This window comes from Prosopis cineraria, unplaced genomic scaffold (genome assembly GCF_029017545.1).
Source record: "Prosopis cineraria cultivar Desert tree isolate PC_DT_omini unplaced genomic scaffold, ASM2901754v1 PC10, whole genome shotgun sequence".
In the NCBI taxonomy this organism is placed as follows: Eukaryota; Viridiplantae; Streptophyta; class Magnoliopsida; order Fabales; family Fabaceae; genus Prosopis; species Prosopis cineraria.
This window is the reverse complement of record NW_026555341.1, coordinates 36,464,952-36,527,439: the sequence shown is the minus strand read 5'-3', so window position 1 is coordinate 36,527,439 and position 62,488 is coordinate 36,464,952. Positions and strand designations below refer to the sequence as shown.

Here is a 62,488-nt window from a genome sequence, read left to right as displayed (position 1 = left end):
CACCAAATCCCTAAATCTTGCCCCCAATCCTGGCTCTTGGAACAGAATCTTCGGCCTCCTTTTCCTCGATAGCCCGATCGGAACTGGATTCAGTGTCGCCTCCAATCCTGATGAAATCCCCAGAGACCAGAAATCTGTAGCCAAACACCTCTTCGTTGCTATAACCAAGTTCATTCAACTTGACCCTGCTTTCAAGTATCGCCCAATTTATATAACCGGCGAAAGCTACGCTGGGAAGTACGTTCCTGCAATTGGGTATTACATATTACACAAGAATTCTCGATTGAATGCTTCACAGAAGGTGAATTTGGTAGGTGTGGCGATCGGGGATGGGTTAACACATCCTATAGTACAAGTTGCTACTCATGCTGTGAATGCTTACTACCTGGGATTGATCAACGAGAGGCAGAAGAATGAGTTGGAGAAAGCTCAATTGGAAGCCATCAGATTGACCATACTAGGGAATTGGAGTGCGGCTACAGATGCAAGAAGCAGTGCTTTGAGGTTGCTGCAGAACATGACAGGATTGGCTACTTTGTATGACTACACAAGGAAAGCTCCATACGAAGATGATCTGGTCACTGAGTTCTTGAAATCCAGTGAGGTGAAGAAGGAATTGGGGGTGAGTGAGACTCTTGTTTTTGAAGGATGTAGTAATAATGTAGGAGCTGTATTGAAAGAGGATGTGATGAAGAGTGTGAAGTACATGGTGGAATACTTGTTGACAAAAACCAGAGTGCTTATGTACCAAGGCCAGTATGATCTGAGAGATGGTGTGGTTCAAGTAGAAGCATGGGTGAAGAGAATGAAATGGGAAGGGATTGACAAGTATTTGAATGCAGATAGGAAGATATGGAAGGTGAATGGAGAGATTGCTGGATATGTGCAAAAATGGCAGAGTCTCACAAATGTTGTGGTTTTAGGAGCTGGCCATCTTTTGCCCACTGATCAATCTGTGAACTCTCAAGCAATGATTGAGAACTGGGTTTTGCAGAAGGATTTGTTTGAGAACGATCATGGTCAACAGGAGAATATGTTACTAGGTTTTTGATTGAAATTATGAGACACCTGAATAGGAGGAGCATTGTTCCTATCGTACATGACTCAAAAAACTTGAAATAGATTAAGCATCATGCTGTGTTCTGTTATACGTGCTTTGGCCATAGTTGTTCTTTTGTTGTAAAGCCGGTGAAATGGAATCATGAAGTTTTAACATTTCATTGTTGGAATGACAACGAATAGCCAATGAATAAATCCTACTTCCTCCCTCAAGAGTCTCAAGAATTCCCTCTTTGCACGACATCCAATTGTACTTTTTTCAAGGCAAAAGAAAAGCGTGCAAGGACCATACTCTCTCCTCTCCTTAATCCTATATATATAAAAGTCCTTTTGAATTTGTTTATAAGAAATAAGATAAACTAGTTATTGTGAGTAGAGTTTCAGACTACCCAAGGTTAGGGCACACTTCTAGACTTAATAAGCTGATCGCTCTTACAAATATATGAGATTAGAATAATAAATTATTCAGAGTATTTTAGGTATCGAACCTATAAAAAAATTATACTTTTATTAATTTAAATAATTAATAGTTTAAGAAAAATAAATAAAATAAATAATTTTAATAAAAATATAAAGAATAAAAATAAATCAAGAAAATAATGATGATGAAAATACAATCACTTAAAGTGTTGGGGTTTAAGATTCACCTTATAAGTTGCTAGTTTCTACTCTTTGAGTTGATTTTGATCAATTATAGTGACAACTATTCCTAAAGCATCCTAATATTCTCCCGAATTATTAATTTCTTTTTTAATTAACATTGAATTCGTTTCTAAGATACCTAAGTAACTAATTAAACTGTATAGTTATAGTTCAAGTCACCACAAATTTTTAGAACTATCTCTAGCCTAGTTATTTATATTTATTACTCTAGATTTAGGTTCTCTCTTCACCTGCTAGTCCATCAAGATTATCCATAGATTTGATTAAATGGTGACCAATCATTAAATTAATATGAAAGATAAGAGAAATAAATATAATTGGAAAAGGCAAAAATATTCATAAATATAAATGCAAAGAGTCAAAACAAAGAAAATAAAAAATTAGCTCCCCAATTGAACTACATCCCTACCTCAACTGAGTAATTTAAAAACACATAATAAAATCAAATAATACCATTTTAAAATTCTCAATCTTAAAAAATGATCACAGAGAAAATTAAGAAATAGAAAATAAATAATTATAATTTATAGAACTCTTCAACAATCTCGCTTTCAGCCTTCAAAATGCTTCTACGAGCTCTAAATATCTCAGAAAAAGTTTTTGAAGTATTCAGATAAGTGATTGGATGACTTTTCTCTTAATGAAGAAAATATTTATAGTTAAAGTAGAGGCTTCTTTTTTTTTTTCTTGTATCTTTTGCTATGCCTGTTTTCTTCTTTTGAAAATCGTGTCTTGTATGTCATCTTCCTAGAATATTTAGTCTCCATATATATATATATATATATATATACACCCTTATGACAATAGCTTCCCACGTTTCCTTCCTTTATATTATATATATATATATATATATATATATATACCCTTATGACAGCTTCCCACGTTTCCTTCCTTTATATTATATATATATATATGTATATATATACACACACCCTTATGACAGCTTCCCACGTTTCCTTCCTTTATATTTTATATATATATATATATATATGTATGTATATATATATATTTTTTCTATTTAGCTTATTCTTTTTCTTTACAAAATATAAAACTAAAAAGATATGAGTACATTTGTATTAAAATCCCTTTCTATCTTATAATTAAGTGATAAAAGGAAAATATATAAATATTAATTAAATAGATATAAAATATTAATAAATATAATCAAATCTAAACCAAAATCTATACCTATTTAATTATAAAATAATCACTTATCATAAGCGCTTACAGATGTACTCATAAATTATTTATCAACAAAGCCCTCGCATTGGCAGCAAGATTTGATCCAATAACTTTATAGATTATGGGTCATATTCTTATCAATTAAATCAATTTTTGTTGGTGATAAACTAGTTATCACACTTGAAAAAATGCAACACGGACGGCACACAAGCGGAGGTCCTGGCCTTCGCGATAGGAACTGGATCGAACGAGGAGTTGCCACCAAGATTTTGAAGTAAATCTCGAAAAACTGATTAATGGAGGATAAGGGTGGTCTACAAAATCAGAGAATAGGTTCGGGAGTCAGTTGAGTGTGGGGAAGGTGTTAGGCACCCTACAACATCCATTCGTTAGAACGGTTACTTGAAGTTTGTTGTGCTCTATTAATATGGTTTTATAATTATTTTAATTATCGCTTTTATATTCATGTGTTTGATATAAAAATGATAGAAATTAGGTGAGAAATGTTTATTTATTTACAAGGGAGGATAGACTTGACTCAGAATCTGACTTTGAGGTCTACATATCCTGTGATGGGGATCAAAGTCCACGTAGTTTGGGCATAAAAGTTTGTTGGTGAAAATATTTTTTAAAAAAAATTAATTAAAAATAATTCACCATTTTGCAAATAAAATATTTTCTGAAATTTTGATATATGTGTTTTAAATTGCAAAAGGTAATTTAATTTTAATTATTTTCTCTATTTTTAAATTTTTGGAATAAAGAAAGGAAAGGGTTTAAAATTATTCTTTATGTTTTATGATTGAGAATTTTAATCGCAGTACCTACAGAACCTTTACGATAATGCAATTGCTCTAAATATCTGTGGAGATTTTGAAATCTTACACGATAAAAGAGTTTGCCAATTTAATTTATTTATTAATATTCTTATGTACATTTTTAAGTGTTAATAATAATAATTTTTAACATGTAGATATGTGTTTTGAAGAATTTTAATCAATATACCTACAAAGCCTTATTGACTTATACAATAATATGATTATCCTAAATATCTGCGGAGATTCTAAAATCTCACACGATAAAGGAATTAAATTTAAACACGTCTTTAATTTAATTAATTTAATATATAAATTATATATATATATATATATTTTAAAAACTTAATCATTATATCTGCAAAGTCTTATTAACTCATACGATAATACGATTGTTTTAGAAGTCTACGTAAATTCAAAAATCTCACATGACTAAAAGATATAATTGGTGAATATGGTTATAATTTAAATGCATTAATTTGGTTAATTAATTTTCTAAATTGTGTATTATATAATTATTTACAAAAATTATTTATTTATTATAAAGATTAAAAATCACTATATCTGTGAAGACTTATTATTCTACACGATAGTGTGATTAATTTAAGTCCCTACAAAGATTCTTGAAATCTCACATGAGACTTAAATAAATTATTAATTTGGATTATAAAAGGAGAGTTAATTTTAATATATAAATTTTGCTCTCATATCTGCAAAATCTTATTGATTTACACGACACGAGATTATTCTGAATATCTACAGAGATTCAAAGTCTCACACGATAAAAGGATTAAAGAATATTCACTTTAAACATATTTTAATGCGTAATTATATAATACATATTTTTTAATATAAAAATCTTAATCGTTATACCTGCGAAGCCTTATCGACTAACACGGCAGTACAATTATCTTAAAGTTTACGGAGTTTCAAAAATCTCACATGACCAAAAGATTTAATTAGAAAATATAATTATAATTTAAATTCATTAATTTAATCAATTAAAAATTATAAAAATGTTTTTTTATTTTATTCACAAAATTTGTTTATTTATTTACCATATAAATTGTGAATCATAATTTCTGCGAGGATTTATTATCCTACATGATAATGTGATTAATTTAAGTCTCTACGAATATTCTTAAAATCTCACATGAGACTTAAATATTTATTATAAAGAGAGAATTAATTTTAATAATGAGCCTTTGAAGTCCATATAGATACAAGTCAGATTTTTATACCTGCAAAATCTTATTGATTTACACGGTATAAGATCATTTTAAATGTCTGTGAAATTCTTAAAATTTCACACGACAAATAAGTAACAAACAAGTATACACTCTATTATTTTTTGGATCTCAATTACAAAATTCAAAATTCATCCAAAAAGAAAAATGGAACTCCTTTCCAATGGTGACATAATGAGCATGCAAATAAATAAGAAGATAATAAAAACAACCAGTAGCTTTAGCATTTAAAAGAACTAACTTATAAACATATTGATTGATGATATTTGAAACAAAATATACTCAAGAGTTTATGGAGTAAATTACAACTAGCAAGTTTTGTAATTAAAGAGATATAAGATAGAAATCTTACCATCAATTCAGACTGCAACCTTCGGAGATCAGGATGAGAATCAATGCTCTTTGTTGATATGTTGAACACCCATTTCTATACTCCCTAGCTAGACGTAGGATCCACTTGCACCTTACTCCATCTTCTTCTTATTTGTAGGTAATTTTCCATCCATATTGTTGTTGACAAAACCAAAACCATGACCCCTCTGCACTAATTCTTCTAAAGCAATATGTCCACAACTAGGCCACCATCGAGCCTTGACCAGTCCAGTACCACAAATAGCTCCCAAGCACAGATCCACCATATACACTAAAGCTTGGATGAACGTCACCTTCCTAGCCAAGAACAACCCGAATGTAACTACAGGATTGATGTGACCACCAGTGATATTGGCGGTGCAGTAAACGAGGATGAAGATCATGCCACCGAAGGCCCAAGTGATGCCTAGGAAGCCCACACTGTAGCAGAAGCTGAGCTACTTTTTTTTGTGGTTGATAATAGTAGTGATGGTGACGTAGAGGAAGAGAAGGATGGTGATGAACTTGGCATTTCTTCTTTCTCGAGCTTCCTCGTGCATGCTTCGTCTGTGTGTTCTGCTTCTCCTTTACTGGTGCTTTCTATGTCTCCTTCTCTCTCTCGTCCTCTTTCTTGTCTCTCACTCCGTCTCTCTCTCTTGTGTCTCTTATTGTGCTCTATTTTTGCTTCGTTTTTTTTAGTCTCTCGTTCTGTACTCTATTTTCCTTCTCTTTTTTTCCTCCTCTCTCAGACTCTTCCTCGGTCTCGCCGATCTCTCACGTTTATGGCTCTCTTTTTCCGTCTCTCCTCCCTCTTCTCTCACGCTGAAACGTTCCTATTTCTCCTTCTCTCCATGCTCTATTTTTCCTTCATTTTTCTGTCTAGTTTTCTCTCTCCTGTTCTAATTTTTTCTCTTAGTCTCCTCGTCCGTTCCCTACTATCTATTTTTTTTGCTTGCATGCGGTCTGTGTTCTCTCTTTTCTTCTAATTTTTTCTCTATTCTCTCTCAGACTTGCTTCCAGCTTTGTTTTTCTCAGTTTTTCGGATCCCCCCTCTTCTGTGTTCTTAGTTTTCATTTTAAAGCAGAAAAGGTTTTTTTTTCCAGAGCTTACATGTAGCTCTTCAAGCGTGTTGTGTTTCTGCTCTGTTTTTCTCACTTTTTCTCTGCTGTTTTGTCTACCTTCTTTGCTGTTTCGTTTGCTGTCTTCGTGCACGTTTGGCTCAGTTTCTTTTTGTTCTACATTTGCTGTGCTTGTGTCTGCTCTCTGCTCTCTTTTTTGCTCATGCATCTCTGGCTCTGTTTCTTTTCTTTTCTTCTACTACTTGCATGCGTGTTTCTGCTATGCTTCCTTTGCTTTTTCTGCAACGTGCATGCGTCTTCACTCTCCTTTCTTTTTTTTTTCACTCGTGGGTCTGAGTTTTCATCTCTCCTCTGTCCCTCTTCTTTCTTTTTTAAAGAGAGAAATTTAAAAACATTTAATCCTCAAAAGTTGATTCCAATATTTTTTAAATGGTTGAGATAATTTGGGAGAGATTTTAAAAGACTTAAACAATATACTTTTTGATTTTATTAAAATTTAATCTTAAAAAGGATTAAATTTATTTTTATATTTTTATATTTTTGATTATTTATTATTAAATTTAAAAAAAATACCCGAACAAAATACGGTGTTCACACTAGTTATTTTAGCAAATGATAGTGTGAGAGTTGTTTTTTTAATGTAATAGGCAATATTTGGAATTATGATTACTTCCTAAAAAAATTGTATTAGAAAAGGATCAAGAAAGTATGGAATTAGTTCATTTTGTGATTCTTTTATTTATTGTATGCCTATTTGGAATTATTTATCAATAAAAGTTAATCCAATTGATAAATATTTGGTTCATAATTGAAAAGGTCATGAATTTAAATATCACCACCGATATGAGAAACTTGTTAGTAAGTAATTGCTTTTTTCTCATTCTATCCTTTTGCAATTTTATATTAGCAAAGTAAAATGTTACATATGAAAAAATGTGTTTTAAAATTGAAAAAATTTCTTACCTTTTTTTTTCAATATCAGTTATTTAAAAAAATTTTTTTTGTTCTTGTAAAATAATTAGAAGTTACTAATATATAGGATCGGAGGTAAGGTTTGGGTTAATATAATGTTGTTAAACTTATCAACCATGCTTGGAATTGCCAATAATAACAATGTCAAAATTTACCACCATGTACATAGAGCTTAGAGTTAAGTTGTGAGAGCTGCCTGAGGATAAAGGGTGAGTCAACTTTCAAATATTCAATTGATGCTCTGCCAATCAATCCTAGTTGCAAGAAGTCAAATATTCTAAAAATTTCACCTATGAAATATTAACTCGTATGCATTTAGGTTGGTCGTTCTCTGCAATCTTGTAGATCGCCAACAACGTGTTTACAGCCACAAATATTAGACTTGCGAGTTCAAACCCAATAATCATTTCAAGAATCATCGATAAGTGAATCTCTTCCGTTCAACTCTTTTTTAGATTAAAGATCACTTTTTTGTCCAAATTTCTTTTTAGGAGAGTTGAATATCATATAGTGACAAGTGAGGTAATATTTTTCTAAATCATCTTTTTGATGAGTAGTTTTATCCTTCCGTTAACATCTCATCAATTTTACCATGATTTGTCCACATGTATTGCATGTAAGGCCCATTGACTATCTCAGTTGGCTTATTATTGTAGGTTTAAAGTGCTAATTTATCCTTAATTTTTTTTTTAAATAGGGCTAGGTACATTGTGTAACACATCAAATTTTTTTTTTATATAATTTAACTCAACCATAGTTGGGTTACTTGCACCCAATATATTTTTATATCAATAATTTTAATATAAAATATTTTATAATTGGCTTCAACTCACATAATATAACATTTCAGATAAATTTTTACCTCCCACATGCCGCTAGGCTAACTCACATTTATCAATCCTTATACTCCCAACAAGTAAACTAAATCATATTCGTCCATCCTTATACTCCCAACAAATAAAATAAATAATTTAGTCAATTTTCAACACAAGCCAGTTATTTGGCCTCATAATCATGCCATTTTAACCAATCCAAAGTAAATCAAATATAAAAATTACAGTCATTCAAAGTATACCAAAAATAGAAATAGTTTGAAAGGCATGATTACATTTATATATTCATATAATTGACAATAAACGAAAAGCCCTAATATTGGCAATATAACACATTATAAATCATAAATCAAATACCAAAAAGAGACAGTGGATCTAAACCACTAAGCCTCTGGGACTCCTCCACGTGTCACTCGTGGCTCTTCTCCTGAAAATTGTTAACCACATAATAAGACTCAAAAGTCCCAATAACCAATACCAATTTATGATAGTGTGTACAAACAGTTAAGTGTGTGCTTACTAAGTGAGAATTTAAAAATAATATAATTCCAACAAATATAAGAAATATTACAATACACACAAATAATCATCCTTATATCCCTTCATTAACCTCGAGCCGTAGCCCTCACTCAGTGCTAAATTACCTGGCCAAAGGTAGATTAGTCCGAGCCCTTACAAACCACCTATTGAGCTCCAATAGGGGCGTACCACGTGGCACATAAATACAATAACAATAGCAAGTCTCCCAACACCTCTCACAATAATTAAACAAATTCATAATAATATTGCACAATTATACAATATTACAAAATTCATAATTTTCTCAATAATCACCCAATTAACATGAAGTAACACTAATCACAAATTAAAAGCATGGTTACCTCGTGACTTTTTTAATAAATTATTCCTTACAATTTCTCTCTCACCACAATCTTCACAAATAATACAATCTACAAATAACATATTATTTATAAATATTAGTTTCAATTTTTGAAACTAATAAAATAATTCTAATAATAAAATTAAAAATATAACATAATTTTTAATCTCAATCTTAATACAAATCTAGAGTCAACACTATTAAGTAAAATTTTTAACTCCTCTTTTAATTATCAATAAACATTAATAATCTAAAAATCAGCTTCTAAACTAATTTCTATTATCAAAATTTTTTTTTATTTCATAAATTCGTACCTAAAATACTCAAAAATTTAAAATTGAGTCTCTAGCTTAGAATCATAATCCTATAGCCATAATAATTCATTTCTCATCTCAAATAATCATCTAAACCTTAATAAATTAACATATATTTTCAGATCTAGTTTAGAATTTGATCCATAAGCCACAAATTCAAATATCATCAATAAATTTATACTCTAGAACATTTATTATACTACTGACAACCTCAAAAATCATATTTATTCAACATAAATTCATCCCTCTTCCAGATCTTAAATTTTCTACCATTACAAACTCAGAAACCAAAGAAGAAGGATGACTAAGAAAAAATTTTAGAACACTTACTTAGTTTTGAAAAGTTTAAAATCACACCCTAAATATCCTATTAAAAGCTCTTACCTTAAAACCTAGCACCAGCGAAACTAGACGCTCTCTCTGCCTCAGCTCGCGCACAGGGAAGAATGAAGAAACGAAGAAGTGAAGAAAGAAGGAAGGAGGTGGGTTTTTATAAAAATTTAGTGAGTCCCACATTTTTTTTATTATTTCTTCTTTCTTCTCTCTTCTTCTTCTTTTTATTTTTTTAATATTTTATACGAATGATTGTTGTGCGACGGCCAAAAGCAAATTTTGTTCTTCTTCTTCCCCCCTTTTTTTTAATACCTTTTCCCTTTTCTTATTATAATAATAATTTAATAATATTTTATTATTATTTTTTTATTATTATTTTTTTAATTAATTTTTTTAAAATTTTAATTTAAAATTATATCCTAAATTAGATTTAGTAATCATCTCCTACTAATTTGCTTACCCCTAAATTTTTTTTAATTTTCTATTAACCTAAATTAACTATTAAAATTTAAATTGGGATGTTACACATTGAAGTCTTGTTAAAATATTAAAATAAATATCATTTTGTTAAATTTGCAACTCCTTTTTCTAACCTTAAAATTGGAAACATATTGCTTTATATAAAAATACTAATTAAGAACTTACCGTACTTACTTTGCATGTTAAAATTTGGTTGGGACTTTATTTGAATAAAATGATTTCTCAAGTGTCATTCCTTCTTATGAGTCTAAATTATGCTAAATATATTATAATTATTATATTTTTAGCCTAGTTGAAAAGTAGAGCAAGTGGCACTTAAGTTCTAATATTCTCTTCCTTCATGTATTAAAAATGGAGAAATATCACCCATCCATTAAATGTATGTCAATTTAACTATTAGTTGATCAAGAAAATTAAAAATAATGACCTAGAAAATTTAAGGAATTTATTCAACATTAATTTTCTTATAAAGTCACTATAATTTATATGTTGTTGTTGTTATTTATAAATATTCACATACAATTTAAAAGTCATCTATAAATTTCTAAAAAATTGATTGTGTTGCTAATATTTAAAAAATAATTTATAAATTTTAGATGAATATTTATAAATTATAGTATTTAAATTATTAAATATTAAAATAATTAATATTTTAACAAGATTTTATTAAAATAAATATTTTTAAAATTTTATTTTAACAAAACTATCGAGTACTCAGTGCTATAGAAAAAAGTTCAGGGGCAAATTAAACCTCTAAACCTATAATAATGAATCAGGTCAAGCGGTCTAGGGCCCATGCATAATACATGTAGGTATATCATGGTAAAATTAATATAATATTAATGGAAGAATAAAATTATTTCTTAAAAAAATAATTTAGGAGAGCATATAGGATGTCCATAGCTCTTCAAAGTAAAGTTTAAGGAAAAAAAAATGGTGTTTGAGCCTTCACTTTTCTTTTTCTCCCCGTCACAAACAGGCGCATTAGCTTTTAGCCAATGATCTCTCTTCCCAATGGCAACCCACAGAGCACGATAACATGTGGACCAAACCAGGACCATTTCACGATGTGGAATGTTATTGAATTCCAAATTCCAATCATTAAAACTATTGCTGATTTTTTAGCTATGTATTCTCATTGTATTACTAATAGTTTTTGGCTTTTTAATCATCCTGCACCTCTACTTACACATGAGTTGGAAGATGATAGTGGAGAGTTGGACCTTATTTGTCTGTTATATTGTTAGTTTTGAGTAACTTTTGTTAAGATTACTAATAATTGAATAGAGAGAAGAAAATAAACAGTCATGAAAATGATGACCACTCAATATTACAATGACATGATCCTTAATTTGAAGGATTTCCAATCACAATTCATCCCTTAACAAAAAGATGATGAAAACAAATCCCCTCATGGAGTGAGGCAAAGTTACACACAATATATTTCCCTATATTCTAATTTAAAATTGTATCATTTATATATACATTTAGATCACTAACTATCAAGTGATTAACATCTAATCACCTCTAATATATATTCCAACACTTCCCTCAAGTTGACACCTCTTTAATTTTAGGTCATCAACTTGTCAAAACAAAAACAATAAGGAGAGTACAATAACTTGTTGAAATATTAATCATACAACTTTGATCAACCAGATCAACATTACTCATATATTTGGTCAACTAGACCAACCATATGCAAAATAACATGAAAATATCTTTAGACTTGCATTTACAGTGTACTCTTCTTCTTTATGCGCCTAGCTCAGATCTTGTTTGGGCCCCCGGGGGGGGTTCTTGGAATCTTCATGAGTTTTTGGTTCTTGAATATCCAACTTAGCTCTGGGATTAAAGATAGCGTCGTGTTCATGGGTCTTGGATCTTGTTTTGTGGTCCAGTTCTTGATTCTTGACAAATAGATTTGATTGGTGAAAAGAACAACGCAACAGCTGCTTCTTCAAGTCCAAACCAACTAGGCCTTGACACTATGTTAAGATTGAGAATTGAATTAAGAGAAGATGATGATGACTGAGCAACAAAAGGTTATGAAAACAAATCCCCATGAGGTAAGGTTACACGCTATACCTTCTCATATTCTAATTCAAAGTTGCGCCCTTTGTATATACGTTAAGGGCGCTACCTAATCACTTCTAATAGCTTTAATGCAATTTTATTTTCGATTAAAAAATAAATAAATAAACCCGTATGACTATGATATGGGATTATGATAGCCTCCCTATCTTCCTAGCGCCAAATATTTCTTATAGCGAAAATTTCAGTTAAAAACTACAAAAGAGACTTAATTATTGGGGAGTCTTGAAAAATTTTAAAACTTTAGTTCAATTCAGGGAAAAAAGTCAAAATAATTTAACAATGAAAAAACTAAAATGCAATTCACTTGTTATATAAAATTAGTAGTTGTTAATTTTCTTACTTCACTTGTTAATTTATTAATATCATTTGTAAATTATATCCATTTGTCAAACAATGAGATTAATAAATGAACAAATAAAGTTAACAATTTAACAACTGATATTGTTGTTTATGATTGAACAACTAATATTAATTTTTATCTAATTATTAACATATCAATTGACATAATTTGCAACTCATATTAGATAATAACTGAAAGGTATTTTGATTTTTTTACAGTTAAAATTTTTTAGAGCCTACTAATAATTAAGTTTCTTTCATATATTCCTTAACTAAAATTCTCCCTTTCTTGTATTAGGGAGTTTTTTTTTTGGGAAAAATATTTGGATTGTTTGTATCATTAATAGCGGGCTATCTTTTTTTCCAAGTTTTTCTGGGAGTGTGAATATGTGCGATTGTCCATTCAAAGGTCGATGGAAAAAATGAAAATAGAAAATTCTAATTCTTATAAAAAAAATAGAAAAAAATTAAAGAAAATACCAAATAAAATTTTTGAAAGATATCTTTTAGTTAAAGAATAATTTTAAAAATTTAGTTACTGATAAAACATCATCGTGCAATTCGCACAGAGTCCAACCCAACTAACGGAATAAAGTTTGTTGCCGTCATTGCGTGAGTGTGATAACCATAGATCGATAATTGGTCAAAAAAAAAAAAACATAGATCGATCCTCTAGTCTCTCATGATTGTACCTTTTACTTTTATTTTTTTGTAACATTTGTACCTTTTACTTTTATCACGAAAGGAAGAGGTGGGCTCCTACTGTAATTTAAAAATTTCTCAAACAAACATTAAATAGAAGACAAGAAGCAGCAACTTTTTTTGACCCTCCTTCGTTCGCATGGGACACGTCATTGACTATATATATATATATATATTTTACCATAAGAAATGGAGTCAAGAGCGAGATCAAGCTCTCTCACATTCCTCCTTCTCGTCATCTTCTTCATCTTCAATGATTCTGTCTCTTCTTTAAATCCAACCCCTTCCTTCCCAGAAAAAGCCTTGCCAACAAAATCTGGCTACCTCCCTGTTAGCTCCACTTCCAAGTCCGCCATTTTCTACGCTTTCTATGAAGCCCAGAACCTCACTTCATCTCTATCTCAAACCCCACTTCTCGTCTGGCTCCAAGGCGGCCCTGGCTGCTCCTCCATGATCGGCAACTTCTTCGAGCTCGGACCATGGCGAGTCACCAAATCATTGAACCTAATCCCCAATCCTGGTTCTTGGAACAGAATTTTTGGCCTTCTTTTCCTTGATAACCCAATTGGAACAGGATTCAGCATCGCCTCAAATCCTGAGGAAATTCCCAGAGACCAAACATCTGTAGCCAAACACCTCTTTGCTGCTATAACCAAGTTCATTCAACTGAACCCTGCTTTCAAGGATCGCCCAATCTATATAACCGGCGAAAGCTATGCTGGGAAGTATGTTCCTGCAATTGGGCATTACATTTTACAAAGGAATTCTCGTTTGAATGCATCCCAGCGGATGAATTTGGCAGGTATGGCGATTGGGGATGGGCTGACTGATCCAGTGACACAAGTTGCCACTCACGCTGTGCATGCTTACTTCCTAGGGTTGATCAACGAGAGGCAGAAGAGTGAATTGGAGAAGCCTCAATTTGAAGCCGTCAGATTGATCAAACTGGGGAACTGGAGTGCAGCAAGAGATGCAAGAAACACTGTTTTCAGATTGTTGCAGAACATGACAGGGTTGGCTGCTTCGTTCGACTTCACCAAAAAAGCTCCTTATGAGAGTGATTTGGTCACCGAGTTCTTGAAATCCAGCAAGGTGAAGAAGGCACTGGGGGTGAGTGAGTCTATGGTTTTTGAAGGCTGTAGTGATACTGCAAAAGCGGGCATTGCATGAGGATGTGATGAAGAGTGTGAAGGACATGGTGGAATACTTGGTGAAGAAAACCAGAGTGCTTCTGTACCAAGGACAGCATGATCTGAGAGATGGTGCGGTTCAAGTAGAAGCATGGGTGAAGACAATGAAATGGGAAGGAATTGAAAAGTATATGAATGCAGATAGGAAGATATGGAAAGTGAATGGCGAGCTTGCAGGGTATGTGCAGAAATGGCAGGGCCTCACAAACGTTGTAGTTTTGGGAGCTGGTCATTATTTGCCTGCTGATCAATCTGTGAACTCTCAAGCGATGATTGAAAACTGGGTTTTACAGAAGGATTTGTTTGATAACTAGGAAAAGGAGATCGTTTCACCAAGATTTTGAGATTTAGTTTCAAGTTATGAAGCACCTGAAAAAGGAGCTGTCTTTATATCCTAAGGACTCTAACATTTGAAATAAATTAGGCATAATGCTGTCCTGTAGCATCGTACTAGTGTTGGTCTGAGTGCTTTCCCATTGTTGTCCTTCCCTTGTAAAACAGTAAAACCAGTGAAATTGAATCATAAGCATGAATACATTCAAGAATCAACTTTGCTACAACTACATAGTTTCAATCCTGGTTAGCACCCTAGATATAAAGCTGGATGAAGGTTTTTCATTTTCAAGGCATGCCTATGCATGCATGTACACCTGTATTGCCGGGTTAAACTGTATTGTCATTTCTCAGTTCTGAGATCCCAGAAGGGTGATAGAATGCGGACAGTTTTTTTTTTTTTTAATAAAACATAAAATAGCAATTGTATTAAAAGACATTGAAATCTTTTCAAAAGATCCAAATTATTACTGTTTGTATAAGTACAAAATTACAATTCGATCTTTATAATATTAAAAAAAAATTACATTTGTAATTACAATTCCATCTCCCTGAAACCATCATCAGTGATATTCATCATAACAAACTGATAAACCTACTTTCTCAGACAAGTCCAAAAAAAGGAAACCACAAGACAATAGGTTAAAAACTGAAGGAAAAGAAAAGGAGCAGAAGACAGCGATGTGTGGTCATCTGAGATAAAAGAGAGGAGGAAATCGTAATGTAATGGCGTTTGGAGGCGGTATTGTGAAAAGAGGAAGTGGGAAGCATGAGAGTGAGAGAGACTCAACCCTAATTGCGATCCACAAAGCACAAAACCGTACTATGATGCCATCTGTGATCGATATCAAGGGCTGAAATTGCAGGGCACCCCGTAGAAAACCTACAGGTATTTCAGAGCCACAATCCATTGCTGCTCTCCCCTATATGCCTCAGCCCTCACCATCTCTGTTAATTTCACATCGCTGTAAAACCCTAACACACGCCGCGGCTATCAGAATTCAGAACTCAGAAAGGATCTATCGCGTGTGGGAAACTCCGCTTTTATAGAGAGACGTTGAGGTTGAGCCGTGGAAGATTGAGTTTGCTATTGGGCCATGTTGGTAATGGGCTTGACCCTCGTTGGGCTTTAAATTCTAGCTAATTTTTTGAGCCAAATTAATGCAATAAAAGTTTTTAAATTAAGCATCAAACATACGAAAAATATTTAGGTAGATCAAATATATTATGTCATTTATAATCTATTCAATTAAAAAGTTTTAAGTAATTTAAATAAAATTTTGTGTGATATTTTTTAATTAATTTTATGTATTTCAAGCTTGATTGTTTAATAAAACAGAGAACTAAATAAGTTGAAATAGATATCTGTTATGTCTAACTTCTAATGATCTCAAGTATATTTTGAATTACACATTATTTTTTGGTTAATAATCATCTTACACCCAATATTATTGACTCATGAATTCAAGGATTAGATGATAAATTTTTCGCTTGGTGCAATGTATCTTTGATTTTTTATTGGCACAATGTTCTTCTAAAAGTTGTAATGTTACTTATAGATATAGTAGCATTTGACCAATGATAAACACGAAGAAAAAAAAAATCAAAAATATTAAAGATATACTAATCACACCCAGTAAAAAAACTTGAGCTATGAATGAGAGGGCGAACATTATTATTATTATTATTATTATTATTATTTAACCTTCGCAGAAACTCTACGATGTTGGAGGTAGGAAGTTTTTGGTGTCTTCCCTTGCCAGTCGTGAGCTACAGGTTATGTCCCAGTAGGGCTGAGTTCTGCAGCTGCCACAGCAATTGCTATCAATATGGTGAGGTATCCTTCAAACCTTGATTAAAGTCGCTTCCTTTTGAGTCTTGCTTCCATCTATTGACAACTCAAATCTAAATTTGATCCGACTCAGTAATTACATCAATTGGTTAATAATTATATAAAATTTAACATCAGTTGTTTAATCATAGACAATAAGTAATATCAATTGTTAAATTATTAACTTTACTTGTTAATTTATTAACATCAGTTGTAAATTATATTACTAACAGGTATTGTGATTTACTAACATTAATTGTAAATTATTAACAGGTCTTGTAATTTGTAACTGATGTTAATAAATTAACAAGTAAAATTAGCTAATTGGTTGATGCTCGTAGAGAAAAAGCTGATCAAATGTTGAAGTTTAAGACTGAATAAAAGTCTGAAGTTTTAGAAAATAGAAGGTAAATTATTAAGATTTAGTGGGATTAAAATATCTACATATGTGTGTGTTTTTTTAAAACATTTCAATTTCCATTTAATGTATTATTTTGAATATAATAAAGACATACTTTTTTAAGCAAGATATATAAGTAGAATTTTATCTTGAAAAAATTATTATTAATATTTAAATTATATTTTTAATAAAATATTATTTTTTACAAGAAAATATTATTTTTGTTAAGAAAATGAACTTAAAATAAACAAATTTTAAATATTAAATAATATTCTTATATACATTCCAATCAATTTTTAAATTTTATTTGTATTTTAAATGAAAATTATTAAGTATATAATTTATTTATAAATATGTATTATATTAGTTTATGTTAAATATCTTTCACTTTTTTCATTTCCATACTTTTCTCAAAAATTAATAAATTAAATGATTATATTTTTATCTTTTCTCAAAATGGTTAAATGTTTTCCCCTCTTTTATTAAAAATATATTTTATCTGCAATTTTTTAATATCTTAAAAAGGTATTTTAATAACAAATTAATTTCAACCACATAAATTTTGTTAATAATCATTTTGAATAATTTTAAAAATTTAATAAATACTAATAACTTTTACAATACAAGACAATTATAAGGATTTCATATGTAATCAATTTAACCAATTTGTAATCTATTTCAACTTATTTAGTTCTCTGTTTTATTAAACAACCAAGCTTGAAATAGTTTAGCATCTTGACTCATTAGCCCTCGCCTTATAGTACAATAGAAATCAACATGATTAAGCGAGAAGGGGGGGGGGGTCAAGCCTTAATATAGTTTGTGATTCCATTAACTGGATATTATACAAAATGCTTTAGAGTGAATCTCTTCCTGAGTCCGTTATTCAGATGGTCTTTATAATCATTTGATCCAATCAGAAGAAGATATATAGATTTGGCTACGTGACGTTTCAGTTCTTGTGGAATCTATAGAAAATTTGACACATTGACAGTCGCTATCCATGTAAAATAATCAATTTGTTTTCCAAGTGACAAACATTCTCCCTTCACCACAAAATGATGAAAAAGAAAAATCAACATATTAAATTTTAGTGAAATGGAAATTAATTTATGAAAATTATAGAAGAAAAATTTAAAGAAATAATTTCTTAATTACAGCTCTAGCTAGTTGTGTTTAGGATTCCACGTGAGCCTGATCTATAATTGATTTCTGTAGTTATTTGGCTTCTTTCAATGTCTAAGAGGCTCAATTTTTTTTTATAAATTTTTAAAAATATCCTTCATAAGAAAGAGTGGGAAGAAAATTTATTTAAGGAGTGAAATATGAGAAGTAATATTAATATAATCATCATAAAAGAAACTTTTTATTTCAAAACGTCATATATTTTGAAATGCTAAGTCAACATTAAAAATATTTTATAAAATAAAACGGAGGGAATATAATGAAAATCAAATAAATTACAAATGTATTTTATGAATGTTTTAGCAACTAATAATCATAAATGAAACATTTTTCCCCCAAGACGTGATATATTTTGGAATGCCAAATTAACTCCAAAAATGTCTTGAGACGGAGGGAACACAATGAAAATCAAATAAATTACAATTTGTTATGAATGTTTTAGCAAACATGCCACTAAAATCAGCCACATTTTTACTATTAGTGAAACGACCTCGTTTATTGTAAAGATCAGTACCATAAGGCCATTTGTTGGCCTTAGCTGGAGTGTTGATATAGTTGTTATTGCCAGCATCAACCCCTGAATCACCAAACACATATATTGCTGCCACCAATGCATCTGCATTGGCCATCACGAGAACATGGTCAGCGATAATTAATGACGAAATTAGCAACAACATTGTGAAGTTTTTACTCATCACTTCACTTCTTGATTGTTGAAGAGACACTTCACTACAATTACAAGATTCTTGTCAAAAAGGAACAAGAAGAAGATTCAAAAGCTGGGTTTTCTGAATTCCAATCTCATAAATTTGTAGTGTGTGTGTGTATATATATATATTATATATGAGGAATCATAGATCTAGTTGCCCATGCTTGGCCCATTTTTAGTTTATGATTAAGTAAAACAAATGTACCCTAGCTGTTGCTGAAGAATTTCAAGCAAGCATATTATGAATTTGAGCTGGTTTAGTTTAGAGAAAAATATTAACAATCTTAGAAAGACACATGAAGGGGGAAAATTTGCATGGGAACGGTTAATAACAAACAGAATAACTGTCTTTAAAAAACATTGTTTGGTAATGTATTACTTATTAGTAATGTATAAACATATGAATTAATTATTTATTAGCATTGCATAACCATACATTTAGTAATGCCCATTGGTAATTCTATATGAATTAATTTTCCACACTTGAACGTACGTGTGGACTGGATGACTTAATTATTTGAAATTTAGTCGTCAAATCCCCAGGTTCTCAAATATGATTTTGAGCAGCTGGTCCACGTGGCACAATCTGGTACTTCAATGAGATCCAATGGTCGAGAGCAATAAGCGCCTATAAGCGAGAACCATTGCTCATTTCTTGCTCTGGAATTTCCAAAATATTATCGTCCATCATTTTATTTCATTATTTTGTAAAATCAAAACAATCAGAGTTTCCACTGGTGGCCAAAAACACGAGTAGTCTTCATAGAACTAAAATGTGTTTATTCTAAACTAATTTAAAAGGCAGCTAACGCATACAACAAAAATTTCAAACGCACTAGATTGAAAGACCAGAGAGTTAAATTACTCAATAATCAATTCAAATTTCTAAGTTCAAAAAAGTAAGTGGAGATAGTGTATTATTAAACAAGATTTTTTTAAAAAAGAAGGATACATACGAAAATGATAATCCCACGCACATCTATATCGTGTTGATCTGTTTCTGAATCTATAAATGTAGAAGTTGCAATTAACTTATCTAATGGCAAACATAGAAAGGTCAAAAATTTGTAAGCCAGACTGTTGGAAGAGCTCCATCTGGCTGTTCTTGACATTCTCTAATGTTTTGTTCTGAAAGTCCAAGAATCCAAGCCTTCATGATTGTTTACCTGATTGATCCATTTCCAATGGATGAAACCTTGCAAACGCCTGCTGATGTGGTGAATGGAACATCCTTATAGCATGCAATCAATTCCTCATTGGTGTGCAGATCTACCTGCAACGTTTCCCACACCTTCTTCTTAGGGTTCAGGAGTTCGTCGGGAACACCCTCGTGTCCCGGAAAAGTGACTCGCTCTCCAACATTTGCAGAGCTAGGTGGCTCAACCAGTTCAACCTGAATGTAAAACCACATGAGGAACGTTGGTGCCCAGAGAAAAATCAAATGACAAACATTACAAAGCAATGAAGGAAAATAAGAGATCAAGTGAACCAGTATTCTAAAGCTCAGAAAATTAACAGATTTTTTGAAGTATCCGTTTTTCACTGTTTCTGGTCGAACTGACATGGCAGATGGGTGACCTAATCTGTGCTTCAACTAACCCCACAAGGTGAAAAATTTACCAGTTTTTAGTCCGAAACTATTTGTGCAGACTCAGGCAGTGGAAGCAGAATAGTGAATTCTGACTGTTACTGTGAGGGAGAAAATGATAAAATTAAAAATAGATGGGAGACTTATTTTTCTAAACTTTTCAATGATGGAGAGGATTCATCTAGTAACTTGGAGGATTTAGTAACTGGTGAAGGAGAACAAAATTTGTCATTCTATCGAAAAATACGTGATAAGGAGGTAAAGGAAGCTCTTAAGAAAATGGCAAATGGTAGAGCTAACGGACCTGATTGTATATCTATCGAAGCGTGGAAATGTTTAGGTGAAGAAGGGATGAGATGGTTAACTAAGTTATTTAATGTGATTTTACGGTCCAAGAAAATGCCTGATGAGTGGAGGAGAGTACATTAATTCCTATTTATAAAAATAAAGGAGATATTCAGAATTGTACTAACTATAGAGGGATTAAACTCATGAGCCACACAATGAAATTGTGGGAGAAAGTAATTGAGCACAGGTTGAGATTGGAGACAAGTATTTCTGAGAATCAATTTGGTTTATGCCAGGTAGATCAACTACAGAGGCAATTTATCTACTAAGGGGATTAATGGAAAAGTATTGTTGTAAAGATAAAGATCTACACATGGTTTTTATTATTGATTTGGAAAAAGCTTATGACCGTATACCAAGAGAAGTGCTTTGGAAAGCGTTGGAAAAAAAGGGAGTACGGATTGCTTATATTAAAGCCATACAAGATATGTATGAGGGGGTAAAAAACTAGTATAAGAACGCCTAGTGGTCAAACAAAGGATTTTCCTATAAAGATTGGACTACATCAGAGATCATCTCTGAGTCCTTATTTTGTTCAACTTGATTTTTAAATGTTTTGACGGAACATATTCAAGAGGAAATCCCGAAATGTATGCTCTTCGCGGATGATATAGTTCTTATAGCAGAGACAAGAGAAGAGGTTAATTGCAAACTTGAGTTATGGAGCAGGACATTGGAGTCGAAAGGTTTTCGTCTGAGTAGAAGTAAGACGGAATATTTATATTGTAAATTTGGTAAGGACTATTCGAAAATAATTTGGAAGTGAAATTGGGAGATCAAATCATACCTCAAGTGGAAAAGTTTAGATATTTGGGAGCCATTATTCAAAATGATGGCGAAATCAGTGGAGATATTTCACATAGAATTCAAGCTGGGTGGTTTAATTGGAGAAAAGCTAAAGGAGTTATTTGTGACCGTAAGGTGCCTAATAAACTTAAAGGAAAGTTTTATCGTACTGCTATCAGACCGGCAATGTTATATAGTAGTGAATGCTGAGCTCTAACGGGACAGCAAGAGCATAAAGTTGGAGTAGCAGAGATGAGAATGTTACGATGGATGTGCGGACATATATGTAAAGATAAAATTCGAAATGAGCACATACGTGAAAAAGTGAGGGTGGCACCTATTGAGGAAAAAATGGTAGAAAATCGGTTGAGATGGTTTGGACATGTACAAAGAAGACCAAGGGAGGCACCAGTGAGAAGAGTGGAACATATAACTTTGAGTCCGATTAAGAGAGGTAGAGGAAGGCCTAAGAGAACGCTCTTGGAAGTTGTTGAACGTGATCTCTTAATTAATAATATTTCTAAAAGCTTAATAAATGATAGAGCACAATGGCGTCTTGCAATCCATGTAGCCGACCCCACCTAGTGGGATAAAGGCTTGTTGTTGTTGTTGTTGTACTGTGAGGGAGAAAATAAAGGCACGCGCAGAATAATAAGAGAATCAAAGATCAATATTAAAGCACTCTAATGTCTTTTAGCCAATTGACAGCATGTGATCAAGGACAACGTACCATTTGTTAAACTGCATAGGTAATTTAAAGCACTAGAGACAGAGGCAGAACCTAATATACAAGTAAAGGCATCATGTTCTTTCTTACCTTGGTATCATTGGAAGCAGCAAGAACCATTGCCTGGGATTTAATGCCCCGCATGGTTGCTGGCTTTAGGTTGCAGAGGACACACACCTTCCGGTTCTGCAATGTCATTAATGGTGAATGAACTTGCAGACAAAATAGTGCCTTCAAAAGTGGCTAAACTTGCTATGAACTGAATATATTTCTATAATTGTCAAATACCTGCATTTCATCAAGTGGGATATACTTGACAAGCCCACTGACAACAGTTCTGGTCTGCTCTTCACCCACATCAATCTTCTACATATAGTGAGTCTGCATCAGGATGTTTTTTAGCATTTTTATGAGGCCAACACGAATGTCAAGCCTTGTTATGGAAATTTCAGGTTCAGCAGCAGCAGCCTTGTTTTTGCCTCCACTTGAAGATTTTGTTGATTGGTTTTTCTTTCCGCTACCCTCTGTTACAAACAGTACCCAACTCTATAAGGAATCTTCCAGTATTTTTGGCTTAAAAGCTAAACAAGAGACGTCCTAAAAGATAAAAGATAATTGCAATTGAACATTTGTAAGCTTAAACAAGGGTTCAAAATATCCCAAGCAACACTTGATAATCAAGCCCAAGCCTGTGATATGACTAACTTGCATGGATACAATGTTCAACAGCTTCTGCATTGTTGAATTCTTCAAGAATTTATAGACATCTTTGAATTATCAAGAGACTGAGTTTCTAACAACTAACTTGAAATGCATCTGCAGGGGACTGTTTCACATATTTTACCTCTATGTCAGTCACACAAAACAAAAGAAAAAAAAAAAAGACATAAAATGCCACCAGTACTTAACATTTCTTGCTCCCTTCAGTAAAATTTACAGTTTCATTATTCTCGTTTCCTTCTCATTTTTTTTTTCATTTGCAATTTTTCAGAGGATAATATCCCCCTCATCTATTTGATACTTCTTGTCTCTCTCCCACGACCATCAACAGTAGCTCTCCTACCAGGAAAAATGAAACATAACCTGAAACTTTAGTTTTCTTCAGTTGATCAGCAAGCTTTCCAGCCTCAGCCTCTGCTCGCTCAATCCTATCTGCCTGACTTCCAGCAAACTTCTTCCTGTAGAACTCTACTTCTTCATCTTTCTGGTAAACAAGATTCAATATATCAGTAAATTTCAACCAAAAGGGCTATTCTCCCCTCCTATATTCCAGTGAGCATGACATACCAGCTCCTTGAACAAAGGCTGAGGTGTCCCAATTTTATGACCAGCACTTATGATCTGCCAAGGTCTTTTTTACCCTATCGACATCCCCTTTTTCATCACAAAGTGAATCATGGACCACGGGAGGCAAATTTAGCTGCTTAAATACCTTCAAATCCCATCAAAGAGTAATAATGAGAACATATTCAAAAAAAAGCAATCAGCTTTAACATAAAAATTCCTCAAAGTGAAATAAGGCATACATTGAATTAATTTACCTCAACAGTGAAAGATGGCATAAAAGGTTCCAATAAGCATGCAAGAAGATATACAACCCCAACTGCAGTCTTCATAACTAGGGCGCAAAGAGATTGGTTTTCCTTGTAAAGACGCCAGAATTCAGTTTCCTACAAAATTTAATTGTAAATAAGTGACAGGATGGTCTGGTAATCAAACACATCAACAAAGAATGGAGCAGGTACAACATCAAAAGTAGAACAGAGAAATAGAACATCCAAATGAATAGATATCCAATGGAAACCAAGAACAAAAAAGGCTTATGGAGGGGGGATATAACACTCCAGACATACCTGTAAGTACCCATTACCCTCACCAGATATGCTCATCGCAAGTTTCAACCCTTGCTTTAGTTTAACCTCATAGATTGTGAAAAGAGATGCCATCAAAATGCAATAACAACTGGATTAAAAAGGAATGGTACACAACTACACATTATAATGATCATCCAAAAAGAACAGAACCAACCTTCTCCATAGCTTCTATATATTGCTCCACATATGCAGCAACTTTATCGGCCAATTTTTTGTTGGTTCATGGGAGTCAGCCCTCACATCAGCAGGAATGCCGGGGACAACAGAACCATATCCTTGACCTACGTTAGACAGAACTGACTATTACCAGAAAGACCAAAAAGACATGGCAAAACATTCATTTCTCCAACCGGGGGGAAAAACTGAAGGGAGACACAGAAAGCACAAAAACAATGCAATTGAATGGACTAATAATTTTATTAATAAAAACAAAGTTCTTAAAGTTATAAATACAATTTAAAACATAATACAAAAAGTAAGAAACCTTTACCGAAACGCAACCTTTTACTTCCTAAATACTGTGATCAAGGACCTATGTTAGGTGGTTGTTCCAAAACATATAGTCCTCATTCAATTTATTTTGAATGACACAGAGGAGCTAATCAGTTGACATTTCAAGGAACAATGATCCAATAATTAAACCAACCTGGAGGTTTAGCAACAAAACTCAAAACTCGGTTGATGAAGTTGCCCAGATTGCTCAGCAACTCACTATTTATTTTGCTTGCAAGTCAGACCATGTAAATAATGTATCTGATACCTAATTTGCATGATCACATTCAATGTAGTTAGACTAGTATAGACAAGAATATTAAGAGAAGAAAGAACAGAATTTTTGTTTTCAAGGCAAACACTTCATCACTGAATATAGTATGCTTTAAGAATAGAGTTACCTCAGGCCTATTGGTTAGCAAGTAATACCTCCAAACTTCACTGGAATGTCAGTAATCTTTAGCATCATTACCAAACACACCTATGCCTTTGCTTTTAGAAAACTTCCCTAGAAACATAAATACAAAAATTCAGTTTGTCAAGTTCAGCCAATTATCGTTATATATCATCCGCAGCTACTAAATTAAAGGCAATAATAAGGCAGATTTCAAACCTGCTTCATAATTCAAGTATTCAGTAACACTAACAGTCTTCACTAAAGTCCAATTTTCACCAGTTCCAAGTAGAGTAGAGGGGAACATCACCTGAAGAAAGAGATTTTATTAGAAGTGTAACAACTACTTCCCCAAATTATGCTCAAACAAAGGACATCAATTATAAATCCACCTAAGAAGCACAGGGAGTTTCAAATATAATTCGTTGTGTCTAACAAAGGCTGCGCAACCATATTAGATGCTACATTTCACTTTAAATTACGAAAGGGCACTTCTATTGTGTCATGATGCCATATCCATGTCAAGGTTAATGCCTCCCAGAACTCCACCATGAGAATAGCTGCTATGCCGAGATGCTTACAAGTTGTGGAGATCCACTTCCACGACACAATACAGACATAAACCCAAGCAAACATGAAGAGCACTTAACAGCAGAAGACCCTTCGATTAAAAAATAATGATAAAAATAAACTCCTAAGATTCTAACCCACCCAAAAAAAAATTAAAAAATAAAAATAAACAACCTACTTACAGTGTGAAATGGCACATTGTCTTTACCCATAAACTGATACAGCTCCACATTCTCTGGGTTCTTCCACCATTTCTCCCAATCAGACGTGTAACATGAGGTGATTGAGATATATCCAATTGGCGCATCAAACCAGACATAGAAAACCTGAAAAAAATAAATAAATAATAAGCCATAGGTCAAGTGCTACAGAAGCAAGCTTTTGAACTATGCAAATGACCCAAAAGATGAGCAAACAGACCTTGTCACTGTATCTCTCATGAGGAACAGGAACTCCCCACTTCAGGTCTCTGGTTATACATCGTGGCTTCAATCCTTCTCTAAGCCACGAATGTGTTGTCTGGATAGCATTCTGGCTCCACAACCCACCAACTGACATCTCATTTATATATTTTTCCAATCTATCCTTCAACAGAGGAAGTTCAAGAAACAAGTGGTTTGTATCACGAATGCGTGGAGCATTTTGACAAACCTGGCAAAAAAAAACCAAGAAAAATTATGTACAAATCTAACCCAAAAGTTGTTTTGCTGATTTTGGTGGGAATGACAAAGGGCCAAAGAGGCAGGTGAATTGGATGTATCAAAAATTTGTGGAGAAATGCTAAATAACCAAAGTAAGAAATTAGTTTTGTAAAATAATCTTGTAAAATTAAACTAAAATTCTAGCAAGATTATCAAATAAAGATGTAGCAAAGGTCAACGAATTGGCAGCAATATGTAAATGGCAGTGAAAACATATAGCAGCAAGAAAGATAGATCAAACACAAGAAACCTATCTAGATTTGGCTCCAATCTAAGCTTACATCCAATCTCCAACCACACTCTTGAGATTCTTCCACTATCACTGAAAGCCACCCTCTTTCCTTGAGGTTTTAATCTCTATCCACTCAAAGAAACCCCAGCCCTAAGATTTTTTGTTTAATTAAAAGATTATTCATTCAAAGCTCAAAGAGTACAAGATCAAGTTACATCTAATAGATCATTTCTCTCCCCTATCCCTAAGATTTCAATCTCTCCTTACAGAAGGAATAAGGATACAATAGAAAAATCTCTGTCAATTGCCCCAAGTTCTTTGTCATCAACAAAATTCCAAATTATAAGCAAAGCAGTCAACAGATTTCCCTGGCTTCATCAACAATGAAAATTGTGCTACCAGTGAAGAACAAAGTTTACTGTGTGTTTCTAAAACTATTGTTGCAAGAAGCATAAGAGAGGACAAAGGAAGACAGCATTTTAAGGTTACAAAACTCATAGCTTATTGGTGATGATTAATGTGGCATTATATCAACGTACTATATTCTAAAACAAATGCTTTCATTACTACCTTTCCAAAATAGTTTGAATTCTCCACGTGCAATATGGAAGACTGTTCTAGTTGAACACTAAATTGAAAAAAATGAAGCTAAAATGAAAAATCAGAAGGGGGCAGCGTTCTACCTTGCACCTGGGACTCTTCAACTCAGTTGGATTCAAAAGCTTCCCACACTTCTCACATTGATCACCCCGTGCAGAATCATACTCACATCCTGGTGTTGGGCAAGTACCTTCCACAAGCCGGTCAGCTAAGAACCTTTGGCATGTGTCACAATAAAGCTGCAATATGAAAGACACATAAAGCAAAGCAACTAGTATTATCTCATCATTTAAATCTGGACATGAGGAAATAACACTCGGGCTTTCAACCAAACAAGAAGAGAAAAAGAAAAAACTTACAAATAAGAAATCAAATAATGAGATGAACTTGATACATAAATATGTGAAAAATTTCAATACCTGCTGCATTGTGTTCTCGGAGAGCCAGCTGTTATCTAATAGTCTCTTAAAGATTGCTTGGCAAACTTCAGTTTGTTGGGGGGATGATGTCCTTCCAAATTCATCAAAATTTATATTGAACCAATCGTAGACCTCCTTATGAATAGCATGATATCTACAAATAGGAAAGGAGAAGAAAATCATTGAAATTTCGCTTAAGGTGTTACTGACTTCCCTACAACCATATAATGCCTTTAAAGAAATACAAATGACATGGATCAAAAAACTTAGGTTTTTCTTTTTCAGACTTCCAACAAAATCATCGGAAATTAACAAATTCGGGTGATATTAGCAAAATCTGATCTCAATAGAATCAAATAAGCACTGGCAATGCTCCTTTGAGTCATTGACTGTTTTAATTGAAGGCCAGTAAACCTTCATGTCTAATACGAAAACAAAGGGCCAAAGAGGCGGGTGAATTGGATGTATCAAACAATTTTGTGGGAGAAATGCTAAATAACCAAGTAAGAAAGTAATTTTGTAAAATAATCTTGTAAGTAAAATTAAACTAAATTCTAGCAAGATTATCAAATAAAGATGTAGCAAAGGTCAAGGAATTGGCAGCAATATGTAAATGGCAGTGAAAACATATAGCAGCAAGAAAGACAGATCAAACACAAGAAACCTATCTAGATTTGGCTCCAATCTAAGCTTACATCCAATCTCCAAACCACATTCTTGAGGTTCTTCCACTATCACTGAAAGCCACCCTCTTTCCTTGAGGTTTTAATCTCTATCCACTCAAAGAAACCCCAGCCCTAAGATTTTTTTTTTAATTAAAAGATTATTCATTCAAAGCTCAAAGAGTACAAGATCAAGTTACATCTAATAGGTCATTTCTCTCCCGTATTCCCTAAGATTTCAATCTCTCCTTACAGAAGGAATAAGGATACAATAGAAAAATCTCTGTCAATTGCCCCAAGTTCTTGCCATCAACAAAATTCCAAATTATAAGCAAAGCAGTCAACAGATTTCCCTCGCTTCATCAACAATGAAAATTGTGCTACCAGTGAAGAAAAATTTTACTGTGTGTTTCTAAACTATTGCTGCAAGAAGCATAAGGGAGGACAAAGGAAGACAGCATTTTAAGGTTACAAAACTCATAGCTTATTGGTGATGATTAATGTGGCATTATATCAACGTACTATATTCTAAAAAAATGCTTTCATTACTACCTTTCCAAAATAGTTTGAATTCTCCACGTGCAATAAGGAAGACTGTTCTAGTTGAACACTAAATTGAAAAAAAAAATGAAGCTAAAATGAAAAATCAGAAGGGGGCAGCGTTCTACCTTGCACCTGGGACTCTTCAACTCAGTTGGATTCAAAAGCTTCCCACACTTCTCACATTGATCACCCCGTGCAGAATCATACTCACATCCTGGTGTTGGGCAAGTACCTTCCACAAGCCGGTCAGCTAAGAACCTTTGGCATGTGTCACAATAAAGCTGCAATATGAAAGACACATAAGTAAAAAAACTAGTATTATCTCATCATTTTAAATCTTGACATGAGGAAATAACACTCGGACTTTCAACCAAACAAGAAGAGAAAAAGAAGAAAACTTACAAATAAGAAATCAAATAATGAGATGAACTTGATACATAAATACGAGAAAAATTTCAACACCTGCTGCATTGTGTTCTCGGAGAGCCAGTTGTTATCTAATAGCCTCTTAAAGATTGCTTGGCAAACTTCAGTTTGTGGGGGGGATGATGTCCTTCCAAATTCATCAAAATTTATATTGAACCAACTGTAGACCTCCTTATGAATAGCATGATATCTACAAATAGGAAAGGAGAAGAAAATCATTGAAATTTCGCTTAAGGTGTTACTGACTTCCCTACAACCATATAATGCTTTTTAAGAAAATACAAATGACATGGATCAAAAAAATTAGGTTTTTCTTTTTCAGACTTCCAACAAAATCATCGGAAATAAACAAATTCGGGTGATATTAGCAAAATGTGATCTCAATAGAATCAAATAAGCACTTGCAATGCTCCTTTGAGTCATTGACTAGTGTAATTGAAGGCCAGTAAACCTTCATGTCTAATACGACTCAGTTACTCCATAAACCCCACCAATAACAACTTAGGTTGAATTCTAAAAAAGAAATGCAAAATAACTTCATAGAAAATAATTGTCACAAATTCTCAACACTTCTCTTCGATGGCTTTTGGTCGTCTCGGTTGCTGTTCCATACTCATCAGTCCCACAGATGTAAATGGCATTGTAACCCCGAAGTCGACAATATCGAGCAAAGACATCCGCACTCAACACACCTGGTCAACATCAAAATAACATTTATGCTCATTTCACGCATGAACATAAGTGAAAGACCAAACATTTTTATCATTAAAAAAAATCAAAAAAAGGAAGATTATCCTGAAAAGTAAATAAAATCTGGCCATCTCTTCAATTATACAGGAAAACATACATAATATTCTTCCATTTTCGATAGGAAGTAAGAAAATGGAGCAATCTAGTTGCCACAGCAAGTGCCAAGTTCTCTCTTTTTTTTTCCCGTAACATCATGCAAAAATAGCCCTATATACAGAGAAGCTTCGACATACTAGTAATGTCATGCATTAAATCAAGAGAAATTCTTAAGAAACAGATATTCCATCCCACCCCAAAACATGAAATTGGTGCAAACTCAACAGAGAACATAAATCTTATAAAATTCATCATAAAAACACGTTTTTATGGGAAGAAAATTAAGATAGACGACTGACATCAACAATGATATTGCCGAGATGAGGAACGTTGTTGACGTAAGGCAAGGCACTGGTAATGAGGATGTTGCGCTTGCCCGGAATAGGAAGCTTCCGGGTTTCCGGATTGTCCTTGATTCTCCTTTGTGTGGTTGCTGAAAATTTTCTCTCCAATCCATTATAATTCATATAAAATATGTTTATGTATGTTGATTGTGTCTTACATTAGCTATGCATAAATATGTTTGGTTAATGTTTGATAAAATGTCTTGTGTATAAAATTATGCATTAGGCTTACCATAGGCCGAGTTGCACATAAAAAGAACCTAAGAAGAATTTTGATCATTTTACATTTAACTAAAGAAACTGATTAGGGATTTATACAAAATTGTGTAAAGGCTTAGTTAATTGAATTTATTAGAAAGATACACTTATGCAAAATGTCTAAGGGGTTAAATTTGATCAAAAGAGTGAAAATTAACTTAAATTTATTAAAAAAGTAGATAAGGATCTAACTTAAATCTAATTATGATCGGTTTGTCATCGATTTGACTACCGGTTAACTCTGATTAAACCACTAATCCATGACTTAGTGTTTTGACCAGTTTAATGATCAATCCAATTGTAAGCATATTGATTTTTGGTTCCTCCCCACTCTCGTCAGCGCCTGATTAGTATTTATTGGTGAATACATAAATTTTATATCTAAACAACGATTTTATATCTAAATTTTCGATGACTACATGAATAGTGCACCAGCAAAAATACCCTCCAATTTCGTTTTTGTAGATATTATGTATAGGCCTAAAACAGTTAAATACCAAAAATGCCCTCCCCTTGTCAATGTTTTCCTCCTTCCCCTTTTTCTTTGTCTTCACGCGCAATTTTTGCTTCCTCCCCCCACGTCTTGATTGTCTGATTAAGTGTGTGTTTGGATTAAAAAAATTTACAAGTTAGAGTCAACTAAGATTAATAAATTGATGTTAGAAAAAAATTTGTAATTTTAACGTGATTTATATTTAAATAGTTTTTTTAAAGTCAGTTGAATAAATTAAAATTTATTTGGATAATTTGATTTAAAAGTTAGTTGGTATATGTAATGATAAAAAAAAACATGAATTTTCTTGTTTATACTTTTGTAACTACTTAAAAATATTAAACATAAAATTACAATTTTTTAAAAAAGTAGATTAAAAGATAAAGTGCAAATGTAAAATAAATTAATAAATCATAATTCACATAATATAATTATAATTATTTTTTAATGTTGTAATTTAGAATGTTTAGATTTAGAGAAATTGTTACAATTTTATAAATATTTATTAATAATAATTATATTTAAGTCATATGTATTATAATATAACTTATAATATAATATTAATAAGTTATAATAATTATAATATTATAATCTATATTTATAATAGAATATTATAATTAACCTTCTCATTTGGATGTCTTTTTTTAACCCCTGTTCACGGCAGCCCCTGAATCCCTCCTCCCCAACCTATTCCTCACCTCTTTTTCAATCTTCTTTTCATCTCCACTCATTACACTCCTCTCTCAATCCTTATATTATAATTGACATAGCTCAATGGGTTTTGATCTGTTTCGACAATAAATCCAACCTGTCCTCACAACAAAATGGAGCCTTAATCATGAACTTGCTGTCCTCATCAACAATGTGCACTATTAGGTCATCGACCTCTGTTGGCACATCCTCGAACGGTGAGAATAGCAAGGAAAGGCAATAACGGATGTGCTTGTGAAAATTGAACGAAGATAGAATAAAGAAGATGAATAGGACTTGAACATAGGAAGAAGACGGGCGAGTGATCTGGTTAGGCGTTAGAGGATATGAGAAGAGACAATCTGACAATTTTTAACTTTCAATATCCCCTAACGTTTCTAATGAGTGTTACGTTGAAAAGCTCCATTAGTTAATTTCTATTGTAACGCTAGTTTTACTCTAGAGGCTCATTTAACATTTTTTTTCCATCCAAACAAGATATGAGATACTATAATGAGTTTCTTATTCCTCAACTGAAGTTGGGATCACCCCTAACTTCAGTTGAGGAGTAAACCAAACATACCTTAAGCGGTTAGTATTGGTTAGTATTTATACGTGAGCTCAAGTTAAATGTTATCTTAAGTTCCTTATAAAAATTATATTTTACTTAAAATTATAAAATTTATAATTTTACTGTACTAAATCATTTTTATCAACTTTTAACTAATAACAGATAACTAAATATCATAAATTAATCCTTATTCCATCAGTCCATTATATAAAGTATATTATTAACTATTTTAATGTTCTAAAAAAAATTAGTTGAAATTTTTAATCCTTTAAAAATTATATATATTTTTAATTATACACTTATTAAATAATCTATGTAACTGGTTTAATAACAATTGAAATTATAATAGATCATTTTTTCAAAAAAATAATAAATAAAGTGAAGATATAGTTGGATAAAAAATAAGAATTACCTAATGTCTCATATATTTTTTAGAAAATGCTCAATATTAAAAATCCACTCACTTATTACACTGTCTGTTCATTTTTTTTTTTTAAATCCAGTCTTTATTTTGCTTCTCTCTCTTTCTGACACAATCCACCGTCAGAAACTAACAATCTCTCATATCCAGTACAGAAATTTAATTTGGAACCTGCTATTAAAATATAAACCCTTTGAAAGAGTGTCGAATGCTTCATTTATTAAAAGAAAAAAGAGAGAAAAAAATAACAATCAGCCCCAGGATTTGAAATTTATTTCACGGTAGAAAATGGAAATAGTCAAGCTCATTTCCCCTTGGTCTTTCAGCTTTGAAAGTTCACAGTATTCTCCCAGTTCAATTTACTCTGTTCTTAGTTCTCTTAATTGCATAGTGGGCCGATTAACCTACTCTGGCCCCCGTTTATTGGGCCTGATCAACATAAAAGCCTAACAATGCCGAGCTCTAAATTTGGCCAAGTTAAATGCCAACACGCGGAGATATCCAGCCCGCGCTGATCGGTAGGAATGTGTATGAGATATATCCTACGTGCATATGTACACATTATTTGTTAATGTCTTTAAACATTGATTGTTTTCATGGGATTGCTGGTATAAAATCATATAATTTATCATTTAAAAATAATACAATTTTTTGGAAAACTACTAAATAAGATGTATAATTATTAAGTACTCATAATTTTAACAAAATGTTGCTTTTGATTTACTTTTGATGAATATACTTGGGATAAAATTAATTATAATTTTCATTAATTTTTTTATTTTTACATTATTTTTAAAATTTTATTGTGGAATGTTTAAAATTCGTGGTATTAGTTTTTTTTTTATCATTTTTAGAAGCATGGGGATGGCCAAACGAGATTATAGAAGAATGTTCCTTCCCATACTTTTGAGGTTTTTAGGTCTAATAAATAAACTTCCATTCTGAAACTTGAAACAAAGTTTAAAATATTACCTAATTAACCAACCCCTTTTAAAAATCACGTTCTTTAATCTTTCCAAAAGCTTGTTTCTCAAAAAGAAAACCCCATATCCAGCATTGGTACTCACAGACTTTACAGTAATGGGCCAATGAATGTTGGTGGTGATCCAAAAAATACTGAGGGACATTGGATCTCAACACTTGAAACTCCCAAAACATTCGAATTAAAATTTTCCACAGATAAAAAAAAATCATCACCGTTTTGCTACCCAAAAATAAAGTTAAGATTCATATAGGTTTCTAGATCTCATAGGACTTTATACAATCTTTCTAAACCTCAATGCTCCTATTATCCAATATAGGAATATTCATGGGATAGGACGGGATGAGATAGGACCAAAACACCCATGTTCCATATTCTATTCTAAAAAATGATTAGGGCTAATTTTTTGTTCCATTTTCTATCTTATCCCATCTCAAAAGTTATCTCTATCCCATTGGAATAGGGACAAGGCCAGGAAGGGATGTCTTGGTAATTAGTAGATGTAAGAGAGATATCTATATAACAATATTCATTAAAATATTAAATCATATAATTGTCTAAGTCTAAATTAAAATCAAAATAATATGATAATACATAAATCACAACAACTTAAAATTAATTATTAAGTTACATCAATTACAATTACAAGTCTACAAATAAGTCAATAACCAGGCATCAACTCAAATGGGGAACACATGATTGTGAGTGGCAGATAATTAATCTAACCTTGTACATCATGGAAGTGATGAGATTTTATATAATTGATTTATGCCATTTGTTATTTCAATAGGAGATAACTTGGTTTCAATCAACATCAATTGTTAGCAAATAATAACCTATAATAAAGGGAAGAAGGCCAACCCAAGTAAGCACTGCATGATGTTGAGCTTTGCAGGAATATATCTTCACTATTATAGATTCCACAGACCAGACACACATGCACATATCTAGAGAGAGAAGAGACAACATTTGAGAGTTGATGATGAAGATTGAAGAGTGAAGGCTAAATGAGTGAACGACACATTGAACCTAAACAGATTGAGATGTAAAAATAAATGAAAATATATCTATAGTGATATATATCATGTATATTACGACTCAGAAACCTACCATGCTCGTACTCTTTGACCCACATTTTCCTTGGATCTATCATTTGGACTCTCCAAATGTGTTTAGGGTCCTAAATTGTTTAATAATTAAAACTGCAAAAGGGCCTCGATCATTATAGTACTGAATCATAAAGTCAAGGGGTTTCTGAGATCTGAAAAAGAAAAGAAGCAGCAAAGAATGCTTTTATTTTACTGTACTATTTCTATTGGGAAAGGAGAGACTTAGTGGGTTGGCATGCAAGTGTTCCTTTCGAGTTCTTCAATAACTCAATAGGCTCTTTAATTAATTTCCAGTTCCTTCTACACTGAAAATCATTGAAAAGCAAAAATCTTTCTTCCTCTTCTTTTTTAACTTTAAACAACAATGATCTTATCATGAGAAGGAATGGCCTCCCCCACACTTCGAATCTCATCATGATGATGATGGCATTATTATTCATGAGAAACACTCAAAGTAAAGAAAATTAAATCTCATAATTGATATATATTTTCATTCAAAAAGATTTGCTTCACATGTCTGTTTAGAAAGATATACTTATCTAATCCTATTTATAGGATAGAATGAGAAAATTAATTTTAATCCTATTCATAGAGCACTTCACTATTTCTACGTTTATTTTTCTTTTTGCTGCCTTATTAAATATTAAAAAATTATTAAAGATAGTTCTTTTTATCATTATTAAGTGGTAGAGATAAAAAATTATTAAATTTTAAAATTGAGTTAATAAAATTAAAGTTTTTCATGGTTCTAATAAAATATGTTAAAAGTAATTTATAAATAGGATAAGAAAAAGTTTAACTAACGTCAAGGACATACAAATCATATTATTAAGTCCATCATATCATACATAATTTTCACCATCACTTCAATACTTTTTATATACTTATGCATATATTTATCGCGATAAGGAAAACCCTAATTTCTTACCTAACACATATAACTATATAGACCTTCAGTTAAGCCTTACATGGATCATTTCATGTGCTTAATTCTTCAATTATTGATTATTAAAATACTTGTAACACTCTTTTGATCTCATTTCCATCCAAAATTTTGGAATAATAAAAAATTTAGTCATTCAAATTTGCATAAGTTATCAATCTGGGCTCATAATTTAATTTTTATTAATTTAGTCCTTTAATTTAAGAAAACGTAAGGCACCAAATTAATACAAAAATTAAACTTGAGGGACCACATTAATAGCAGATACAATTTTAAAAAACTAAAAAATTCCTGGTACTTGCTAGTTTAATTCATCAAAGCCACACATATATAATTGAACACACACAAAGGGAGGGATAGTGATAGAGAGGATTTATATACCCATGGATTCCAAGTAAGCCCATGTTTTTAGAAATGTACACAACTATAAATGCATTGATGCGGGGGCGCGGTTTAGACCGGCCGGCTAAGTTAGATAAACAGTGGTTGTGAATTAATGGAGGGGCGGTTCAGAGGGAGACCGGACGGTGGGGGCAACACAACACATACGACAAGCTCACAGATTTTGACTCACATGTTGTATATATGTGTATATATAGATGCAGTACTTGGTTACTTGGAGGAAGAAAGCAAGGAAGGAAAGAAAAGCTAAGAAAGAGAGAGGAGAGAGAAAACGAAAAAAAGAAAAGAAAAGATTAAAGGTAAATAGCACTTGTTGGAAGAACCACTCATCATCTTCTCATGGATCTATGAACCCAACCACGACGTCGTACGGGGACCATTACATTATTTATGTGTGTGCGAAGGACAAGACCTTTTCATATTTTTGCTTTTCTGGATCCCTCACTCACATGTCCATGACTATCTCTCATCTCTATCCTTCTTTATTTGACCCTTTAATTCGCCTAACCACTTCTTTCTTCTCTCCTTTCTAAATGATTCCTTTATTCTTCAAACTTGCGTAAACAGTGCGCCCGCAAATATTTCTAACATTCAAATCGCTCATTTATGACTTTGCTTCTATCGATTTATTACCCTCCAAACCAGAATCTCTATATCCGCATGCATGTGTGTGTGTGTGTGTGTGTGTGTGTGTGTGTGTGTGTGTATAACTATGACTTTGGATAACATGAGACAGACATTTGTTAGGTTGGTTCAATTGTAAGCAGAAGTGAGTTAATATGAGAAGCCTTGCAATGGGATACAGTTACATGTAATAAATAATACAATAAGATGAAAAAAAAATTGAAAATGAGCTGTGAGTTTTTGAATTAAGATATAGTTTTTCTCGTTTTTACCCATTTACTATATTTTTTTTCATTTTTTGGTTCTTAGCAAATTAATTTTTTTAAAAATAATTTTTTTTGACAACGAATAATGAAGGTAAGTTTATATATCTAAATGATATTGATTTCTGCGTTATAGGAGAACTTCGATGTTTGAGTTAAAATGGAGTCTGCTGTAATTTAAAATTCAAGCAATTTTTAATATTCCTTTAATACCTAAAAATTAATTAAAAGAGACGGGTTGGATATATTAATTGGCCTGGTATGATAACGTTACCTAAATTTAAAATATAAATTTGTGACAAAAATTATTAAATAATAATTTGTAGTGCTTTCCGACAACAGACACCTTTTTTACCCGTATCATCGAGGTTACTTAATTAGCTAATTAGTTTCCATGCGAGATGTTTATTCTTGTTCCCTGAACCGCTTTTTATCCCCTTTAATTTTATTCCAAAGCTGACCATTTTCAGAGATACTACACTCTATAGTAATTGGTTTATATATTAAATTCATTTATCTGTTTGAAAATTTAAGTAGCACTGTATATTTATGGAATTGAGCTTTATCATAAATGTACATATATGTCAGTGACAGATATATTATTCAATTATTCTCGATTTAGTGGAGGAAATTGACTTTGTGTAGTCATAATAATTCTCTGAAGGAATGACTTGTGTATTCGATGATTGTCACTTTTAAATTAATTTAGTAGGTCTCCTTGATTGGCTTTTTAACCATAGGTAGCTAGGTCTTTTGACAAATGGCATTCAAATTCTGACCAATGTTCCAAACAAATGTTCTTTTCTTGTTTTAATGTAATTTGGATTCAATTTAATACACTACTTTTATTAATATTATAGCTCCAAACAAATTTGGATTTGCTTCGCTGGTTTCAAAAGTCACTCTTCTTTTTCTCTGATATGAATAACTTGATGTATTAATATATATTAATTAAGAACTTAAATAACTCCTATAAATGTTATTCCTTTTTCTGGCAATTATTCTCTTTCTTTAGTTGTTACGCAGAAATGAAACTTATTCCTCTCTTCCTATTTTCTTTTCTAATTTCATTTTTTAAGTATTTCAGAAATTTCAAATTCATTAATTTGAAAATGTTTATATATATATATATATATATATTGTTTTTCCAGTTTTAATTATATATTGCCCATGAAAATAAGATTTTATTACATGAGATGATATATTGAGGAAGTCTCTACACATATGTCACTAATCAAAGTTGAAAAACGATGTTAATAAAATTTTCTAGAATGCTTATGTGTAAAAATACTCTTAAATGTGGAGCCAAAACTTAGAAGAATATTTAAAAAAAAACGCTCTAATAAGGTGAACATATCAAAGCGCTTTTCTCCACAAAACACTCTAGTATGTTCTGCAAAAAAATTTAAAAAAAAATGAGTGGGAGATCTTCCGGAACGCTTTTGCACATAGCTCCTAGCAATATATCAAGCATGTTATTTAATTAAGTTTAAGAATCTAACAAAAATTTCAAAATTCAGTGAAATCTAGGTTTAAGTTTACATAAATCTTGTTGTTTTTCAACATATAACGGCGGGTCAAAGAAACAAATTCAACATAGAAGAAAGATTAGGAAAGTGGTGGAACAATGTGATGATGATGAAGAGACAGTAAGGACTTGCTTATACGAAACCACTACTGCGACAACTTTTATATGCACAGTTATTTTGGGTCTATAATGAATATGACTTGCGTTGAAACAATGATCAAAATCTCTCTCTTCATATTTTTGACTCTTTCATCATTTTAATTCCTGCTTATTAATTGATTGTTCCATTATTATATTCTTTCAGTAGATTTGGATCCTTTATTGCTGTGAGTTTTAGTCTAAACTTATCATCAACATTTTCTATCGCCCGCCGCAATTCGTCAGCTAAACCACATCCTTTGACTAAATCTTTTCTAAACTTATTGTTAGATTATTATATTAAGTATGCTCGGTTATATCAAAATAGTTTAAACTATTTAATTATATACTTTTTAAATTTCATATGTCATGATTTATTTTTAAATTTTTAAATGTGGAACACTTGGCTAGTTTCACTTATATATGGAATAGATGAAATATCAAAACAAATGATAAAAATATAAAGTATTATTAGATATTTATATGCTTCAATATATAATATATATTGTCAGGAATTGGGAACTACTGCAAGGAAAACAAAGAGAGAAAACAAATGGGCAAGAAAAGTAGAAGAGCAACACATATTAATTTAAAACCTTAAAAGTCAAGTTTATGAGTCATTATATTTTTTTTATTACATACTCTCTCCGTTAAAAAATATAAAAATTTTTAGTCAAATCTCACCCCCCAATAAAGTAGTTATCTACTTTTAAATTAACCTTATATTTTCATATTTAATTCTATTAAACACCTTACAATAAATATAAAGTCATTATCAATAGGGGCACTTTTAAAAAAGGCAATGATTGTACCTCAAAAGATTTAAAAATGTCATACATTTTTAAATATCCAACTTCTCAAAAAATACTTTACATTTTTTAATGGATGGAGTATTAGTTATTAAGTCTAGCTCTATCCCTCTTATATTAACTTAAGTCTACTCTTACTTGAACCTCTGATCTTAAGAATATTTAATATCTGATTTTCATCCAGCTAAAATTCTAATTGAAGTATTTCAAAATTAATTGCTCGGTCGTAAATGAATATAATTAATGATTAATATTCTATAAAATACTTTACATGTTACATGAGACTTCTAAACAATGCCTAATATGCAAAATAGAGATGTAGTTTAATTTTTTTAATATATAATTATTTGGTTCATAGTACTAACGCTTCATCTTATTTAAGAAAAATTAAATCGAAGTTTATTTTACGTGCACCATTGGTAACTATAGATTATATATGTACTAAATTCATGTAGAGTCTTTCAACAACGACGATAATTAATAATAATAGAGTGCTAAAAAAAGTACAACAATAATAACAGACTCAGGAACAATTATGTACGATATCTATATATGTCTGAGATTGTGTTGTTTTTTCAGAATCTTTTTTCCCAATTCATGGCTTTTCCCTTGTTCTTTAATTAGCATGAAATTAAAACACACACAAGCATATATCGTACTTTTACTCGTTATATATGTACTGTGTCGCCAATGATGAGAGCAAAGAAGCTCCACATTAGGGTTTGGATGGGTGCATGGAAGAGTAAGGAAGAAGATGAAATAACTCAAAGAATTATTGAACTTCAATTTTGCTAAAAAAAAAAAAGGCCGTGCCATGACAGCTCAGAAAAATAGCGAACCTCCAAATTTTGAAGAATAAATTCTTCTTTGAGGATCACATGATGCTTGTGTACATGGTAATTCTATTTTAGCGCGAACTGTGTTGGAGCAACTTTACTGATCAAGCGCGCCAGAGGCAATTCTACCTGATCGAGTTGATCAATTGAAAATTAAAGTCTCAAGGTGTTTGGACCATAATTTCCTTGAAAATCCATGAGGTTTGAGAGGTAACAGGTACCTTCAGGAAGTTTGTCTGGGGAAGTTCTGTGTAAGATACACAAGCATGTGCTCTTGCTTGATGTAAGAGTGTCAACCCCTTTGAATCCATTTTTCTCACCATTGAAGAATGAAGATGGCAGTCGCTGACCTTCTTCCCCACTCTTATGTGCTGCTTTGCAATTTCAGGGTACTGGCCTGGGAAGTTGATATGTGCCTCTCATGAAATTGCCGCGGCAATGCTACATATTATATTTTTGAATTCATAAGATCACAATCAAAACGACATAGTTAGTTATAAACAAATCAGGAGACACTTGAATGTAAAAAATCCTTACACCTAGTGATGGATTATTAAAAATTCTAATATTGAAACTATCCCTATCAATTGGGTGATCCACACTTAATCTTGTTCATGTTAACCACCTCATGGATTTAAGGCCAAACCCAGGGGTTTTGCCTCTCATTATGATCCCATTCTGCTAATAATAATAATGGCCCAAATATGGGCTTAGATCAAGTTCATTAGTGTCTAGAAATCCTATCCCAAACAAGTTCAAACCATCCTAATATATTTTTTAAAAATAATAAGAATATAAATTTAATTACGAACTATTTTTTAAAGATTGCTAAATAACTTATATTATAAGGCGGTGTAAAATAAATTTTGAGCTAATAAAATGAAAATGAAGCAATGGCTACCTATCATTAATTTTGATTAAACGAATGTTTTATTTTACATTGTGGGGCCCATTTATATCGTTTGACCCTCTCTCTTCCTCTTGACCCTTTGGCTTCTCTGCTCTTCCTTGCTCTCTTGCTGGCTCCGATGAGTGTTGAAGGAAGAAGGCTTGCTTAATTCCCTCGCATTGGTGAAGTACCAAACGAGACCTAAAATATCATGAATAAAAAAAATCTCCAAGACCCACCCCCTTCATCTTCCTCGTCCACTTCATACCAAATTCAAACCCAGGCGAGCATCACCTATTCACCCTTCCCATTCTCCAAGACCCACCCGCTTCATCTTCCTTGTCCGCTGCCAAATTCACACCCAGACCAAGAAGCGAGTGCTCGACAACATGGCTCATGCAACATCCATCGTTGGATTCACGCCCAGACTAAGAACACCTGAAGAGAGAGAGAGAGAGAGAGAGAGAGAGAGAGATCATAGGTGGTAGGCAGGCAGCGACGGGTCATTTACGGATGATGGAGTCGATTCTGATGGATGCAAAAACTGGAGGTGCGGTCTCTTTTGAGTTTGCTTTTCGCTATGAAATGGAGAAAGATTTCTTGGGTTTAAGCTCAAGAGAACCATTAGCTATGGTGAAGGAGGAGATTTTCAATTATGGGTGCGAAGATTTAGGCATGCTTTCTCCTAATTCAATTGTTCATCTTATGTCATTTTCTACTTCTTCAAATGCTTTTGCAAATTTTGGATGCTTTGAGCTTTTGGAGCTAAAATTTTGAATTGCATTTAGGCCACCTTTCGATTTTTGTTCTTGCTTGATGCTATCATTTTAGGCTGCATGCCGTGTTTGTAGTTGTCATGATCACTAGAGTTGGAGGCTGTGGTTGTTGTGTTCGCCTTTGTTACAATTGTCGGAAAATGACTCAGGACGTTGCAGTTGATGTTGCTATTGAAATTTTTTTTAGAGAGAAAGAGAGAGTCACAAATGAGGGGATCAAATGAAAAGATAACATGTGGCTTGATAATTTTTTGAAGTCAAACAATTTGTCAGACAAATGTCAGTTATTCAAAACTAACAGTAGGAGCCCGTTGCCCTATGTTTATTAGTTCAAAATTTATTTCATATCACTGGTGATATAAATTATTTAGTATTTTTAAAAAATAGTTTATACTTAAACTTACAATTTTATTCTTAAAAAAATCTACTTTTAGGTGTTTTGAATTGGTTCTCCAATATAATTAAAATAAAATGATAATAAAATATTTTTAAATAATGTAAATAATAATTTGATCCCTTAAAATATTATAATACCAATAAAGTTTATAAAGACCTCTTTGTCTATAATTTTTTTAGAAAAAAAAACTATTTTATCTTTATTGAAAGTGTGATTTCTTATTTAATTTTTTAAAGAAAAGTTATGATTCTTTAAACAACAATTGTGAATGAAGTTTGTTATTTTGAAAAAATTTTCAATAATAAAAATTATACTTGACAAATTATGATTTTTTTATTTAATTCTTGCGATTTACAGAACAAAAGTCATTATTTCTTAAATAAAAGTTGTGATTGGGACTTGTTTTTCAATGATATAAATTACACTTGATAAGTTATGATTTCTTATTCAACTCTTGCAATTCACATAATGAAATTATGATTCTTTAAACAAAAATTATAATAGAGTTTTGTTATTTTTAAAAAAAGGTTATTAATAAAGAGGTTTTTAGATACTTCATCGATATTATAATATTTTAATAGATCAAATTATCATTTATATAATTTAAAAAGATTTTTTTTTATTTTTCTGATAATAAAATACAATTTGCAAGAGGTTTTAAATTAAACTAAATATTGCCCAGCATTGGTCCTTCAACGTTATCGCCCCAAAACCCTCGCTCACCACATGGCCCCATTTGAACCTTTTATTTTGTGCGTAGTTACATGTGAGCCCAACCTTGGGTTCACTTAACCATGCCATGCCCATACCACGTGGTTGCTCCCCCGGTCCCCCCGGCGCCTAACCTCATTATTTCCCCATATATCACAACCATTCTAATTTCAATGGCCACTTTAATTTCTCCTTCAAAATAATTCTAATTATCTTCAAATCTTTTACTTTTAAAATGGCTCTTGCTGGTTTGATTATAATAGTACCAGTGACGTACTTTTGCCATATTTCAATTTGTTTAAAGTTATATCATGTTCAATCTCTACACTCTTACTTTTTTTTTTTTGGGTAGAAATCTATATTCATACAGATCAAAAGAAAATTTTGGTCCATGTATCACTTGAGTTAAAAAGAAATGTTTTTTTATATATTTAGAACTAGAATGACGTAAACACACTCCATCCAATTCTAGATGTAAAAGCTAGTTGAGGGACTTGCTTTGATCCTAAATATAAAATATCGGTCCACTTTTGTCTCCAAAATTTATAATTTTTTTTCTAAACTATTCAGGTTGTTTGCACATGTTAAAGGGATTTCATCATTAAGATTAGTTTTCAATGCAAAAAATTAAACGAAGTATTTAGGAAATCAACACACACATTTTTTACAAATAATTAACTTAACTAATTTGCAAGGCATACTAAACTTAGTTTAATTTTAAAATTAAAAAACATGTTTCCCCTTGAAAAATAGGATATAAAAAAAATTAAAAAAGAACTACCACCGCTATTGTGTTTACTCAAGCGTGTGGCCTATATATACCCTTCAAAAGTTACACCTTCCGTAAATCCCACTCTCTTGCTTCTCTTTCAAAACGCTCACTTTCTCTCACTAAAAGCCTTCGTTTCCAAAATCAGAAGAAGAAACCCCCACACACCAGTGGAGCATAGGCACAAGTTTTTTGCAGAACATATATACATATATATATAAGAATCTCCTACTCAGTTAGTTACGTAACGGTTTTATTTTCATTTCTTCCGATCTTACCCTCCCTCCTCTAGCTTATTTTGTCTATCATGCCACTCCCTTACCACCACCATTAGACCTAAACCTCAACCACAGTTTCATAGTCTCTCACATATATGTTTACATATCTCCTTCATTGAAAAACTTTTCGATTTTTGGTGTTATTACTGTAAATTAGAAAATGATTACATGGAAAGATCTCTACACAGTTCTTTCGGCGATGGTGCCCCTGTATGTGGCCATGATTTTAGCCTACGGCTCCGTCCGGTGGTGGAAGATATTCTCGCCTGATCAGTGCTCTGGCATCAACCGGTTCGTCGCGATCTTTGCGGTCCCTCTTCTCTCATTTCATTTCATCTCCATCAACAATCCGTACCAGATGAACATGCGCTTCATCGCCGCCGATACACTCCAGAAGATCATCATGCTCGTCGCGCTCGGCATCTGGACGAACTTCACGAAGACCGGAAGTCTCGATTGGATGATCACCATTTTCTCGCTGTCCACATTGCCCAACACTCTTGTGATGGGGATTCCACTATTGATCGCCATGTACGGAGATTACTCCGGCAGCCTCATGATTCAGGTGGTAGTGCTACAGTGCATCATCTGGTACACTCTCTTGCTGTTTCTCTTTGAGTATCGCGGTGCCAAGCTGCTGATCATGGAGCAGTTCCCGGAGACCGCGGCGTCCATCGTGTCGTTCAAGGTCGACTCTGATGTGGTCTCGCTTGATGGCCGGGACTTCCTCGAGACTGACGCAGAGGTCGGCGACGACGGGAAGCTTCACGTGACGGTGAGAAAGTCCAACGCGTCAAGGAGGTCGTTCATGATGACTCCCCGTCCATCGAACCTCACCGGTGCCGAGATTTACAGCCTGAGCTCTTCTCGGAATCCGACGCCGAGAGGGTCCAATTTCAACCACGCAGATTTCTACTCAATGATGGGATACCCAACGGGACCAAGACATTCAAACTTCACAGGCTCGACGGAGCTACACTCCGTTCAACCATCAAGACCGTCGAATTTCGAAGAAAACTGTACAGTTCCAACGGCGGCTCAGGCGGCGAACTCTCCTCGGATGGGATTCTACCCTGCACAACAGCCATCTTCGTACCCCGCTCCAAATCCAGAATTCTCATCATCTAACTTAAGCTCCAGAAGTCTCAAACAACAAAATCAAGCTCCTGCTCCGAACAGTGCGAAAGCAAGTCACGACGCTAAAGAGCTTCACATGTTTGTGTGGAGCTCAAGCGCTTCGCCCGTCTCAGAACGCGGCGGCAGCGGTGCCGGACTGCACGTATTTGGCGGCGGCTCCGAGGATCAATCTGGACGCTCCGATCAGGGGGCCAAAGAAATTCGGATGCTGGTGGCTGACGACCATCACCCTCATCAAAATGGGGAATTAAACAAAGGTAATAAATATGCAGAGTACAGAACAGATTCATTATGTAGTTCTTAAATTGCTAATTGAGTAATTGTGATGATGATTGGTTCAATGGAAGCTATTCCAGATGCAGAGTTTGGAGGGGAAGAGTTGAAGCTTGTGGGGAAGGGAGGAGGAGAAGACGAGGCAGCTGCGACAGAAGGGGAAGAAGAGAAAGAGAAAGAGAAAGAGGGATCCACTGGACTGAACAAGCTGGGATCAAGTTCAACTGCAGAGCTGCAACCGAAAGCCGGCGGAGCAATGGAGTCCGGCATCGGAAAACAAATGCCGCCGGCGAGTGTGATCACGCGTCTCATACTGATCATGGTGTGGCGAAAGCTTATCCGCAACCCCAACACATACTCAAGCCTCATCGGTGTCATTTGGTCCCTCATTGCCTTCAGGTAATTTACTCCATCCATCAATCAAAAATTCCCAAAAAAAAAAGTAAATTATTCATTGATACAATTGATAATCACGTTAATTTCTTTGACAAATAATAAAAGTTTTGATTTGAACATCAATCATTGAGAAAAATTTATTTTTGATTACCTCAGGAAAAAAAAAATCACAAGTCACACACTCGTGTGTTCTTTTAATAATCAAACAACAAAACTTTTCCAGCTGCTTCTAGTAAGTTTTTTTTTTCTTTCTTTCAAGCAGAAAAAATAGTATGCGAATCTTTGTAATTCAGCACCACATATGATATGTTTGTCCATAAACGTCGCTCATATAATTTTTTTTGGGTAAAGAACTGAATAATACTTTTTTTCCCCAAAAAAGTGGTCTTCCTAAGTTAAAACCGGCTGGCCGTATAATTAAATTAGGCATCATTTTCGTGCTAGATTATTGAGATTAATAATACAAATCAGCATGTTGAATGTTGAACGAAGCACAGAGATTTCAAAACTATTGTAATATATATTGGATTGATGATGGTGATGAATGATGAAAAGCAGGTGGGATGTGAAGATGCCGAAAATAATAGAGAAGTCAATCTCAATCCTGTCGGATGCAGGTCTTGGAATGGCTATGTTCAGTTTGGGTGAGTGGCTGCCGTTTCTTCAAGCTAATTGATATGTCTACATAAGCGACACTTTACTTCCCTTTCTCCATAAACGACTTCGGTCGAGTCCCTTTCCTTTTCTGCCCCAAATTTTCAGCAAATTATTTAATGTTACGTTCCCGCGTATATTCTTTCCTTCATTTTCGTTTTCATTCTCTCTATTGCCTCACTTGCTCACACAACAATCTAGATGATTTCGTATTCAGTGTTCCCTTCAATTAAAGAGATGAAAGCGATACAAATGAAAGTCCTGGTCCACTTTCTTTTATTTCACTTATTTTTTAATTTCTTAAAAGAATATATGGTATTTGAGTCTCTTTTTCCCCCTGATTCTATTTTTCTTTCACTGCTATAACTAAAAAAAATGTGGATGTTGACACGTTTGTTGGATTTGAATCATGCATAGGTCTCTTTATGGCTCTTCAACCAAAGATCATTGCATGTGGAAACTCCGTCGCTGCCTTTGCCATGGCTATCCGGTTCCTCACCGGCCCGGCAGTGATGGCAGCTGCATCCATCGCCATCGGTCTCCGTGGTGACCTTCTTCGTGTAGCCATTGTTCAGGTAATTGCAATCATCCTCGAATTGCTTCTTCCTCAGATAATTAGGACAAAATTTTAAAATAAATGTTCATGGTTTTAGGATCTAAAATAATCCTTTGTTGTCTTGTAAAATGAAAAGGTTATATTTGGTATTTCAAACACTTTTTATAAACTTTTGAAGCAAAAAGTATGCATGAAGATTAATACTGATTTTGCAATGTTTTTTTTTTAGTTTTAATCTTATGTATGTACGAATGATGATTTATGGAAATTTAATTTATTGGTCGGAAAATAGGCGGCGCTTCCACAAGGTATCGTCCCCTTTGTGTTTGCCAAAGAGTACAATGTCCACCCAGCCATTCTCAGCACCGCGTAAGCAATACAATGTTCTTATATGTATAAATTCATTAACATTTTTTATTTTTAATTTCACTCATAAATCAAATTAATTGACTTGTTTTTAAATTTTAAAATCAATTTGCAGGGTTATATTTGGGATGCTAATAGCACTACCAATTACTCTAGTCTATTACATTCTTCTTGGCTTGTAGACTTTGCCCCAAATCAAAGGTCGCTCTCAATATCTTCATAAATTCATGTAAAATTCTTAGGTATATCAAATTTAGACAAAAATAAATAGATCAAAATAATCACAAAAAAATATATATACAGGTATGTCAGGCAAATTTTCCGAAGGAAACTGAGATGACTTCTTTAATTCGGGCATCCTTGTATATGTATTTATTTATGATTAACTTGATCTATTTAATTTCAATAAATTTGGTTCTACTTAAGAATATTCAGAAGGTAGCAAGCTTGCATGGAGATGGCTAGAGATGGGATTGTTGATGCTCAAATATTGAGGGAGATAAATAGTGGACCTATTTGAATCATCGAGATCTCTGAATATTGCAAAATTTTTGGGGAAGAAAAAAAAACTTGTCTGATTGGTCGGAAATTCAAAAGTCATTGCCCTATTGAAGGGGTGCAGTTGATCTAAATTTCAAAACGATGCTGAAGATCGACGGGACCGAGTCGAGCATTTGGGAGACAAACAGAGGAAAACAGGGAAGAAGGTTGAATCTGAATTGTAAATTTTATATATATATATATATATATATATAATGAAGAGTCTGATGAAGGGTCAAGTGACTAAGAAAGAAGGTTTAAGAATTCGGCTAGGGTGCTAGAGTCAAGGGAATTGGAATTGAAGTTCTTGAAGAATGTTTCATTTTTTATTAAAAAAGAAAAAAGAAAAAAATTATTTGGTTAGGTTTTGATTTTGTTAGTGATGGTATTTGTCGTTGATTGTCCGGGAATTCTGCAATTATTTGCGTTTGTCTCCTTTCTTGCTCTGGGTTATGTAAAATTTTCAAATTCTTCAAAAAATTTGTGATGAAAATAGTACATCATATCAGCAACTCTTGTGCAAGTAACAATTTGGTTAGAATAAGTCTATCCTTTGCTTTCCAAACTGTGAGAAAGATAATATTTACGGTTGGTGAAATCTATTCCTTATGCTAAAAAAAATCATAACAGTTTAAAAACATTTTGTTGTCTGCACTCATCTTTTAGTTAATCACTACTTCCTTTATTTTAAATTATAAGACACTTTTAAATAAAATTATATATATCAATAAATATTAATAAATATATTTAACAATTTTATTTTTTCAAAACGAAATATAAACTTTTAAAAATATATTTTATTTAATAAATTTAAATCTATACTTAATTAGTATTACAGAGAAGAGATAATATAATATTAAATAAATCTATTTAATAAAATTTTAATCTTCTTAAATTGTCTTATATTTTAGGATGGCAAACTCTAACAAAAATATTTTATAATTTAAGATAGAGGGAGAGCATTAGTAGGGATTGAGCGAGCCTCCACACAACCTATCATTAATAAAGTTTTATATTTTAAAATGACTAAAATATATTTTAATCTTTTAACTTTATATAAAAGTTTAATTTAATTTTTTAATTTTATAAAGTATTTTTTTAATCCTTTAACTCTGGTATTGTTAATTTCAAATGATTATTTTTTATATTAATTATTATTATTTTAAAAAAATTAAACTTAATATGTCAACATTTAAAAATTTTATCAATATGAATTAATATAAAAATTTATTAGGATGCCACTAATAATATTAGCTAGGGTTAAAGGACTAAAACATTACTTTATAAAAATTAAGGGACTAAAATAAAAATTGTGTCAAATTAAAAGACTAAATTAACCACCTTAAAAGTAAAACCTTAAATGCATTTTATTAGTAGGAGGGAGTAGAAATACGCACCAAGCTCCGTTCTTTGCAACAACTGTTTTTGGCCATCCTTTTGAATTTATATTTGGTATAACTTTTTTCTTTTGTTTCAACGCACAGAAATTGTCTATAAAATAAATGACGATTTTTATATATTAATTTACAAAAGCAATAATATTTAGATGTTGATAAATTCCACTTTTTACATTTCGTGAGAAAATACAGAGGCAAAATCTTGAAAATTAAATTTTGACGAGAATAATAAAAAGAAATTATAAAGAAGGAAGGCATAAATGCTTTTGAAACAAGAAAGAAAATTTAGGCAAGTGAACTTTGAGAGGCTCATTAAGGTATATGTAGACCTTAATTAACCTTCAAAGAATGTTTAGAGATGCATTCAAAGATAACTCACCAACAAAGTTGTGATATATTTAATTAATTAAGAAGATTTGAATAAACACTCTTTGCCATATATGTATGAATCACGTTCATATAAGATACGAACCAACGTTCAATGATAACATATAACTATGGCATAAATTAGAATTGCGTGATAAAAATAAACTAGGGTATATTGAAATTAAATGAACTTTGATACAAACTTCTTTTTAGTAATCACAAAGAAGAAATTCTATCGATATAGCTGAGATTATCTTTCCCGATATATTAAAGATATTGAAGGACAAACGTCTCCCAACTAATTAAGGTCTGAATGCCTTAGAGTGAGATTCGAAATCCCAAGTAGTGTCAAGATATTAAAATAGTGATTAGGTAGAAGAAGATATTGAGGTGAAAAATGAGTGTGCGTATAATAGTGGATAGGTGCTGGGGGATGATCGAAAAGTAAAGGAGGGATGTTTTAGAAAGGACAAAGACAAGTCAGATGAGGGGGGGTCCTGGGGTGGGCGTGGCATACAATAACCATACAAGATCTCTACGTTATTCTCACGTACACAGATTAATTAAAAGTAACGCTGTGGGGCGTGAGAGCCACAAGTGATCTCTTTTTAAGAACACACACTTGGCCATTTCAAGCTCCCTGATGAAGATCCACGCCCATAGGCCATAGCTCTCACTCATCAATATGACAGACAGACAGACAGACAGAGAGATGGCACTTTCTAAAGCACAGCATTACTATAAACTTGACTTCTTATTGATGGACGTATATACAGATATTGCCTCCACCACTACTATATATCCTATCTTCAACGACGTATGTAAGTTAAAATTTTTTTTTTAATTGACAATATTGTTAAAGCTGTGCTGTTACAAAAAAACCAAAACGCAATTGAACACAAAAAAGTTGATGCACCCTAGCAGCAGGGGTTTATTAATAATTCTGACATTAAAACTATCATTCTTTTTCTTCATGAGCCAACCAATTCGTACAACGGTTTGCTTTTCTGGGGATATGATCAATAAAGACTTGTCAATCTTACATAATAAAGAAGATTCCTGATCTTTCGAATAGGATTGATTAGAGGACATTTGGTGTGTATTATTCACTCTAACTCTTTCTGTTACACTCAACTCCTGTCGGTATATTTTGTGTACTTTTTTACATGAGCCCATGTGTAAATGATTTAATTTAATTTTAGGATAATAAATTTCTTGGTTTAACTAAGAAGGTGGCGGCAAAAAAAAAATAATTAATAACAACGATAATAACAAATAGGACCACACAACTAATTAAAGGCAGAGAATGTGAAGCCAAGTTGAAATTAGGGAACCAAGAATTGAGCCAGTGAAATGATAGAGGAGAGAAGAGAGAATTAAGCGTCAATGCATGCTAAAATGTAGTACTAAGAGCGTAGCCTTGGATTGAAGCAAAGTTTCAAGATGTCAACATAGATACGCTTAGCAGAACCTATATCCCACCAATCACCTCCTCAAAAGCGTAAAATATTGTGGCCACATGCATGCATGGACCAGCACGCCAACAAAAAGAATAAAGACAAACTCATTTAGTAATAATTGTAATTCACCAGTTCTTTTTCTCTTACCAAAGCATCCTATGGTCTTGATCTACAGTTCCAACCATTTATTTAATAAGAATGTACATCTCCATAATAACAGACATTGACTTTATTATTTCATTGCACAGTATTCTAAAAAATCCAAGAGTATATAATTAATTACCACCCATCTAAACTAATTCAAACCCTCACTGTATAACATCCTTATTACTAACAACGGCCTCATGTACATCTTAAGGATATCTGACATTTTTATTTCATTGCACGGTATTCTAAAAAATATCTAAGAGTATATAATTAATTATCACCTGCTTAAACTAATTCAAACTCTTACTGTATAAGATCTCATTACTAGTAGCAACCTCATGTACATCTTAAAGATATTTTTGACATTTTTACTTAACATGATTACATATCTTAACTCGAACTTGATCAAGACCCCAATATTATAAGTTGATTCAACCCTCACGATCAATTGAATCAAGCCCATTGGTATCATTGGTCATTAATTTGATCACTTGCAAAAATAGTGATACGTACACAAGCTTTCATTTCCATTACATATTACATGCATATATTGATTATAATATAATATGTCTTATGCTTTAAAACATTAAAAAAAAGCAGAGATAAAGCATCTTATGCTTTCCCATTAGGAAAAACACTGATTAATCACATTCCATAATAACCAAAATTACAATGAATCTACCATGTCTCACATATAACGTACAAAAAATTGAAAGTTACTATATAAATCTTACTAAAAACTTCAATCATATTACGCAACACCAAGCATGGCCTAACTATTGGTTACTAAGTATAGCCATAAAATAAATAAAGTTAAATAATCATAGTGGATATCATAGGAATGTGAAGTAATAAGTCGTAATTTTGGATGAAATCTTCATCGAAAGATACACAACAATTAATTGATAAATGGAAGCCAAAGATGTGTCACTTGCACTATGAAAATATATACATTTCAATATCAAGCTAAAATGATGCACATTTCCTTAAACATTTGAGCTTTGTTAATGTCTAGAGTCTAAATAGACACTCAATTCCTTAAAAGAAATGTGCTAAATATATGAATGTTGAGGAGTACCTAATTGACACATACCATGTGAGAATTTGAGACAATTTGATCCACTAGCTATATGAAAATACACACGCTCTTGTTTGGTTTAAATAATACACCCATGAATAGGACATTACCTAAACCCGTGTGGCGACAACATCACACAAATCCTTGTGAATTAAAACAAGCCTCGTTGATCTTTAATTATTGGTGGCAACTCGAAAATCTACCTTGTTGGAAAGTGTCGAATAATTAATGTCAACTTGATCCTCACATCATTAATTTACTCTCAAGTCTATAAAAGTGTTTAATACATTAATGAATCAGGTTTTGACAATCAAAGGTAACTAAGTAACTTCTAATTATTTTATATTATAGAGTATAGATTTATCTTTTTTCTAATTAAGAGTATAGCTAGTCCTTTACATGGATGTTCATATATACTTAGCTAATTATATACCAGAGTTTTGCATTAATCACACACTAATATTAGCTTAAACTACTCGGGAGGGACTGGGTACACATTTTTATATGATGTTGTCATTAATTTTCTAATAACTCACTACAAAAAAATTGACTTTTGACGGCGACAAAAAATCGCCGCTAAAAACTTTCCACCGCTAAAAATCATCGCTATAATAACCGTCGCTAATAGTTTTTGGCGGCGACAATATTTGTCGCCGCCAAAAGTCTTTTCACCGCTAAATACATTAGCGGCGACAAATAACTTTTTTTTAAGAAATAATAATTTATTTTATACCATATCACTCTGCCACGTGTGCATTAAGTGATGCCACGTCACCTACCATATATGCAATAGATTATGCCACGTCACTTGCCATCTTGTGCCACGTCACAGTCCATGTGTTCAACAGATAATGCCACATCACCTAGCCATCTCATGCCATGTCACATGACACATGTGCACTTCCTCAAGCCACCTCATGCGCCACGTCACCTGCCACATGTATACCCCCGTCAAGCTACCTCATGTGCCATGCTACCAACTCATGCCACATCACTTGTCACATGTGTGCCTTCTCAAACAACCTCACGTGCCACATCACCACCATGCGCCACATCACATATTTGTTGTGAAATATGACGAAGCCAAGATTTGAACCCTTGACCTCTCCCTCCTCCAAGCCTTAAATCTTCCTTCTTTGCCAATTAAACTAAAATGTATCTGCAATTATTATATGTGAAATTAAATATATATTATGTAACTGTATACACATATATCAAATAATATATGATTAAAAAGATATCCATATATTATATTTTATTTTCAATTATTAATATGAAAAATGATTTATATGAATATTTAAATTATAATTTTAATAAAATATTATTTTTTACCAATAAATATTATTTTTTTAGGAAAATGAACTTAAAATAAACAATTTTTAAATATTAAAATAATGTTCTTATATACATTGTAATAAATTTTTAAATTATATTTTTATTTTTTAGATGAAAATTATTAAGTATATAATTTATTTATAAATATGTATTATATTATTTGATGTTAAATATCTTTTACTTTTTTCTTCTCCATATTTTTCTAAAAAATTGATAAACTAAATGATTAAATTTTATCCTCTCTCAAAATAGCTAAATATTTCCCCCTCTTTTAATAAAAATATATTTTATAGATAATTTTTCAATATCTTAAAAAATTATTTTAATAAAAAATTAATTTTAACCATATAAATTTTGTTAATAGTCATTTTGAATAATTTTGAAAATGAATACTAATAACTTTTGCAATATATGATAATTACAAGAATCTTTGTATGATCAATCTAGTTAACATCTAATCATCTTCAATCTTATAGAAAGGTGGATTTGAGTAGTTATTCATATTATTCTTAGTAATAATTAGTTATAAATTATTATTATAGCAATGAAAACCTAAATATACTAGGAGGAATTACATGAAATCATTGCCCAAAAGTCATTAGAACTTAGTAGAAGAAGTAAATACTATATATATATCAAGCTAAGCATAAAGTATGTAATATGTTAAGTAGTCTATAATATCATTAGCATCTTATGATGTTTGTACAACTTTAACTTTCTAATGCCATTTATGTACTTGATTGTAAATAATAATTTATATATAACTTAACCTAATTATAACTGAAGTAATAACCCATTAAAATTTAAATTTATCATATTAAAATAGTAGCTTAATAACATAATTCTTAAAAAAATATGAGCTATATATGTCTAAAAAATAATTATGAATAATATAAAATTTAAAAAAATTTAATAATTAAAGTTAGCACACTTTAACTATTATTTTTTTTATTTCACATTTCTATATATAATTTATTTCTAATTCTATACATAAAATAAGAAATTTAATTTCATAAATATATTTTAAATAATTTTATTTAATTATTTTTTAATTTTTAAATTATTTTTTATAAAAATACTCTTGGTGGCGACAATTTGTCACCACCAAAAATAAATTATATTAATTATTTTTAATTTATAAATTATTTTTTATAGAAATACTTTTGGTAGCAACAAATGTCACTGTCAAAAATAAATTATATTAATTATTTTTAATTTTTAATTTATTTTTTATAAAAATACCTTTGGTGGCGACAATTTGTCGCAGCCAAAGTAAATTATATTAATTATTTTTTAATTTTTAAATTATTTTTTATAAAAATGCTTTTGGTGGCAACAAATGTCGTCACCAAAAGTAAATTATATTAATTATTTTTAATTTTTAATTTATTTTTTATAAAAATATTTTTGGTGGCGACAATTTGTCACTGTCAAAAGTAAATTATATTAATTATTTTTAAATTTTTAAATTATTTTCTATAAAAATACTTTTGGTGGCAACAAATGTCGCCGCCAAAAGTAAATTATATTAATTATTTTTAATTTTTAATTTATTTTTTATAAAAATACTTTTGGTGGCGACAAATCTCAGTCATCGCTAAAAGTAACTTTTGGTGGCGAGTTTGATTTGTCGCCGCCAAAAGTCCACTTTTGACGGTGACTTTTTTAGTTGCTGCTAAAAGTTATCGCCAAAAGTCATATTTTTTGTAGTGGCTCAATGTTGGGCTATTGTGCATCAAATATTTTTCTTACTATTTTTTGCATTAATCACATATAAAGGCTCGTTACTTATACTAAAATAGCTTGAGCTATTTTAGAAAGACTGACCACATATTTCTATAGTTGTGATTAATTCTCTAATTAGTTGATGTGAGAGTATTGTGCATATAATGAATTAGTCTAAGACACGCATGCATATATCCAAGTGCAAACTTGCCTAAAATCGCGACCTAGGAGGGTTTTATCTTATTTTTTTATTTGGTAGGGTTTGAAACAAATGAGCAAATAGAGTTGAAAAAATTGTAGTGTAGTGCAGTGTATTGAGAGGTTATTATTATAAGAACTTGAATTTATTATTACGAATAGTTAATTCATAGAGAATGGTGGATCGAAAAAGACGAATATAGATCCTTTTCGAGTGAAAGTAAAGAAGAAGCATGTTTGGCCCCAAGAAAGTGATGCGTGTTATTGCATTACTCAACCCACCATGGCTTCTTGCGCTAACATCTTCACATGGCCTTTGTATTGTAGCAACTACACACAAACTTCATATCCTTCTCAGCCACACGTGCTCCTCTTCTTCTTCATTGTCGTGGTCCTTCTTCTCCTTCCCCTTCTTCTTGTTATCTTGCCTCCATTTACTACTATGTTCTTTTTATATTGTATTTTCCTAGATGATGATTTCGATTTGGATTTGGCCAAATTATTCTTCAATTTGAGTACTTTTAGTTTGTTCAAATGTGAGTAGACTTAATTAATCCGATATGGAAAGTCTCTCTTTGAATAAAGCCAAGTTTAATAATTAATATATAATAAAAAAGAATGATGAATCTATAAGTTCAAGCCTTGAAGTTTTGAGTTAATATGTACTATTCTTAGTCTACTTTAGACATAAACTCCCGCATCAGATAAAGTTAGATTTAATAACTAATATATTATAAAAAGAATGACCATAAACTCAGTCCTTAAGATTTTGAGTTAGGATAGTATCCTCTGTGATCTGATGCTCCTGCCCACTTGTTCTCTCCACCTGGTTTTGGTAGTTTATTTATAAGTTCAATTTCATTCTACATTATATTGAAATTTCAGTCGTTCCTACCCTCTTGCTTTCTTCAAGTTTTTACTATCATTGCCTCACTCACTTTCACCTTTTATCTTATCTTTCATTTTGTGTCTCATAAATTAAAAAATACAAATAAACTCATCATTCTTAATTTTTTGTTGTTTTTATTTCAAATCTCAATTCATTTATCTTCTTTGTTTTATTTGAAATTTAATTTATTATGCTATTCAAACAAAGAATTTTAAATATATGAATTTAAAATGTAAGATTTTAAATCTAAAATTCAAATCCAAATATCTCAATCCAACTACTTCCTTAATTAATTCCATCAAACTCAGCCATATATATGCGTGGCTTCTCTTTAGATTTTGGCCCTTCGTTGATGAGCGTTGTAAGTTATAATAACCAAATCGATCTTCTCTCTCCATTTATGTAGAAGTTTATGTCTGTGTCTGTGCCTTTTAATTTTTCATAACTCTCAATTATTCAAGGGTGAAAGTGACTTCCAACTTCGTTTTTGTTCGTATTTCTTTTCCTCAACGGCACATTAATTTTTTGACCCAAGAAATGTTTTGATTTACGGTGATTGATGACTAGCTAATGCTATATAGGGTTTTAGTTTTGCTTCAGAATTGAAATCATGCCTTTACTTGAAGACCTTTTCCTTGAAATCCGTTATTGATTTGCTTAGTTATTTGATAAAGTCCATCGGAGTCACAAGCATAATAATGTTGTTTAATTATACTCCCAATAATACTGGATATATCATATAATTGTATTGAAAAAAAAAAAGAAAGAATATGGCTATATTTTAATATATAGCATAAGAATATAATATTTTTAACCAAGTATCGAGAATTTCATTGTTGAGATGCTCTTCTTTTAATAGTGAAATCAAAACTTTCAAAATAGCTCAATGGTATATTCTTGGTCTTATACAATGTGATACCAAATTAAGGCAGAAAGAATGTAAAGTGACAATAATATAATCCGCACGTAGTTTAAAATCTAAGAATATGCATATATCTTCTACATATCTCTCTATTTGCTTCTTGTAATGATGATATTGACAGCTTATCGTGCCACATAAATCATTATTTTGCGAACTTTTGAAAATTGAATCACTAGATATCTATTGATTTAAGATTCTTGGTTGTTTAAATTTTTTAAATAAAAATATTATACAAAATTGAACTTTTAATTTTTACTAATTTTTAATTGACCTTTTTTTAACATCTCAATAGACACAATGAACCTAGTTACTAGCCAGACAAAACAAGAAAACAAATAATGAATTTAGGCTCGACCAGTCTTTTAAACAAGTGGTTGGGAACTCAATTCTTAACCTTTGTATATAGTATAAACTTAATTAAAAGAAATTTATTGGTTGCCCGAATGCCTCAAGTGAAATTAATCCCCGCTGCTACTATACAACTCCTTGCCCATATCAGAAGAAAACAAAAGATAAAAATAAAATCAATCTTTAAAATAAGCCTTTAAACTTTGACTCGCTCGAGTCTAAAATATAAATAGTTTTTTTAAAAAAATTACATATCAATACAATTTTCAATCTCATAAAAATATATATTGCTTTCTCTTTTTCACATGTACTATGTCGATTATATTTTGAAACAAAATTGGTTAAGAAAAAATATTTATATTTTGAATCAGAAAAAGGAATATATTGTGCTGCAAACCTCAAAATATACTTGATTGAAGAGACATACGTGGTGTGGTATTTGTGACACACAGATGCGAGTTTAATTTGCAAACAAAAGGAAGAGCCACATTGCTAATTGTCAAAGAAGGTTAGTAATAATAATAGCACACAGTGACGATGTTGATCGCTCAATAAAGCTGATATATCTACGTATCTATCACTCGTCTTGTCTTCATCCTCATGTACGCATTATTACTTCCAAAACCAGCTTGTTACTTCACTCTCCATTATTACTCACATCAACAAGGCACAACCTGTACATATTATATTGTGTCCATTTCCATGCACGTCAAAACCACACAAACTCATATTATTAAGTACTATTCACCAGACAAGTATGTGTCCTGACATGGCTCTGATCTCTCTAGTCTTCATTCTGACTCATTCTAATCACCACATCATTATACATCTTTTTTTGAAACAAAGAGAACATATTACACAACTTGTAAATCTTTCTTCACTGCTCTATGTATATGTGTGTTTGTTGGGTCCTTTCATTTGTAATAGTAATTTCTGTAACTTTATTTGGGAAGTCATATCCGAACTACAGTACTCATGTTCAACTTTATTTTGGGCTACCTAACTAATAACTCTAATAATGAATGAATGAAATGTATCTAGCTGGCTATATATATGTGTATGTGTATGTGTATGTGTGTATATATATATATATATGTTTGGATGAGTATACGAAAAAGTACAAGATAATAGGGATGGATCAAATGTGGGTTGGCACACAGGAATTGACAAGGGAAACGAAAAAATGAGTGATGAATCATCGTACCCTTTGCAAAAGGATTATGGAGTTCAACATCTCAATGCCCATACTTGCCCCGTGTGACATATTTTAATGGTGTTTCCACATCACGGCCAGGGTTTTCTTCCCCATCTCCCTCCTCTATAATCCTACGATGCTCACATGGACAAGAGGGTTTGCAAAAAATTTAAAAAGAAAAGAAAAACCTGCTTATGTGAGTGCAGGAGGTAGGGGAGGGATATCATAAGGGAGGGTGCAGGAGACAATCAATGGGATCCGTTTTTACATTATCATTAATATAGCAATATAAAACTTATAAAAAGCCAAACTATTGTGAGTCGAGCATTATATTATACGTAAGATGGTGTCTTCATCTAATGGGATGTTGTTTTTTATGTCCAACTGACCTAGTTTATCTATAATCTTAACATGATCATTTGCATATAGTTAAAGAAGAAAGGGTATGAAAAAAACAGAAGCATAATCCATGCATGTTTAATTATATGACATTGTTTATCTATAATCCTTTTAAAGGATATTGGATACCAAGTTTGTGATGAAAAACATGTTATATAATTTTATTTGAGTCATGTCTGAGGATAAATTCTTAAGAGTCATTTTACCACATAAGTTTATACGATAACTTTTTAGGATTAAACAAAACTTTTCTTAAAAAAGTGCATTTTGGGAGTTCCATCACGAGGTGACAAACTACTAAAATACACAAACTAGAAAGAAGAATTCAAGAGATGTAAAAAAGAATGCTCATCTCAAAAACTCAAGAGTAGTACTGAATTTTAAACATTTTGCAAGCATGCCTTGTATAAGCAATAGACATATACAAATGTTGGGTACCATTTAACATCATTAAAAACATCTAGAGTTGTTCCCAAGAATTGGGGTAGAGGAGAGAAGGGCAAAAGTAGCAGAAGGATGTCACATTTTAACTCAAAATCTCAAGACTCAAGTTTATGAGTCCTTCTTCTTTATTATATATTAGTTATTTAGCCCAATTTTATTTGATATGGGACTTCTCACATTGTCTTATGTTCACTTCTCATTCCTAACAAATGTTATTAAAGCTAGGTTTCACCCGGGACCTGTAAATTTGTTATTGTGCATGCGTTTGAAGTCCAAAGATGGGATTAGCTCTGATTGCAATAGGGATTTGTGTGTGCCACACCGTTTGAAACCCAAAAATTGGGCTAGCCCCAAAAAAAAGTAAGGACTTAGTGCTTAGAGTGTCTTTGATATGTGGAGTTTGTGGACTCACATGTACACTTGAGGAGAAGATTGTTAGGTTGTCCAAGTGTGAGCAAATATAAGACGATGTGAGAAGTTTCACATCAAATAAAATTAAACTTAATAATTAATATATAATAAAGAGGAATAACCCATAAACTTGAGTCTTGATATTTTAAATTAAGATGTGGCATCTTTTCACCGCTCTTGCCTATCTCTCCTCTTCTCCCATTCCTGGACAATCACTCTCCATTACTAACAAGAGTTTTTAAGCATGGAAGTGTTGAATCTAAATTAAGAAACTCATCCATAGACATTTTAATTTTTGAAAAATTAGAGCATTGAACATAACATCATTAATTACTTGAAATTTCTAGAGGTTAATGCATTGAATTATTAATTACCATTATGCATCGCAAAATTCTAAAACTTTGAACATTAAATTTGGTCAGTTAAAATATTTTTGAAATTTGTAAAAATATTTTCAATAAAAGAGAGCCCGACATCACATCTCATTCTAATACAACATATATGCACATTCACTCCTCTTTTTGGTTCATTTTATTTGTCCAAATTCTCCTTCTAGTCTTCATACATTAAGTCTTCTCAATCTCTGGGTAATGTGACGATTCTTTTGACTCACATAAAATTACAATATGAAGGTAGGGACCGATGAGTGAGAATGAAATATCTAGTGGTAAAATTCAATGTGGGTGAGGACTTTTTGAAGGGTACGTACCATATGCCAATTAATATCGTTTAGTTTGGCCCTCTTTTGAAATCAAAAAGGAAAATGGACCCCCATTTTGACACTGATCACTCATGTGAATCAACCATTCATGAGGTCCTACCATTTTGGTCTCCCTCTTTAAGTCTCTCCCCACTAACTCTGCCAATTCCTGTGAGTTTCGTTAAAAATAAATATATTTCTGTATAATCAATAATAAATTGATAAATAATAGTTGCCGATCGGAAAAAATAAATAAATAATAGTGAATTGAACGTGGAGAAGAAAAGCCGCGCTTATGAAAATTTCCATTCCTTTTCATTAGGTGACGTGGCTTTTTATGGACCGTCGATTATTTGAACCCAAAATGAGAGGATCCGCTTCACTAATTATTTGGGCTGGGCCACCCAGCAGGGTCGCCTTTTTTTAAGAAAAATAAAAGGTAGGGTCGACCAACTCACGTTCTTTTTGGTGAAAATTTAAAAAAAAAAAACCTAAAAATGCATTCGTTGAAGACAAAAAATAGAATATAAAAGGTATATTATATAAAGGAGGTACACTGGTTGCAAGGTATAACTAATATTGTGGATTTATGCATGTACGTAACCCTAGCAAATATAACGCTATAACCCTTTCTAACTAATTAGTTGTGTCCGATATAGCTTCTAAATACCGAGTAGCTTGATAAAAAGAAATAGCATTAGATGGAAGTATAACTGCAACATAACAAAGAAGTAATTGAAGAGAAAATGATGTGACTCACATATATAGAAACATATGGTATAGCACTCGTGTGCGTAGCCTTATCTTGATGAAGATGAGTTCATTGATGAGATCAAACCAATCCATATTCAAAGTACACAAAAGCATTCCGTGATCTCACTAAACAAACCCCTTTTCACCATTAAACTTGTGTTCCCTCCTTGATAGGCCACTTCTTTAATCTTCCCTTTCAATTCATTAGGTGACTCTTATTTATATTATATATTATCATTATTATTTCTACTCTTTCTCCCAACATTATCGGTTTCTACATAAAAAGAAGAATGAAGTCGTATGTAGATTTTGTATATTGTATGAAATTTGATATTAGGGTTTTAGGCAAAAGAATTCCAAACCCTA

At 32.1% G+C, this 62,488-nt stretch overlaps 3 protein-coding genes and 1 pseudogene across 4 annotated transcripts in view; 3 read left to right on the top strand and 1 right to left on the bottom strand.

The window, feature by feature from the left end:
• The window catches only part of LOC129322932 (serine carboxypeptidase-like 50), a 1,652-nt gene extending 380 nt beyond the window's left edge, over positions 1 to 1,272 (top strand). The window contains exon 1 of the mRNA XM_054969401.1: positions 1 to 1,272. This exon is cut by the window's left edge and continues 380 nt beyond it. Coding sequence (XP_054825376.1) covers positions 1 to 1,051 — 1,051 coding nt within the window. The 3' untranslated portion in view covers positions 1,052 to 1,272.
• Positions 1,273 to 13,478: 12,206 nt separating this feature from the next.
• Positions 13,479 to 15,280, top strand: LOC129284478 (serine carboxypeptidase-like 50). The gene is given in 2 exon segments (XM_054919972.1): positions 13,479 to 14,504; positions 14,506 to 15,280. Coding segments are annotated over 2 exon segments (1,314 nt in total). The 5' UTR covers positions 13,479 to 13,535; the 3' UTR covers positions 14,851 to 15,280.
• A 4,575-nt stretch (positions 15,281 to 19,855) lies between these two features.
• LOC129284592 (probable methionine--tRNA ligase) lies at positions 19,856 to 27,923 on the bottom strand (annotated as a pseudogene).
• A 16,326-nt stretch (positions 27,924 to 44,249) lies between these two features.
• Positions 44,250 to 48,867, top strand: LOC129322252 (auxin efflux carrier component 3-like). 2 transcript variants are annotated; one of them, XM_054968434.1, is made up of 6 exons: positions 44,250 to 45,827; positions 45,927 to 46,242; positions 46,798 to 46,883; positions 47,311 to 47,468; positions 47,742 to 47,818; positions 47,931 to 48,867. In XM_054968434.1, exons 1-6 carry the CDS (start codon positions 44,594 to 44,596, stop codon positions 47,995 to 47,997), a joined length of 1,938 nt encoding a protein of 645 aa, XP_054824409.1. In that variant the 5' UTR covers positions 44,250 to 44,593; the 3' UTR covers positions 47,998 to 48,867. The 2 variants fall into 2 exon arrangements, with proteins under 2 accessions (XP_054824409.1, XP_054824408.1); XM_054968433.1 differs by having other exon boundaries at positions 45,918 to 46,242.
• The last annotated feature ends 13,621 nt before the right edge of the window (positions 48,868 to 62,488 follow it).

Coding starts and splice junctions, on each gene's coding strand:
- LOC129322252 (XM_054968433.1), top strand. CDS start 44,594: ATGATTACATGGAAAGATCTCTACACAGTTCTTTCGGCGATGGTGCCC. Junction 45,828..45,917: donor AAATGGGGAATTAAACAAAG/GTAATAAATATG, acceptor GTTCAATGGAAG/CTATTCCAGATGCAGAGTTT. Junction 46,243..46,797: donor TGGTCCCTCATTGCCTTCAG/GTAATTTACTCC, acceptor GATGAAAAGCAG/GTGGGATGTGAAGATGCCGA.